General features: G+C 44.9%; 2 protein-coding genes across 2 annotated transcripts; both read left to right on the top strand.

Moving 5' to 3' along the window:
• The first annotated feature begins 11,447 nt into the window (after window positions 1-11,447).
• Window positions 11,448-54,157, top strand: SEC23IP (SEC23 interacting protein). Its single transcript, XM_081105171.1, has 19 exons — window positions 11,448-11,688; window positions 15,579-16,111; window positions 16,877-17,099; window positions 18,230-18,423; window positions 21,452-21,541; window positions 26,382-26,502; window positions 27,640-27,729; window positions 28,713-28,854; window positions 30,554-30,762; window positions 31,137-31,255; window positions 31,570-31,722; window positions 33,887-33,982; window positions 38,814-39,011; window positions 41,671-41,826; window positions 42,656-42,758; window positions 44,020-44,205; window positions 44,890-45,052; window positions 45,548-45,649; window positions 53,611-54,157. Exons 1-18 carry the CDS (start codon window positions 11,526-11,528, stop codon window positions 45,627-45,629), a joined length of 3,021 nt encoding a protein of 1,006 aa, XP_080961297.1. The 5' UTR covers window positions 11,448-11,525; the 3' UTR covers window positions 45,630-45,649; window positions 53,611-54,157.
• LOC308529123 (calcipressin-2-like) lies at window positions 48,338-49,178 on the top strand (the record flags this gene model as incomplete). Its single annotated transcript, XM_081105172.1, has 1 exon — window positions 48,338-49,178. Exon 1 carries the CDS (start codon window positions 48,447-48,449, stop codon window positions 49,176-49,178), a length of 732 nt encoding a protein of 243 aa, XP_080961298.1. The 5' UTR covers window positions 48,338-48,446.
• Window positions 54,158-71,921: the final 17,764 nt, after the last annotated feature.

Genomic DNA, 71,921 nt, shown 5'->3' with positions numbered 1-71,921 from the left:
TGCAAGCACAGTCCCCGAACGGCTCTGAGGGGGCACCTCCGAGAAAATACGCCCTAGACTGCATGCAAGGCATTGTAGGTCCCACAACACGTAGGGCTGTGAGGTCCAGGTGAAACTGCGAAAGGAATCTGCAGGGGCTGTGGAGAAGATCACGAGTCAGAGAAGGACTTCCTGTGCTCAGTCAGCAGATATCCAAAACACACCTGGCACCGCACAGAACAGTGACGGACCACACACTCATATCACCTGAGCTACCTGCAGGTGGACATGCGGAAGGAAGGAAGGAAGGAAGGAAGGAAGGAAGGAAGGAAGGAAGGAAAGAAGGAAGGAAGGAAGGAAGGAAGGAAGGAAGGAAGGAAGGAAAGCATGTCATAGGCAGCCTTCAAAACTGTTCTCGACACATCAGTGCACTAAGAAAGGGTAAGGGAACACCACCAGCCACCCAGCGCTGCTGAAATAGTGCGCCATCCCACTGTCAGCCACCAGACGGCAGCAGAGGAACAGAAGCAACACTCAGAAATGTTGAGGCGCAGCAGTGCGGAGACATTCACAACAACCCTCAACCGGTGCGCAGCCGACGCTGTGAGTTTCTAGATGAAGGCCTAAAGCATGACGTCAACCGAATAGCACACGCACGCGGAGCCAAGGAGGAGACCGCACAGGCAGCAACCGCACACAAGCGAAGACTCACCAAAATGAACAGGAATAAATGGCCAAAGGGGAGCACACAGCAATGGCAGTGGCTGCCCTTGCTGGGATGACGTGTGCATGCCATCACTGACAAAGGGCGGACACTGTGGCAACAGGCATCAGCATCCCTGATTCTGGAAAGCACCCTTCCCAGACTTGCAATGCAGGGACCTGCTCCCACCACTCTTGAAGACCAGAACTAACACAGAGAATGTCAACGTGACGGGTGCCCAGGACTTCTGTAGCACCCTCAAAACAGAACCTGGATCAAGGAGGAACATGCAAACAGGGCAGGTGGCAAGGAACGCATGTCACCATGGAAGCAGCACCAGACAACCGGAAAAGAACATGAAAAGTGGGAAAAGACAGAGCAAAACACAGAAAACACTGCATGGCCCCTAATGGGAGCCTGAGAATGTGAAGCCAGAGTAATGCAGCGGATGCCCCCCATGCAGAAGGGCTGGGGGCAACGGTGGAGACCTGCAGGTCCTCAGGGGAGGCAAGCAGTGAGTGGGAATTCACACTGGAATAGCAACACCGACCCACCCGTCATGACTCCCTGTGGAATAGCACATGGAAGCTGTGCACCTGCACACCAGGTGACTGTGGCTGCAATACAACAGGGACGAGAAAACTGAACACACTCTTCTCCGCCGTCAACCTTCCAGGACTTCAGGGAGAACAGGACGCACGCAGACAAGCCTAAATGCCCCAGAGGGGGAGCAAAGCAGACACATTGCTGTCCTCTTACAGCACAGCCAGACACAGGCACACAATGCCACCAATGGGATTCATGAACACACGCCAGGAAAGGGGAATAACCGACAGGCCAAAAGAGGACCCCACACAGGGGAGGGAGCACAGCACCTCTGCAAACCTATTCGGTCGGGACGGGAGGACGGGGAACGCTGGGGAATGAGCTGTGGGAACGCTGCACACCCACTGCCATGCAACTCGCACCTAAAAGGGAAGCAGACCCACGCCTGGCCGCGCTGTGACCGAACCACGGGGCAACGGGTCTACCCACCACCTCAGCGCACGCACTGACCGCCCCTCCTCCCTCCCGCGCTCTGCCCCGCTCACCTGCAGCCTCACGTCCGCAGCCGCTCCAGGGAGGCCCGCCGCGCTGCCCTCAGCCTCCAACACAGGCCCGGGGGCCCTTTCTCTGAGCTGCTGAAGCCAAAAGCAAAGGAGGCGCCAAGCGGCTGACTAGACAAGGCTCGCACCTTCCTTCCCCTGAAGCGAGCCATTGTGCGCTGCAGCCGGAACAGCTCCCTCTCCTCAGGGCGGGGACTGGATCCCCCGCCTCAGACACCAACCTCCTCCCTGACGGGACCCGCTGTCTCTGGGCAGCAGACATGGCAGAGCCCTAAACTGTTGGTCGGGGCTTCCCTGCTTCCGGTGCCTCCAGAGCCAGAAAAGGCGCGCTGGGGCGGTGGGTCTTTGTGATTGAGATGAAGCTCACCTGCAGGCTTGAGCTCTCACCAGGAGGCAGCCCCCATCCTGGCGGGAAAAGCTTAGCTCTGGCCCACACCCCTCAGGTAACACCCAATAAACCACAATGAGAAGCAGTGACGCAGCTTCCTTCGGAGGGAACCTCATAAAACCAAGGTGCGCCCTCCTCACCCCCTCTCCACACCATGGCTGCATTTCCCTCTGAGCACCCCCTGCTCAGCCGCCCAAAGAGCAGACCACAGAAAGTCATGGCCCAGGCGACTGCAATCATCGCACGTCCACAGGACTTGCCATAGTCGCGGGGAAATTCCAAGGAAGGCAAAGGAAGCACCGTGCACACTGTGAATCGATGCTGGGATGCACCAACGGGCCATGTAAGCCCCGCCAGCTGCCCGCCGCATCCGGAAAACATGGGTCAGTTTTTCCTTGCGTACAAAGCGGGGGAAACCCTCCATTGCCTTTGCAGAGAATCTGGTGTAACTCGACCTGCACTCTTTGGCAGGGGCGGGGGGGGGGGGGGGGGGGCTCCAGCAACCTAAGGGCATAACAGCAGGAAGAGCAATGGAGAACTGAAGGGGAAGGACGGACAGCTGCGGCTGATTGGGGAAACCAATGTGTGGGGGTCTGAGCAGAGACCCTGGGTGACACAAACGACAGCTTAAGGACCTGGTCCAGGAAGGTACATGACCCCATTCTCCCGGCCGCAGAACTCCCTGGTGTTCCTCTGGGCACAAGAACCTGTTTTGGAGATGTGGGAGGGCATAACCCATGAATTGACAGAAGAACTCATGGGTAAATGCCACACACAGTGCATGAAAGGGACTGGAACCCCGCAAGGCCTCATGAAGCACCGCCGAAAGCACTTTTCAAAAGGGCACCCATAAGGCTGCTGCAGACGACAACTCCCAGCACTGAGAACTTCATAAGGACAACTCTCTCTTCTTTGTTCTCTTATTGTTTTGATTTTCTAGTTTTTGACATTGCTTTATTGCTAAAGCATCCCAAAGAATATTACACATGCCTCCTTTTTTCCCGCCCCTGACAATCCCCTGGCCTCCACTCCCACCCAGCGTCTTCTGTGCATTGGCCATGACCATATTCATGCATACGAGCCCTCCGGTAGTTCTCTCACCACCCCCGCTTAAGGACAAGTGTTGAATTGAAAAGCATCTCAGCCTGCACCAAGCAATGCGAGGATTCTGTGAAACACAGAAAGCACTTCCTCTGCACGGCAAAAGAAACCACAACAACTGCACATACACCGGTAAGTGGACAGCCCATGTGGATTGGGACCTCAAAGACCCCTGTGGCGGACCGGAGAAACCTTAGCTAGCGCCACAACTGGAGGAGGTAAGCCTGAGAAACAAGTAAGTGAGTGAGTAAGCAAGCAAGTAAGTAAGAAGCCCCACATGTTCCCTGTGCGTGCTGTGCAAGATTCCTCCTGCTGAATTCCACCTCACTCACCCATTTCCATACAGGCTCCGCACCTGCGTCCCTATCACTCCCAGGCGATGCAAGGGGAAACAGGGCTAACAGTCCCAACACATGTTCCTCCCCAATCCCAGCAGCTCCCTTGGGGGAACAGCCACTGTGAGGTGGAGGGACCCAGCAATGGAATGCATCCTGGAACCAGCAGCAGAGATCCACAAGTCAAGTGCAGACCCACCTGAGTTGCTGCTGAAACCTAAAGGGCTTCCAGTTTGCCCACCCCTGGCATAGACACACACAGGGCGCACCTAGTGACCAAGGCCCGCCTTTGCAGCACACAGGAAAAAGTTTCAAGGAAGCATTGTGCTGCTGCTGGAGCCCAATGCCTGCAAAGCATGCTGTAGAGAGGTGGCTTCCTCGGCTAGGACACCCTCAAGCACAAGTTGCCACTGTCACCCACAGCCATGGACATGCGAGGGCACTTGGAAACATCACCCTCAAAGAGCAAGCCTAAGAAGCAGTGAGCTCAGCTGCAGTCTCCATTCCTGAGAAGCTGAAATAGCCACCCTGGACTCCAAGCACCCTGAGACTGTGCCCTGCCACTCCCAGCCTGCCCTCGCACCAATCCCTTGCCCTCCATGCACCTCCCATGAACCCCTCGCCCCAGGTTGCACCACACTCGCTTGCCTGTCCCTGTCCCTGTCCTTGTCCCTGTCCTTGTCCCTGTCCCTGTCCCTGTCCCTGTCCTTGTCCCTGTCCCCACAACCCTTTTGACTGTGCCTGAGTGACTCCATTGAACATTGGGGACAAGATGCTGTGTGAGGGTGGGCACAGGGGAAAAGGCACAGTGGCTGCACACACAACAGACCAGAAGACACAGCAGATGTGGATGAGATGCAGGCAGGGTGATGGGGAGAGACCTCCAAGGGACATAAGCCCAGGCTCCGGGGTGTGGCATACACCCCCACATCCCTCCCTCAAAGAGCACTGGGGACCTGACGGTGGTGGACGTGGAGCTCACAGGGCAGCACTGGGCTGAGGGAAAACATTGAAGAAACACCCTTGGGCGAGAGGGACACCAACACATCACTTCTCTCATTGAGTGGAGCACACGGCAGTGGTAGAGTAAAGCAAGCTGGGGGGGGGGGGGGGGGAGGAATGCTTGTCCACGCACAGGGTGACGCGACAAGGTGCACCAACATACAAGGACTAATGAGACACACACAAGGGGGGACTGGGGGCAGGGAGAAAACACACGTGTGCATTGGGCTCACAAGTCCATGGTCTTCATCATGCTTTTTGCAGAGGCCGCTCTACCACATGTGGCAAACTTACCCTGCATCCACTAGGAATTGACCTGAACTTCACAGACTGAAGGCACATAACAGGAAGAAGAGGGATGGGGGCACAAAGAACTGGACTCAGCCAGCGTCAAGACAATGACTTCATTTATTTTTTTTTTAAATATATTTTATTGATTTTTTTACAGAGAGGAAGGGAGACAGATAGAGAGTCAGAAACATCGATGAGAGAGAAACATCGATCAGCTGCCCCCCACACACTCCCCACTGGGGATGTGCCCGCAACCCAGGCACATGCCCTTGACCGGAATCGAACCTGGGACCCTTCAGTCCGCAGGCCAACGCTCTATCCACTGAGCCAAACTGGTTTCGGCACTTCATTTATTTTTAAAGTGTGCCAGGCTCAAAGGAAACCCAAAACAGTCCACAGGGGGAAACTGGCATCTGTAATGGGGAGGGCACTGCATTGGAGAAGTGGGGGTAAGCCGAGTGGATGCGGGCGCATTATTGGGGAGGTGACTCTGGTGGGGAGAAAACCTGGGATCATTTTGCGGGGGGCGCTACAGGCAGGACGATGGGGAAAGACGTCCCAGAGAGAAGCCCAGGCTCTTGGGTGAAACATGCACCAGCACAGCACTTCCAGGAAAACACCTTCACATGCTTCACCTGGGAATCCCACCATTTTCTCAACAACTCACACACCGAGCCTCTTCCACCACCACCCATCACTCGATTGCATGGCCCATCTGCAAACCAACCCCCCACAAAACCGGCTCCTCACAACATTGGGGACTGCTGGCCTCGGTACCAACACTGAAGCCTGGGGGGAGCAAAAAAAAATGCACAACACTATGGACAGGGGGACCGTGTGCCTCAGGGAACATGACAAATGGCAAGACACCTTTTCCTTAGCACCACCTGACCTGGCACGCGGTCACAGTCAAGCAGCAATTTCAGGGGGGATGCAGACAGGATTAGGCATTTGGGAGAATTCGGGTCCATTGAAAAAAGACAGGGCACACACTGGGAGAAGGGACATGGCCACAACACAACCAAGCCAGGGGCACTCACATCTCCATAACACAAGGGAGCACCAACACTCACATTTGCATAACAAAAAAGATATGCAAATAGCCCACAAAGGTCAAGATTTACAAAATAAAGACAAGGAAGCCCTGGATTCAGGTGGAAAGGAAGAAAGCCCAGAGGGAAGCAGGGGGGACAAACTCAGGAGGCCCATAGGAAGGTCAACCTTGGAGCCAGGAAGTACTAGGCACAGTGATGGCGAACCTAAGACACACGTGTCAGAGGTGACACGCGAACTCACTTTTTTGGTTGATGTTTCTTTGTTAAATGGCATTTGAATATATAAAATAAATATCAAAAGTATAAATCTTTGTTTTACTCTGGTTGCAAAGATCAAAAAATTTCTATGTGTGACACGGCACCAGAGTTAAGTTAAGCTTTTTCAAAATGCCGACACGCCGAGCTCAAAAGGTTCGCCATCACTGGACTAGGGGAATCAACTCCAAGGGGAATATGGACCCAACAGAGGGAATATCAGGCACCAAGATCTGCACCCTTGACGGGACACAGGGAAAGGAACCCAGTGGGACCCCTTTCACCCTCCCTACGTGGCAGTCTGCACTTCTTCTTCAACACATCTCCACACTGGCTACGCTTTCTGGCCGGAAATTCATTCTGCCATTCCGGCGGGGAAAAAACACAGCTTCCAGTACAAAAAGGACGTAGCCACAGGATCCCCCCTTTCATACACCCGCTACAAAGGGGCACCTCTGCCTCGGTGCCCACTCAGTAGCCTCACATTGTGCACGGATGACACGCAAATCTGTCCAACACACACACACACGCACACGCACACGTACACGCACACGCACACACACACATGCGCGTGCGCGCGCGCACAAACATTCCTCCTCAGCTAGGTCTTGGCTCCACCTGCTGGACAAGCAGGGACAAGCATTTCCAATTGCAATCCTCTCACCAACAGGGACAGACACACATGGGCTCCCAAACAGCTTCCTGGGAGGAACTTTACAATACTAGGATGCTCTCTTCCCTCCATCCTTCCATTCCAAGGAACAGCTTTTCATTAGGAATACCTGTGCTTTCAGAAGAAATCTTCTTTCTGTAGCCTCATATTCGCACAAGGAGTGGAAGAAAAAATATAGCATAGAAACCTTTCACTTTCAACAAAGATAGCTTCACTTTCCTCAGCTGATTTCACACACAGTGATTTTGGCATTTGAACTTCAAGGGATTCACAACATTCAGAAGCGAGGACGCACTGCTGGATGCTGATCACATTCACATTGACGATACAGAACATAGCACAATAATCCTACTTCATCGCATGGCCCCTTCAACAGGAATGCCTATGCCTGCCACGTGCTCAAAACAGGGCAGAAGTACATGTTTATTTCCGATTACGGTGGATGGAAATGGTTTCAAATTAACATCTTTCACAGGGAATATGACCACTAGCCCGTGCTGCTCGCTGCATCAGCTTCACAGATACACCTGCTACAACCAACACTCTCTGCTCTCTTTCAAAAGGCCACAAAATCAGCAGCTTGGACACGCTCAGAAAGTCACCTCAGAGGGAACCTCAGTGCACCTGTCTCCAGGATGCCCCTTCAAAGGGCTGCAAGGGGTGCACAACCCACAGCAAAAACAGTGACTTCAGGGAATTCGTTCTCATCAAGGATTCTCTCTCAGCACGGATAGTTCTCTCTCTCTCTCTCTCCCTCCCTCCCTCCCTCAGGCCCTCCCACCCTCCTGCCCTCTCTCTCTCTCTCTCTCTCTCTCTCTCTTCCTTTCTAAAATAATAAAAAATAAATAACTTCCTACCAAAATAAAAACATGGTTTCTGCAACAAGCCATTCAGCAGAATCTGTTTCTTGGGGCACTAACACGTTCCCATGACAAAAACTGACTGCGTCTAGCCCCACCCAAAGCAATGACAGCCTCCCCGGGACTGACTGCACCCAAAGTGGCGGTCTACGGTATGGACAGACTCAGCATGGACAGCCCTGCCTCACCGCTACTAAATGACTAACTGTGGAAACAATGGCGGCCTCCACATCAATAGCTGCCTGCTTCTTCAGTCATGGCCATCCCCAAGGAAATGGCTGCCTCAGTCACAGCGGCCTCCAGGTCACTGAGGACCTCAACCATGGTCGCCTCTCGATGACCATCGCGGGAATAACATGTTCTCGCCAGACCCCAAACACTCCCAGGACAGACTGGAGGCTCCACAATCACAGCCTCCTGGGGAATCACTCACTGCCTCCACAATGCCCGCCTACAGGGGACCAGCTCACATCCTCAACGCACCGGATCACCAGCCCAGGGCAGCGCTCTCGAAGGCCTCCCTCTGCAGGCCTGGGCCACAAACTGGTCACACATCTACACCCGTCACTTCACTCCATTCAGCCATGGAATCATGGCCGCCCTGGACAGCCTTCGGGATTTTCCAGGATTTCTTTGTCGGGTTTTTTCCGGAGACATTTTAGGGGACCTGAAATTTCAGCACCAAGGACAAAACCACACTGTGTTTTCCTGCAATGGCCACAAGAGCGCGGCAGAGGATCGCTTGGCCGCAGGGATGGCCTCACAGGCAGCGTCCTTTCACCTTGGCTCCTCCAAGATGCTCTCTTCTCAGTCCGAACACAAGAAAAACTCGGGGAAATTGTGGAGCACAAAATGCCACATTTCTAAATCCGCGCCTCCTCATGCGCAATAACACAAGGAAGCACAGAGGGGAATCCTAAGCTTTAGGTCCCTCCCTGGAATGGAACAGACCTGCTATGGGGCAACCGGTAAGAGACGACCACCAGAGCCAAAGGGTAGAATTTAGGAGCCTTTCTTAGCTGGCCAGCGACTGCAGTTACAGCACCCTGCCGTAGCAAGGACCGAAGTGCAGACCCGACCAGATGTACAAGTAAGCTTTTATTCACAAAAACCACAAAACAGTTGGCTAAACACACACAAAGTTCGTCACTCCATTTCTCAACACAGGTCACAGACTCATACCTTTGAAAGGCCACAGGTTACACACTCATACCTTACAAAGGTTAGGCTCTTCACCCCTGGCTAAACCGTGACCTGCTTGTAAAAAATGTTAACAGGAAGCTGTGGTCTTTGGACCACTGAGTTGACAGAAACACATCTAGAGCCCTTGGGTCTTGGGACCACTGAGTTCACAGGGAAACATTATCTGGAACCCTCAGGTCTAAGGATAATTGTGCTGTCCTGGTTCTCAGGTACAGAGGAATTTGCTTTCTAACACCAGTAACATCACCATCAATGGGACATTCACATTATAATCAAGAAGGCATTCAATCGAATGGGATCATTTATGCAATTCAGAAAATCAAAATGACTTTTCTATTGTTAAGCCAAACTGCAGGGTTAGAGTTAAACTATAGTTTCTACCTGGGATGATTGCTACCATACTTCACCTTGATGTACTAGAATCCGCTCCAGATGAGAACAATGGTACTACAACAGTTCCTAGCAAGCTAGAAAGGTTGGCACAACTATAGCTGTGACAAAATGGGTTTTCCTGCTGTGAGGCTAGGGCAGAGAATGAGGGCAGGCCTATCTTCTGTTCTCTTATTTACAGCTATGACCTCAGGGAAAATCTGCCCTCTCCCCCTCCACACTGCCAACACCCCTCCTACCTGAATGGACAGAACGGAACTTGAAAGAACTAAGCAGAACTAAGCAGAAATGCACCCTCCTCCCTCTTCAAGGACGAAGCAGGGACATGCTCTTCTCCCTCTCCTCTATCTTGTCTTGCAAGGCTGGGCCCTCAGCCAGCCCAAGCCGCCCCCCCCCCCCGAGAGTGACCACAAGAATGCTGGTATTGTCCTAACTCTCCCAAACACCCACCTGAGTGGACCAATGAAGCTCCAGAAATGTAGCTAAGGTCCTAATAAGGCTATAGTGGAGGACGGCTCCAACCTTCAGAATGTGATGGTCACTTCCTGACCCTTATGCTGTAAAACCCTGACCAATCTCTGTAACTCACGTCACCCCTAAAGCCCACCCCAAATAGCTAGCCCTATATAACCTTTGTTCTCCTGGGACACGCTCTCTCGCCTCACCGCTGTGCCGGATAGAGGCTGGGAGCCAATTCTAGAATTGATCAATAAAGACTCGTTGCTTTTGCATCGGAGGAGGCTCCCTGGTGGTGGATTATTGGGGACCCCGAACTCTGGGCATAACACTACCCAGGTCCCCGGCCTGTGCTTCCTGGAAGAGGTAGTAGAGGCATCCTGAACTCAATGACAGCTGAGAAGGAAGGTGCATTTAAGCAGCAAAGCAGCACCTTGGCCTGTGGTCTATACCTCCACACAGGTGGAATCAAGTGAGAACGTGCACAGCCAGGGCAGAGGATGCTCCGAGCGTGGGAGGCACAATCCTCCCAGGCAGCTCTGGAGAACACACTTTCAAAAGACTCAAACTTAATCCCATGGTCCCCAGTGGTTTCCCTATCAAAAGCAAAATTATCTCGGCAGAGCGTTAATGAAGAAAGGCAGGGATATTAATGAGCATCTGTGAAGCCTAAGGAAATAAGATATTCGAGTGTTAAGAGAGAGGGAGAGAGAGAGAGTAGGAACACCAAGAAAGAACTGCAACTGCTGGTTATATAGTGCCCTGCTTCCTTCCTTGCTCCCCCGCGCTCTGCCCAAGCTCCCCGGGCTGGGCTTGGTTAAATACTCGCTGGGTGACTGAGTACTCCTGGTGTGGGAGTAAGTAATTAAGCTGAGGAGGCTCTGGGAGCTGCCAGATGCATGCCCTGGGGGTGTTCTAGGGGTGTTCGCAGACCCTGCTGGGCCAGAGCCACTGCTCCTGCCCAGGGATTAAGCTGGCAGCCTGGGCTCCTTGCAGGCCCCCCATGGCCAGGCCGCCCCCCGGCCTCCAGGCTTCTGTAGTTGCCATGACAGGGGCACAGCGCCCACCCTGCCTCGCCTGAGCTCAATCCCGGATGGCCGTGATGCCTTTGCCCCATTTTGCTTCCATTAAAAATGTCTGTGTATTTCCAACCCTCAGCAACCGGCTTCCGCCAGCGGAGACAGCCTGCGCCCTGGGCGAGGTCACCCCGAGGAGACCAGGGGCCTGTGGCTGCCACAAAGGTGGTGGTGAGCACAGCGGCTGAGGTTGGGGCCACACCAAGGCTCCAGGGTCTTCACGGCCTGGCAGGCTGCCCACGGGACCCCGCTCAGAGAAGAGGGACGCCGGCCTGGGCGGGGAGGGGCCCGGGTGCTGAGACGACGCCCCTAGGGTCGCCCTGGCTCAGCCTGACTAGCTCACGCTGGCACCGGCCAAGCCCCCTGGGCCACCTTCCTGGGGCTGCCCGCGCCCAGCCCCGCCCCCGCCTCCAGGCCCACTTCCGTATATGTGGCGGAGTCACGTGTTAGGAATACGGGCGTGAAGCCAGCGCCACCATGTTGATTTATGGCACCCCTACGTCCGGGCAAGAACGCGGCCACGGACCAGCCGCCCGAAGTTCTGGCCCTTGTGCGCAAGTGCGGAAGTGTGCTGGCCCCGAGTGTGACCGGTTTCCGGCCGGTGGTGCTGCGCCGGCTTCCTGAGACGTGTAACGGCTGGTGGGCCGCAGCCATGGCTGAGAGGAAACCTAATGGTGGGGGTGGTGCCGCCTCCACCTCCTCGTCCGGCACTAATTTACTCTTCTCATCCTCGGCCACGGAGTTCACCTTCAACGTGCCCTTCATCCCGGTCACGCAGGCCGCCGCTGCCTCCGCCTCCTTGCTCCTGCCTGGAGGTAGTACGGAGAGGGTTCCGGGGGGCGCGTCTGTGCGGGGAACGGGGCGGGGGCCTGCGGTGACGAGGGTCGGACTGGAGGTTTTCCTTCGGTCGCCACCCGCCTGGTGGGTGGCTGCCAAGGCCGTTGGTGGGCAGTGTGAGCGGCTTGGGTGCTTTGGGACTCGGAGGCGGGGTCGGTCCCAAGGCTTCCTTTGCGCCCCTTGAAGGACCCGTTCGGAGGCCGGACACTCCTGCCTGGCGGCCCACACGTTTGGTTGAGCACTTCCTGGTGTGGCAGGTCCTGGCGGGAAATGCAGGTGACAGCGCCCCCTCTCTCAGGATGCCGAGGATGGCCCCCAGGATACGTGGGCGCCCCCCAGGATGCACCGTCTTGAAAGAGGAGGGTTGCAGCCTGTGCCTCTCGGTGCGGATACTGCCTGTCCGGGCATCACCGCCTCCTGGGCGCCTTCCTGTTCCCCTGGTCCCCACTCCTGTGGGCGCCTTAGCTCCTTGTCCGCATGTTTATTCCTGTGGAGAGATGGCTTTTTAACAGCTATGTGGCATAACCCAGAGGGTGGTGTTTAGAAGCATAAACTGTTCCAGCTCCGGTCCTGCAGGAACTCACTGTGACCTCAGGCATGGTACTGTACCTCTCTACACTTCAGTGTCCACTTATGTCCAGCCTCATAGGGCTGTAATGAGAAATGAATTGAGTTTTAAAAAAAATATTTGTATTGATTTCCGAGAGGAAGGGAGAGGGGGAGAGATACAAACATCAATGATGGGAGAGAAACATTGATCGGCTGCCTCCTGCACATCCCCCACTGAAGATCCAGCCACGAACTGGGCACCTTCCCTTGACCAGAATCGAACCAGGGACCCTTCAGACAACAGGCCAATGCTCTATCCACTGAGCCAAACTGGCTAGGGCAATGAATGGGTTTTTGTAAGGCACTGAGTATAGTGCCTGGCACACAGTGCTGTATAAATGTTTGTGAAATAAACACGCATGTCTGTCTGGAATGTGGGCTTTTTGAAGGTGAGACTTATTTACCTTTTTGTTTCTAGATCTTTAGTGACTATCACATAGATTCTTACTCAAGGGTACATATTTTCCCACTGAATACTTTATTCTTGCTTAAAGGACGAAAGTCTCATGGAGAAGTGAAGGGCAAACTGGAGGCCCTTGCACATGCAGATTCCCCTTCACTTGTGTTATGTTTCTTCTTGGTGCTTATCACCACCCGACAGGTACACATATTGTTTATCTCATCCCACTGCAATGTAAGTTTCATGAGAGCAGGAATTTATACCTAGAACAGGGATTTGAAGGATGAGGAAGGGCATGGTATGCAGTAGACCAGTTTTTTAATAGATATTTGTTGAATGAATGAAAGGATGGGCCTCAGGAATATGTACCTCTTGCTTTGAAAACTGGTGGGAAGGTTAGGCATTGCCGTTTTCGTAAAGGACTAGCCTGGCTGTAGGAAGTTGAAGGAATACATAAGGTCATACATGCAGCTAATTCTGTAACAATTATTTTTCCATCTATAAAAAGGATTTGGTCACAGCCGCCATAGCTCAGTGGATTGAGTGTCCTCCCATGCACCAGTATGGAAGGGTATGCAGAAATTAGGGCATTGGGAGAGATAGGCGTATGTAAAAGTCTCAAGTGTGGGAAAACCTGCAGATTTGTCAGGATTTGGTGGTAGCTGCTCACATTCTCTTTCCTCCCACTCTTCGTCTCTCTTCCTGTCCCTTCTTCCCCTCTCCCAGGAGATCGGTGTGACTATAGTGTGTGTAGGCGGTGAAATTAGAGGTGTGTTTTGGAAAGACTGGAGTGTTGTGAGCTTGCACTAGAATAAAGCCTGCTGTAGCAAGAGCCACCAGCCTGGAGGCCATTGTGAATCGGGCAGGAGTGGATGGCACTGTAGCCATAATCAGCCACATGGGGCATAAAGAGCAGGGAATGGATAGGAGAGATTTCAGACCATAAAAGTGTTGGGACTTAGGGACCCACTGGTGACCAGACTGTCTGCTCTTTGAACACAGATGCTCCTTCTCATTCAGTTTTAGCCCCAAGACCTAGCTTCAGTGCTGGCACATAACTACGTTGTACATATGTCTTGAATGAGGATCTGAATAATTGAATGGAGAGTATGAGAGAAGGAGAGGCGTCTGTGAGATGTGGTTTCTGGTTTGAGAGGATGGGTAGATGTGGTGTTAGTGAGATGTGGTGCAGGAGCACATGGGAGGACAGTGAGGATGATGGACTCCGTTCTAGGTGTCCTACTGTGCCTGCCACAGTATCGAGGAAGCGGTTGGAAAATAGGTTCAATGAGCACAGCAACAATGTGCTCAACAATGAGCACAGTCTCATTCGATATGGACTTGGGAGTGTCACAGGATACAGGTAGGTGCTCACTAAAGTTGTGTGTCCACATGTCATTAGAAAGTGCCCCTGAGGTGAGGCTGGATCATGATGAGATCAGTATTTCCTTTGTAATGGATGCTAATCTGGAAAAAAGCTTCTTGAATCAGTTGATCCCTAAGTCGTCTTAAAGGATGAAACTCACCACAGACTTTTCTCCTCCCTGTTTTCAGTGGTTGAGAGGTGGACAAAGAAATACAGATGAATCCACATGAGGTTTACATAACTGAAAAGAGAGTGGGAACTGGAAATACATAAGAAAAGCAGAATAATAAAAGCAGACAGGGGCCCTTGGGCAGGCCGAGGTATTTTATTTTTAGTCACAAAGGAACAACCTAGAAGAGTATTTGGAATAGTGGATTATCTTAGTTAAATTGACGAAATACAGTAGAAGCAACCTAAAGACTTCATCCAGAATCTCAGCAAGCCGTGCCCTGCTCTAGCAGGTCAGTGTGGAGCCCGGAGCTTGAAAGAAGGCTCCCTTTGTCAGGTCTCCAGCAGGGACCTCAGTGTGCCTGTGTGCCGGGCGTGGGTCCACCTCTGATTTGCTCCATGCCTCCAGAGGTAGGAGATAGAGAGAATGAAACAGGAGAAGGAAAAGCTTAGGAAGAGGACAGTGGAAGTGACAACAAGCTAAAGGCTCGTGAGAGTTTAGTAAGGCTGGTCTTTTGAGGCTATGTAGAGGAAAAATGCTCTGATTTTACAAGTTGGAAAAGAGAGAAGATAGATAGTTTGATGCTGATAATACCCACAGTGAAGATCAAGTTGGGCAAAGGGAATCGAGGAGAACTTACCTGGCTAGAAAATGACTTTTCTAGTGATTTGGTGCTCGGTCATGATGGGTTATCTGGTTGGAGACTCTGATTTTAGGGATGGCAGTTCGTTGTTGGCCTACTTTGCCTGTACCTGTGAATACGAATTCTACATGTTCATTTGTACAGTGAGTGCTTTATGGGTAAGAGCCCTGACACACCCTGCTTGTCAACAGAGTGAGTATCTGTACTTTAGGTTCTTGTCATGACTTTGGAAATAAAATTATGTGTGTTAGATTTTTTACCAGGAAAAAAGGGAGTATGCACAAGAAGATGTAAAATAGTAGATACAGATTTTGTTTATAATTTTTAAAATGTCTAAATACAAGTATATATAATTTCTATATATTTACAAAATAAATAATGTCTAACTCTATTATTTAAAAAGTATGGAAAGGTATGCACCGAAATATTGTTGAAGGTGATTATCTCTGGGTGGTGGGCTAATGAATGAATTACAATTTTTCTTCCTTTGGTTGTTTCCTGTTCATATTTTTCAGTTTTTCATTACAAAGAGAAGTTTTCAAATAAAAAATAAACGTTTTTCCTTTTTTCTTCCTGTAAATGCAGACATGTAATTTGGAACAACACAATGAGAGGTACAAGAACTAGGTCTATAGAATGATAGCATACCTTCTAAACCATTTGCTCTTTTGTCCCTTTCAGAGGATTCCACAGATGTTGGGGAGGAGGACAGCTTTCTTGGTCAGACTTCTGCTCACACATCTACCCCGCAGACATTTAGTTACTTCTCTCAGGTATCAAGCAGTAGTGATCCATTTGGGAATATTGGACAATCACCATTAACAACTGCAGCAACATCACCTGGACAATCGACATTCTCCAAGACCCCAGCTGCTCTCCCTTTTACAACCGGATCTCAAGATGTGTTGAATACATTTCCACCATCCTTTCCGAAGGATCAGTATGTTGCTCCAGCTTCTTCACAGACGGGCACAAATGCTTATTTGCCTGCGCAGCCAAGTAGTCTCCCTCCTTCAAATGTTGGGAGCCCACCCCAAGGACTATCCCAACAAGGATACAATCCCTATCGCCATACTCCTGTGAGCAGCAGAGCGAATCCTTACATTACACCACCACAGCTGCAGCAGTGCCAAACACCAGGCCATCCCACCCATCTGCCATCCTCTGGACCCCCTGTCCACATGTACCAGATGCCTCCAGGATCTCTGCCACCGGTATGGAGACATGTTTTTGTATCCTAATTATGCACTTTAGTTTTTAATCTCTCTCACTTAGCCTATGCTTTTAGAAGCACAATGCTTTTTATAATATATATGATGACAAAATATTTTCAGAGGATATTCTTTGTAAGATGTATGCTTTGTAGCAAATGTTCTTTTACAGGTAGCTCATTGAAGGTTCACATTTTAGTTCTCATCTGTAGTGAAGTAGTAACTGATTTTAATAAGTTAATCTGTGCCGGAATTTTTAGATTTCAGTGTAAGGTACCAATGATAAATGTGATCTAAGGACCAGTGAGAGTTGAAGCAATTATTATCTTAAAACACTGCCAACATCTCATTTTTAATTATACTATTCAATCAAGATACTAAATTATAGGGACTAAAATTGATTACTCCTGTAATTTCTTTTATTTACATTTATGGAGTTTGGATCTAGACAGTTAACTTCAGTCTCAGGAGGGTAATGGAGTAACATTTACATTGGGTTATGAAATTCCCTTATGTTTTTTCCCCATCTGATACCCAACTGTGACTTCCAAAGGGAAATCATCTAAAACAAAAAAAAAATAGAAACCATTAAAAGATAGCAGTATTATTATGAGTGTAACCTAACTTTACTCTTGGGGACAGAGAATGGCTTTCATTTTACTTAATTAAAATCATACTGATGCCCAGACTCTTGATAATGGGTCCGAAGCATCTATGAAACTGTCCTTGGAGCTGGCATGACAGTCCTAACTTTGTCGTCCCCTCCAGGTTCCTCCTTCAGTGCAGTCAGGGCTGTCCCCTCCAGCACAGCAGCAGGCACTCGCTAGACCTGTGGGCTCCTCTGTGCCAGTGCCGCCTCCTTTTATGCTTCAAAACCAGTACGAGCCTGTTCAGCCCCACTGGTTTTACTGCAAGGAGGTAGAGCACAGACAGCTCTGGATGCCTTTCAGTATGTTGGACTCTTTGCATCTTGAAGAAGTCTATAATTCAGGTAAGCACCATCTATGCATAACTTAGATCTGATTTAGCGAGAGAGAACATGAAGGTATTTATCCATGGCTTACTTTTTGTGAATGTCACATTCCTTAATGTAGACCCCACAAGACTCAGTACCTTAAGATGGTGATTTTAATATAAGTTCTGAGTTATTTGAGAAAGGTAGCTGAAAAAGTGTTTTAGTAATTTTCTTACTTGTTTAAAGGATTTTTCTGATTTTAAATCAGAGAAACAGAATAGCTCATATAATCCAGGTGTCAATTTTTTTTTCTCCTTTTTTTTTGGGGGGGGGGGGGGTTAATTTTCTTATTTCCCTGATTCATTTGTATGTATAGAGCATTTTCTATGTAAGCCTTATTTCTTAAGATGCTGTGGAAAAAGTATTCCATGGTCAGGTGAGTGTGGAAGTACTGTGACTACATCTCCCATTTGAGACAGACAGTGCACAGGAGTGTGTTCAGGCTGTGAGAAGTCCTGCGGGAAAAAAAGGTGTCTTTGTTTATCTTGATGATATCTCACCATGGGACTTAAAAATTGTCTAATAATATTCTTCAGAAATATGATTCATAAATTTTGCTGCTTTGGTTTAAAACAATTACCAGTTATTTGAATTATTTTATGTTCATGTTTTAAAATTTTGCCTTAGTTATTTCTTCACTTAAGATCATAATTTTGATCAGCACAGATTAGTCTTTAGCTCTTTTTATTTTTAATGTTTTAAAAATCTATTCTTTTTTTAATTTAAATTACTTATTTATTTATTTATTTATTTATTTTAACTCCTCACCTGAGGACCTGCTTAGAGAGAGGAAAGTGGGGAGAGAGAGAGAGAGAGAGAAACAGCAAAATGTGAGAGAGAAACATACTGGTTGTCTTCTGTTTTCAGCCCCACTGTGGATCAAACCCACAACCCAGATATGTGCCAATTGGTAATCGAACTGGCAACCCCCCCATCCATGGGACAATGCCAACCAGCTGAGCCACTCCTGCCAGGTTTAAGGTATTTTTAAATAAAAATGAGCTTAGTTCTTTGTCTTTATGAATCAACTGGTCACTGTATTCATTACTTATTACTTTATATATGCCTCGTAACTGTTGGATTAAACTGTGGACTTTGTGCTCCAGTCCAGCCAGACCCTGAGAGTGTGGTTCTAGGCACGGATGGAGGGCGCTATGATGTTTACCTCTATGACCGAGTGAGGAAAGCTGTATACTGGGAAGAGGAGCCCACCGAAGTGAGACGCTGTACTTGGTTTTACAAAGGAGACACAGATAGCAGATTTGTTCCCTATACAGAGGAATTTAGTGAAAAACTAGAGGTAGGTGGGCTTTATCCCTTTATGCTTTTCTTAACAAAATGTAGGCCCTGCATACGTTGGAGCCTCATAAAATACCTCCCACAGGGAGCAGACTTTGTTTACAAGAGTCTTTCTTTCTTTTTTTAATTAAATTTTTTAATGTATTGATTGATTTCAGAGAGAGAAACATTGATTTGTTGTTCCATTTATTAATGCATTCATTGGTTGATTTTTCCATTGAATTTTAGAGAGAGTGGAAGGGAGGGAGACAGAGAGATAGAGAAACATCAGTGTGAAAGAGACACACATTGATTTGTTGCCTCCCACATATGCCCAGACTTTGGCCAGGTACCTATCTGGAAAATGAGGTACATGCCCTTCACAAGAATCAAACCCATGACCCTTCCGTCCGTGGGCCAGCACCCTCTCCACTGAGCCAAACTGGCCATTAGTTGATTCTTGTATGTGTCCTGACCAGGGATTATACCTGCAACCTTGGTGTCTGAGGACACTGTAACCAACTGAGCAACCCAGCCGGGGCCAACAGTGCCTGTCTTGATTCTGTGTACAAGGAAGATCTTTGGTGTCAGAAAGTTTTGGGTGGGAGTGTGCAATCTCATGTAATTGTGAACTTAAAATGTCTCCCGGGAAGCCCTATCTGATTTGGCACAGTGGATAGAGCGTTGGCCTGTGGATTGAAGCATCCTGGGTTTGATTCTGGAGAAGGGCACATACCTAGGTTTCAGGCTCCTCCCCAGCCTGGGCCCTAGTCAGGGTACATGTAGGAGGCAACCAGTCACATCGATGTTTTTCTCTGTCTTTCCCTCTCTCTTCCGCACTCTCTAAAATCAATGGAAAAATATCCTCGGGTGAGGATTAAAAAAATATATATATCTATACTAATAAAAGGGTAATATGCTAATTAGACCAGGTCGACTAGACATCTTCTGGATGTCCGACTTCCTTCCGGACAAAGCCATGGCAGCGGGGGCCAAGGCAGAGGTGGGTAGGGGCGATCAGGCCGGCAAGGGAGCAGTTAGGGGGTGACCAGGCCAGTAGGGGGGCAGTTAGGGGGTGACCAGGCTGGCAGGGGACCAGTTAGAGGGTGACCAGGCCAGCAGGGGGCCAGTTAGGGGGTGACCAGGTCAGCAAGGAGGCAGTTAGGAGGTGACCAGGCTGGCAGGGGGGCAGTTAGGGGGCGACCAGGCTGGCAGGGGGACAGTTAGGGGGCAACCAGGCCAGCCGGGGACCAGTTAAGGGGCAATTAGGCCAGCAAGCAGAGGTGGTTAGGGGTGATCAGGCAGGCAGGCGAGTGGTTAGAAGCCACCAGATTGCGAGAGGGATGTCCAACTGCTGGTTTAGGCCCCATCACTGGGCCTCTAATCTATACTAATAAAAGGGTAATATGCTAATTAGACTGGGAGAGTTTCTGGACAAAGCCATGGTGACTGGGACGAGGCAGAGGTGGTTAGGGGTGACCAGGCCAGGAGGGGAGGGCAGTTGGAGGTGATCAGGCCGGCGGGGGGGGCGGGGGGGGGGGCGGGGAGGCAGTGGGGGTGAGCAGGCTGGCAGGGGGTGCCTGTTGGGGGCGAGCAGGCTGGCAAGGTGGGTTGCAGTTGGGGGCGACCAGGCCGGCAAGCAGAATGGTTAGGGGCAATCAGACAGGCAGGCAGGTGAGCGGTTAGGAGCCAGCGGTCCTGGATTGCGAGAGGGATGTCCGACTGGGCCTAAACCAGCAGTTGAACTTCCCCCGAGGGGTCCCAGATTGGAAAGGGTGCAGGCTGGGCTGAGGGACAACCCCTCAATACACGAATTTCATGCACTGGGCCACTAGTGTGTATATATAAAAGGCTAATATGCTAAGTGTCCCTCCTACCATCTGACTGGTTGCTATGATGCGCACTGACCACCAGGGGGCAGATGCTCAATGCAGGAGCTGCCAAGCTGCAGTGACTTGGCAGCAGCAGTTTTAGGGTGATGCACCCCGAAACCAGAGAGGAAGTAGCCTGATTTCTCACAGGGCCTTGCAATTACACCTTGGGCCATGGGTTATGTTGTTGCTGGGACACTGTCGCCCAGAACCTGGTGTACTGCACACTTGCATTTGCGTTCCACACTTCTGTGACAGCAACTTTGCAGAGTGCCCTCTCGCACTCTGGGACCTCTCGGGGGATGTCGGAGAGCCAGTTTTTGCCCGATCCCCGCAGGTCAGGTCGAGGGACCCCACCTGCCGGAGGGATCCCACTCACTCCGCAGATGCTGGGAGGAACCGAGGGAGGTTGGCTCCAGGGCGTGTCCGGCCCATCTCACCCAATCCCACCCCGCTGTTCACCTTCTAATTAATTTCTTTCAGTGTGCACCAATCCATGCACCAGGCCAATAGTAGTAAAAGAAACCAATTTTATTTAAAAAATGTCAGCTAGGGGTTGAATTGTGTCGTAGGCTCTAGCAGCTCAGAATGTGACTTGTTGCACATGTTATTAAGATGAGATCATAGTGGAGTAGGGTGGGCCTCTGTTCCCATGTGACTGGTATCCTTACAAGGGGACAGACAGAAGGCGAGTACTATGTGAGAATAGGGGATCGGAGTTATACACCTGTAAGCCGAGGAACAGTACAGGTTGTTGACAAACCACCAGGAGCTAGGGAGCAATGAAGGAGTTCCCTGTAGGTTTCAGAGGAAACATGGCCCTTTTATACCATTTGCTCTTCTGACACCTTGATTTCAGACTTCTGGCCTCCAGAACCGAGGGAATACATTTCTGTTGTTTTAAGCCCTCAGTTTGTGGTACTTTTTTTGGCAGCTCTAAGACACTAATACTCTAAATCTTGGTGTTTGCCTCTGTCTAATGCAGATAATGTTATTTAGGAATGAATGAAAGTAATTAAGTGAGGTAATACATGTAAAGTGATAAGTATGGTAACCAGTTAGTACTTGAGAGCTGCTATTACTGTTTTTTATTACCATCATAGTTGTAATTTTCTTCCACTTTTTCTCAATGTGATAAAGATTTGTATTAATGGATGTATGTTGTTTTCATTATTGTAGGTTGAATATAAAAAAGCTGTAACCACAAATCAGTGGCACCGCAGATTAGAGTTTCCAAGTGGAGAGACTATTGTTATGCACAATCCAAAGGTAATGATAGTTTTTAGGATATTAAAGTTTTGAGGTTCATTTAAATAATTTTGACAAATATATTTGCTAAACATTTATTTTTATTCATTTCTGCAGTAGGGATATATGTATGACAAGTCCGTTGCTTTAAGTTTACTATAGTTCACATTGGTCTGTGGCACTGCCCCCTCCCTGCAGGCATGTGTGGGAGGCAACCAGTTGATGTGTTTCTCTCACACTGATGTTTCTATCTCTATGCCCCTCCCTTTCACTTTCTCTGAAAACCATTGGAAAATTTATCTTAGGTGAGGATTAACAAGAAAAATAAAATAAAATTTAAATTTGTTTCATGAAGTTTCTGTTTATGGCAACATTAGCTGAAGCTTAGTATACAGCATAGAAGTTGCTGGATAAATTTTTGCACTTGATCAGAGATCAGCTGACTTTTTCTGTAAAGTGCTAGAGAGAAAGTATTTAAGGCTTTTTGTGCCACATGGTCTTTGTGACAGCTGTCAACTCTGCCCTTGTAGCCTGAAAGCAGCTACAGACATTGAGCATGGCTGTTTTTAAGCAAATTGTGTCAAAACAAGTGGTGGGCCAGTTTTCCCCTGAAAGTCGTAGTTTGTCTACCCTGCCCTTAATGAAGGTTTGTTTCAACCTTTGAGACGGAAAACATATTCTTCCTCTTTTTATCGTCTTTAGAAACTTGCTGTGTTATTTTTTTTAAGGTATTAATGGTATTGGCATTCTTTCATTTACCACCCTTCATCTCTGAGCCACAGGTATTTGCACTAAGATTTTCCTCCCTGCCCTTAACGGCTTTCAATTCAGGTCAAGGGCACATACCTCAGTTGCAGGCTGGATCCCTGGCTCTGATCAGGGTGCGTTCGGGGCAACCAGTCAATGTGTCTCCTTCACATCAGTGTTTCTTTGTGTCTCTCCCCCTCCCTTCCACTCTCTCAAAAATCAGTGGAAAAATAACCTTGGGTGAGGATTACGAGCAACAGAAAAGATTTTCCTCCCCGGGCGTATTGGAGCTGAGGTTGAGGCGTTTATGCAGAAGCCTCCAGCATAGTGCTTGGCCCACAGTGGTTGTTCACAGCAGGCCATGTGCTTATTATCGGAAAGTATAAAGTAACTTATATTCTAACCACATCTGTAGTCCTTAATTTCTTAAAATTTATCTTTATTGTTGAAAGTAATACAGATGTACCCTTTTCTTACCCATTGACCCTTCTAGCCCCCTTTCCCCATCTACAATCCTTATTGATATTTAAAAAAATAAAAGTAAAAGCACATTTATATGTCAACAAAATTTAAACGGTACATAAAGGAGTGAAGTGAAAATAAAAGCCCCTTACTCTTCTGTATCCTTCCAGTTTCTCCTCTTTTTTTATTTTTATTTTTTTTGTGGAAAAAAGAATACAGATGGACTGTGTTTTACCTATGTGAAAATTACCGATCCACTTAAAATAAAATCAAGAGGGTATATACATTCTAATCAAGTCATTGATTATTTTCATGATTAATAAGAACTACACTTTACACAAAATACTTTATCAGCGGTTGTTTTCATCAATAAAACAATAGTCATAGTTTCACAGTTGAAAAAGTTACATGTTAAAATATTTTACAGTTCCTTGTATATTCACCAGGTTCCATTTCCTAAAGGGCTTGTAATACAAAGCAGAGTAGAAGGAAAAACCTCAAAGTTGATTCCTTTGACACTAACTTTTACACAGGACACTAAGAACCACAAAAAGCTTAGGTTCTATCAGAAAATAGAGACTAAATTCCATTCTTGATTAAAAAATCCAATTAGAAACATCTTTTAAAAAAACACACTAAATTCCACAATATGGTTAACAGATTTCAAATTAACAGCAGTGTAAAAATTTTTACATACACAATTTTGTATAGCTGAGAATATAACAAAAAGTTAAAGCATGATTTTTCAAACAGTTGATTATTTCTTGCTAGAATGTGTTTAAAATTAGGTTTTACTTTCTTTAAACCTGCTCGTCCCCCCTCCAAAATAGTCACTGAAGGAAATATTGCTCAAGTGACAAATGAAACTGTAGAGCCAATAGTCAGTTATACCACATTCAATGACGTATGGCTGGCCATAGGAAGTGATCAATTGGAATTGATCTCTGATACTAAAGTACCTGGAAGCAACTATGTTGTCATGATTTAAAACATACCCTAGTCTCCCATGTAACATTTAATTCAGTTTTTGGTTCTTTGTCTTCTGAGAACCACCTGTCCCTTTTTTCTTATTTTTAATGCTGTTTGCTTAAACTCTGCTGGGATTTCCTTAATATTTACTTTGCTTTTAGCTAGATCACTTAATCTATATTCTTTATCAAATTTGTTTACACCTCTCAAACAGACTTAATTTGGTTGTAATAACTCTTGAAAATAAATATCAATGACGAAATATGGTATGTGGTATGTGTTTTAATGGTGGAGAGGTCCCAGGGAAAGTGGACTAACTGAATTGATGTGGAAAGAGCAAAAATTGTATAAATTCTGTGCAAGGAAGCTCAAAGCTTTTTTGACACTCAGGTAAAACACGGTTGGTTCTCTGTTAAAACTTCACTGTCCACCATCAGAGTCTCAGATTTGTATCATGTCACTGAGTTTTCCTGTAATCAACTCCTGATACAGAAAAGACTGGGATGGTAGAATGTATTATAACTGAATAGATCTAAGACACAAAATGTGAATCATGAAGTTTTAATAAGTTATGAAATCTTCTGCAAAAGAATAGATTGGTTTCCTGCTTAATAGAAAGTAAATTCTTCTGAACTATTCCAAGACAGTTTAGAGAAGGAACTTCCCCTAATCTTCAAATTTATTTTTCCTGTTGGCAATATTATATACATGCCTTAGTGAAGTACCTAAATCTCCAATAATTATGCCCTTTAAGGGTTCTAAAATAGCAAAATATTAAGAGTATTTGTATTAGAGTCCTTGTTCATTATTCAAGACTATAGGTAACTGATTTTCATAAGTGAAGATTTTTTAGTGATGCTATTTCACTAGAGTATGCAATGTGTGCTCTTTATAAAGTTGTATTCCAATCATATGCCTAATCTAGAAAACTCAGTAAATTATCGCACTTTTTTCTGGTGTGGCACCTGAACATTTGCTAAAACTATTAACTAGGGAATTAATCATTTATTCAAATACTGAGGAAAATATCAGATTCTGGAGTGATGACTAGCCTTAACCCCTACATCTTGGGTTAATGTTTTTCAAAATGTTTAAGAATGTATCCTTTGCTCAACTTCAATTTAATAAAGTTGGAGAATGAGCCCTAACCACTTGGAAATGGACATAATACTGCTTTTATTACTGAGATATTAGATAAATAGTCTAAAATGGTAAAAAGTTCATGGTTTCCATTTCCCCATATTAAAAGTATTATTCATGAACATACCTCTGTAGAGGGTTAAGCAATCAGGAAGATACTCTAAATTGTATTAATTTTGGTAACAAACTTCATATGATTGAGGCATTCTCGACTATAAAAGAGGATGGAAGATGGGGATTCATGTAAAAAGAAGAAAAAAAAGGATAAACTTTAATCAATCTTTTTAAGTAGTTATTCACTAGTGTCAGTATAAATGGGATAGTGCCTGAGCCTTCTCCAAAGACCAAGAGAAGAGGTGACCATTGCTGATATGAACAATAAAACATTTGGGGTGCAAAGCAATGCATGATTATGGGACAGATTATGAAATAAAGAATATATATTAATGATACTTTCTTTTTCTTTTTTTTATATATTTCATTGATTTTAGAGAGGAAAGGAGAGGGAGAAAGAGATAGAAACATCAGTGGTAAGAGAAACTCATTGATTGGCTCCCTCCTACATGCCCCCTACTGGGGATCAAGCCAGCAACCCAGGCATGTGCCCTTGGCCGGAATCGAACCTGGGACCTTTCAGTCCGCAGGCCAACACTCTATCCATTGAGCCAAACCAACTAGGGCTTAATGATACTTTCTATAATATAAATAGCTTTTAATAAAAAAAAATAAACTTTTTAATAACATTAATACTCCTATTTTTCTGGAAAACATGCATGAAAAATGTATTCAATTCATCAATTGCAAAAGGAGGAAAAAAATCAACTTAAGGTGAATACCGCACAATTCTGAAGCAGAAACTATTCCTGCTCATTCTTTTTTTTTTCCTGCTCATTCTTTCTCTGTGATTAGTTTACTTTATGGGCCCCCAGAATTTCCCTGGGAAATAAGAATCAGATTCTTACATTCTGTCCCAGTTTCTCTTCTTGATGGTGACCATGCTTATCCTTTTGTGTTTTACATTTTTTAACCTTTTGTTTTGTGTACAAACAGAAAAATTTTGCATAACATCTTGCATGCATTTTTTTAAAGAGGTATTTTCTTGACATCAGGTTTAATTTAATATAGTTGGATTAAACAATATATGTCTTCCTAAAAAGTGGTGGATAAATCAGTGTTTGGCATTGAAAATGCATTTGTAAATAGACTCCTCTATTGCAGGTAACTTTTTCTTAATTTCTTACATGTAAACTTGGGTGTTTATATTACATTTCTGAATTGAGGTATATTCTGATTTAGTTGTGTCATTTTCTAACAGCATTGGAAATAATGGTATTGATTTGCTTATGGTATTGATTAGTTTTAATGGTTAATGATCCCTAGCAGGACCATCACAGATTGGATTTGGGGGAACATTGGTAGTACTTGATGTATAAATTATCCATACTCTCAAGTAGTTTATTATGTATTGAAATACCATTATTTTGTCTGTAGTGGAAGTGAATTTGGTAGTGAGCTGTCATAATCTTCCTGTTGTATCTTGAAGGTTATTGTTCAGTTCCAGCCTTCGTCAGTGCCAGATGAATGGGGGACCACACAAGATGGACAGACCAGACCCAGGGTTGTGAAGCGTGGAGTTGACGATAACCTTGATGAAATTCCCGATGGTGTGTAAACTTGGTTTAGGACCGATGTCATTTCTAAACTTCTCTGTTCTGCCATCATCCTTTAGAATGATGACCAAAAAAACAGTTGTAAGGATTTTCTGCCATATCAGGTTGGCACATATCTTTAAAAAATTGTTATTACCTTTTTATCTTTATTTTTAAATTTAGAATTCTGTGAAGGTATACAAACCATGTAATGTGGACTCTTAAAATATGTATTGTTTTAAAGAAACACTTTTCTGATTGAAAATAGGCTTTTGGCTGTGTTTTTGGGCTTGTTTTGTCATACTTAAATTAGTTTGTCTTACTCTAGTGCTGGAGTGGCACACATTTTCTGTGAAGGCCAAATAGTAAATATTTTAGGCTTAGCAGGCCATATAGACTCTGTTGCATGCATTCAACTCTAATTGTAGTGTGAATGCATCTATAGACGGCATGTAAACAAATGGGCATAGCTATGTTTCAATAAACTTTATTTGTAAAGAACAGGCAGGGAGAAGGATTTAGCCTGTGATCCATAGTTTGCTAACCCCTGCCCCAGTGTTTGTGCTCTGGTTCTCCTATTATACCATTTAAAGTATGGATTTTATTTTGACAGTTACATACTTTAGATTTGTTTTATTGTCTTATGAGATTACAAAATGAATACACTTATTCTGAATCTGAATGAAACAACCAGAGTAAAATAGTAGATTTTACTTGGAGATGTCCCTTTATATAGTATATATGAATCTAACAAATAAAAGAGAAGGATTTGGGGAAAAGATTTTAAAATTTTACATTGACAAATTGCTTCTCCATATGGGATTTAGTGCCCTGTGGAGTTCTGAAGAAATCACAAGGTTATGGAGCCTCTGTAGGTACACAACTGCTGGTCATCATATGCTGATAACTTCTGGGACCAGAGACAGCCTGCTTCCTCCACTCCTTGGTTCAGTTGACTGTTATGTACCAAGACTGGCTTTGAGTTTTGTTCTTCTAATTTGGTAGAGGATAAAGACGCTTATTAAGTTGGAAGGGTCATGAATTCCTTTGGTAAGTTTGTGATGACAAAAGGGATATCTAGAATATTGCTATTCAGTTAAGAAAACCCAAACAAGTTTTCAGCTTGTGCGTATATTTGTTTTTCTTCTGTAGGGGAAATGCCTCCTGTTGACCATTTGGTGTTCATGGTGCATGGCATTGGGCCGGTATGTGACTTGCGCTTTAGAAGTATTATTGAATGTGGTAAGTGTTAGTCATTTCATGGTATGATTTGAGAACTAATGAAAGGACTTTTAAATGCTCATTTTTAAAATGGTTTCCAGCTGAGAGACTCTAAAAGGAGATTTAAATGATCATTGATAGTATTAATTTGTACTTGATTTGTTGTTATGACATGTATAACTCATACAATTTTGGACTATGAAGAATTACATGGGATCATGGAAATAATTTAGCCTTTCTGACAACCTCTGCCTGAGCAGCTCCAGCAACTAGGAACACCTGTATATCGAACTGATTTATAGAGAATTAGTTGTGAGAAGTTGTTTAATGGAAGTATGAATCTGCCTGGTTTACAGAAATATTTTATTTTTTATTGACTTTTTGGGTGGGGGGAGAGAGAGAAGTATCTATTTGTTATTTGACTTATTTATGCATTAATTGGTTGATTCTTGTATGTGCCCTGGCCAGGGATCGAACCCGCAACTTTGGTGTATTGGGACTATACTTTAACCAACTGAACTACTCGGCCAGGGCTACAGACATTTTTGAAGTTTTACTTTTATGTCTGTATAATAGTTCATATTTTTTGAATACCTGGTGTGCGTCAAGTATCTTGCATGTGTTGTACCATTTCACCCTCACAATGAAGCCTGGGGAGCAGGTGCTCTCACTGTTGCCCCCACTGTTCGATGAGGAGCTGAGGCCCAAAGGCTGGTAACCTCCCCCGATCCTGGTCTGTAAGTTCTGGAGCAGGTAGTTTGGCTTCTGAATTTGTACCCATAGTGCCATGCTGTCTGGATGTGATAGTTAAAGTTTTTCAGTCGGTTATGCATACCTCTAAAATAATGAAACATCTGAAAGATTTTTCTAAGTATTAGGTTTATTGTTATGGGGGCTAAATCCTTGCAAAATACTGACAAAGTTGAGGTAATTGCTTACTACCAATCAAGCTAAGAAAATTATATTAATTTAATTTATTGTTTTCCCTGATTTTCTTTTTTAAGTGGATGATTTCAGGGTGGTTTCTCTCAAATTGCTGCAGACTCATTTCAAGAAAGCTTTAGATGACCGGAAAATAAGCAGAGTGGAGTTCCTTCCCGTTCACTGGCACAGCTCCTTGGGTGGGGATGCAACAGGTGTTGACAGGTGCGTGGATTTTGAGAACTTGCTTTTCAGATTATTCACTTGTAGATTAAAAAATTAAACCATATGCCGAAACCGGTTTGGCTCAGTGGATAGAGCATCGGCCTGCGGTCCCAGGTTCGATTCCGGTCAAGGGCATGTACCTGGGTTGCGGGCACATCCCCAGTGGGAGATGTGCAGGAGGCAGCTGATCGATGTTTCTCTCTCATCGATGTTTCTAACTCTCTATCTCTCTCCCTTCCTCTCTGTGAAAAATCAATAAAATATATTAAAAAAAAAAAATTAAACCATAATGTGAAGTAGTTTATTATGACTTCAACATATATGCATATATATTTTAAGAGATGTATTTTTTTTTATTTTAAGTTTATACTTGCTCTGACATATAGTTAAAAACTGGTTGTTAAATTTACTTGCTACTTTGCTGTGTATGCATTTATTCTTCTTATAAATATTTAAGACAGGTGAGGAAGTTTAAGCTGGTTTTAGAATACGGATGCATAGTGGTTTAGATACAGGCTGATTATATGCTCTAGGGTGTTAGCAGCATCCCGGGCCTCTACCCAGTAGATAATGGTAGCACGGTCCTTCCCACAGTGTGATGTGACAACCAAAACTGTCTGTACTCATTGCCAGATGTCCCCTGGGGCTCAAAGCACCCAAGTTGAGAACCACTGATTTAGATGATTGTTTCTCAGTGGCAGCTCTTTGGGCAGGACAGTTCATTGTCATGTCCGATTGCTGCATGTGTACTCTAGGCCACTTAGTATCCTAGTCTAAATGCCACCAAATGCCCACAGCACTCATCAGGTACTGTGACAACTAAGAATGTCCCCACTCAAAAAAAATTTTTTTTTACATGTACTTTTTTTAAATTTTTTTATTTTTATTTCAGAAAGGAAGGGTGAGGAGGGAGAGATAGAAGCATCAGTGATGAGGGAATATCATTAATCGGCTGCCTCCTGCATACCCAACACTGGGGATTGAGCCCGCAACCCGGTCATGTGCACTGACCGGGAATCGAAACCTGACATGATCAATCACTGAGCCACGCCAACTGGGCCCCACTCAATTTTGAAAGCTTTCAATTGAGAACCATAGATTTAAATAATTTTTTTAATTTTTAGGTAATATTTATGCTAGAACACAGGGCTAATAACCAATGAAATTTGGTGAAAGTCATAATCTTTCAGGCACATGATTTAATAAAACTGATCCTGCAAACAGCATTATGACCATGCTGGGTCATATCACAAGGGTGTTTTCTTTCTCTGTGGATGTTCTTCAGCTTTGCTGTGGACATTCTCAAATCAGGAAAGAGCTTCATTCTTTTGGTCTTTTTTCTTTCTCCTGCTTTCTCTATTGTCCTTACCACCCACAGTTGCTGTAAGGTGTCCTGATTTCCAATAAATTGGAAAACAATGAAAGAATAGGCTTTCTTCTTTGAAATTAAAAATCTTTTCATAAGCCTTGTTTTATATGACTTCAGAAAATCCCAAAAGTCATACTGCAGTTAAAGGCACAAACAGCAACTTTTTTGCTAATCTTGGTGTATTTATAACTCTGTCTACAAAATCAACTCATAATTAGTTTGTGGATTTATTTACTCACTGTACTTTCAGGATTCAAGATCTAAGCTTTAAAAAATTCATAGATTTAAGGTACCTTCTCACAATATACTTTTTTTTTTCTTTCTAAATAGGAATATTAAGAAAATCACTTTACCAAGTATTGGTCGGTTTCGTCACTTTACCAATGAAACCTTGCTAGATATTCTATTTTATAATAGCCCCACCTACTGTCAGAAGATTGTGGAGAAAGTGGGAATGGAGATAAACCGTCTTCACGCACTCTTTATGAGTCGGAACCCAGACTTCAAAGGAGGGATCTCTGTTGCTGGTCACAGTTTAGGTAAAATTGTCAAATATTCACATGTTAAGCAAAATATTTGTTGAGTCAGCACTGCTTTCATTGTGGATGACACTGTTGGTGCAAGATTTAGAATTGTAGATTTCAGGTTTTATAAAGGGTAGAGATGAATGCTTCGAGTTTAGATTCTGCCTTTGCTATTCACCTTCCATGAATACCTACAAATGCTTTATATTTTAATTTATTCTGCTGTTTGGTAAAACAAGAACACTGATTATCAGATCTTGATTAACACCTAACTTTGGTATGACTTCTGGCTAGGGACTTTGAGAAAAAGTAGGAGAATATATTTAGTGATATAAAAAGTACCTAGAACATTATAAAGCAAAATGCTGCTTTTTTTTTTTTTTTTTTAGGTTCTTTAATATTGTTTGACATTCTGTCTAATCAAAAAGATTTGACTTTACCAAAGGCTTCAGGGTCTTTTGTTGTTGCTAATGGAGCTGTGAAGCAGCCACGTGTCCAGGAGAAGCAGGTACGGCCCAGTTAACATTTAGATTTGGAGTTTGAGCTGAACATTTTTCCAAAATCTGAACTGTCTGTATATGAAAATATGCTGAGGTTTACAAGTGTAATGGAATCATATAGCTTGTTGTTATTGTAAGAAATGGGAGCATGAGTGATTATTAACTTATATGCTTTTTCAGAATATTTACAAATTTGGATGACAAACTACAAAAATTAAGATGTGTTTTTAGAGCAGAATGGGTTAAGATTTTCTGTAGGCAGGGAGAAGTTTTATGGGAGTTTTTCTGAGCTTTGTAAAGTTTCCCCAACTTTATCTCACAGACGCCTGAAGACCCGAAGCTGGCCTTGGATGAGCCCGGTGACCTTGATGTTGAAAATGAAGAAGTCCTGACTCTGCAGGAAGCCCTGGCAGCACTTAGTCTCTCTGAATACGTTAGCACTTTTGAAAAGGAGAAGATTGATATGGAATCTCTGGTACTGATGATAGTTTGATTCATTTTTATTTAAATTTTTTCCCCGGTGTATAAATTGAAAATTACGAATGATTTGAACACTCATACATCATAATACATTCCAGATAAGGCAGAAATTTAAGTGTTTAAGAAATTGAAAAACACAGAACTGTGTTTTTTTTAAAAAAATTGATTTTGGAGAAGGGAGAGGGAGAGAGAGATGGAAGCATCAATGATGAGAGAGAATCACTGATCTGCTGCCTCCTGCACACCCCCTACTGGGGATCAAGTGACCTAGGCATGTGCCCTGATCGGCAATCGAACCGTGATCTGCTGGTTCATAGGTTAATGCTCAACCACCGAGCCACATCGGGTGGGCAAGAGTTGTTTGTAAAACACAATCTGAGGAGGCTTTTCTAAGTGTGACACAAAGCCCAAAAGTCATAAATGAAAAAAACTTGCATAGCGGGAGATGCCATAAACAACATCTAAAGACCAGTGATAGGTTAAGAAGAATATTTGGAGCACACGTTTTAGACACATGGCTTATTTCCTTACTATTCAAAACTTCTGCAAGTTTCTTACATAAATATATCAACACAATAGGAAAAGAGGCAAAAAATAAGAACAGATGATACAAAAAACAAAAACAAACAGCTTATAAGAAAACTCATAAGCGAAATGCAAATTAAAAGTGCAGTGAGGCCCCACCGAGGTGGCTCAGCAGTTGAGCGTCGATCCAGGAACCAAGGGGTTGTTGGTTTGATTCCCGGTCAGGGCACATGCCCAGGTATGGGCTTGATCCCCAGCAGGGGCGTGCAGGAGGCAGCCAGTCAATGATGCTGTTTATCTCTCATCGATGTTTCTATCTCTCTACCCCTCTCCCTTTCTCTGTAAAAATCAATAGAAAACATATTTTTAAAAAAAGAAAAATGTTCTTTAAAAAAAAATGCAATGAGATTTTTAACCTATCAGTTTGGCAAAAATAACGTGTTTCATAATATTGGGTGGGGCAAAAGTAGGTTTACAGTTGTGAGTACATGAGACAGTTTATTTTGTTTATTAATGATTGTGTTATTTTCCATATGAACAAGTGTACTAGTAAACCTATGTTTGCCTCACCCTATATACTATGTGGCAACGATGAGGGGAAGTAGGCACTGTTACATATTGTTGGAAACAGTGAATAAATTGGTACAATATCTCTTGAGGGCAGTTTGGCAGTGTCTTTTATTTTTTATCTATTTTCTTAAATATTTTTTTTATTGATTTCAGAGAGGAAGGGAGGAGAGAGAGACAGAAACATCAATGATGAGAGAGAATCATTGATCGGCTGCCTCCTGCATGCCCCCCACTGGGGATCGAGCCCGCAACCCAGGCATGTGCCCTTGGCCGGAATCGAACCCGGGACCCCCCAGTCCACAGGTTGATGCTCTATCCACTGAGCCAAGCCGGCCAGGGCTGGCAGTGTCTTTTAAAATATAAAAAATACATACCTTTTACCCCAACAGATTAACTGCCAGGAATATTTCCTGTGGAGAAATATACACACAAAAAATATGTACAAGGATACTGTAGCACTGTTTACTAGCAAAAGTTAGAAACACAGTTGGTGTCAATTAGTAAGGCACTAGTGAGGTCATTTATGGTGCATCCATGTGATGGTGTACCCTGTAGCTAGTAAATGAATGAGGCAATGTCAGAGATACTGGTGTGAAATGATCTCTTAGGTACATCATGTGAAAAGACCAAAAGTTCAGACCTGTTTGCATAGTAGGACATACACACACACACACACACACACACACACAGCAAAGCATATAGATGCTGTGTATGTGTAAGATCTCTCTCTTGAAGGAGAACAAGTTGCCATCAGCTGCAGCTGAGAGAGATGGGTTGGGTGGATGGGGCAGGACTGGAGGGGAGAGACCTGAAACCTTCAGCTTGACTATAGCTTTTGAATTTTGTACAACCTGCATGAGTTTTCTGTTAAAAAAGTAATAGAATGATTTGGATGTTGAGGGCTAAGATTTTACAGCCTAAATTAACCCATGATTTAAAAACTAATAACTTACCAAAAATAAAAGAATTGATTGCTTTAGATGTGTAGTTTCTTTATAATTTCCTTTTTCAATTTCAAGTCTGTGACTAGACTCATGAACGTGCTTGTTTGTGTTCTTTTGCAGCTGATGTGCACAGTTGATGACCTGAAGGAAATGGGAATACCACTGGGGCCCAGGAAGAAGATAGCCAACTTCGTCAAGCACAAGGCTGCCAAACTGGTAAAGCTCATCTTGTCCCAGAGAAAACAAGGCCCTGTGTGACTAGCTTAGGTGTTGGAAGTTTTCATGAATACCCTCATGAGTGGGCCAGCTAGCGTGCTCCCTGCTCCTGGACACAGTGATGGGGCTGATGGAAGCTCAGGCTTTGGAGTCAGCCATGCTGGATTTTAGGTTCCACGTAGGGTAACTGACCACCCAGTTTCCTTGGAACAGAGAGAATTCCCTGGACAAAGTCTTTTCAGTTTTAAAATGGGAATTTCCCAGGGCAAAAAATGGATAAATCCTGGATAAAAAGATGAGTTGATTGCCCTGCTTCCCAGTTCAGCCACTTACTCACTACATATCTGTGAGCGGTTTGCTTACCCTTTCTGATCCTTGGTTTCCTTCATCTCTAAAATGGGCATGATACCTTCCTTATAAGGTTAGAATGAGGATGAACTAACGCATGTGAAGATGAATACCCAATAGATGTTCGCTCATTCTCTCTTCCCAAACCCTCTCACCTTCTAAAGATAACATACACACACATCTCATTAATAATAGCCAGAAAGCAAAAATTAAATTAATTAATTTATTGATTGCTTTTAGAGAGAGACAGAGAAACATCTATTTGTTGTTCCACTTATTTATGCACCCATTGGGTGCTTCTTGTATGTGGGGATCAAACTTACAACCTTGGCATATTGCAGTGGTTCTCAACCTTCCTAATGCCGCGACCCTTTAATACAGTTCCTCATGTTGTGGTGACCCCCAACCATAAAATCATTTTCATTGCTAATTCATAACTGTAATTTTGCTACTGTTATGAATCATAATGTAAATATCTGATATGCAGGATGTATTTTCATTGTTACAAATTGAACATAATTAAAGCATAGTGATTAATCACAAAAACAATATGTAATTACATATGTGTTTTCCGATGGTCTTAGGCGACCCCTGTGAAAGGGTCACGACCCACAGGTTGAGAACCGCTGAGTTAGAGGGAGATATTTGAGCACAAATGATGACACATCAGTCCTGGAACAGTATTGTTCATGCTTTCTGGCCCCGGGAGAAGGGATGGGTTGATAAGAGAGGACTTCCCCAAGGTGTTGGTGCGTGAACTTGAAGGAGAGGCAGGACCTGGGGACAATGATCAATTTGTTCCCCAAAATAAATGTGAGCAGTGCTCCTTCCAGGAGAGGGCCTGCAGCTGAAACAGCTGATGAGCCGAGAGTGAGGGAGGGCAAAGTCCTGAAGGCCCAAATGGCAGGTGTGGAAGTGTGAATTTTATCTTTCGAGTGAGTGGTTCTCAAACGTTCATACGGCTATGAAAGTCATGATGCCTTTAAACAAATATCATGAATGTTGACCTGTCATCACTTATAAATTGGCATCAATCTCCTTTTTAATCTAAATCTTAATTTTACCTTTAGAAATTTTAAAATAATATAAAAGTAAATATTACAACTGCATTATGAAATTTTAGCCATGAGCAACTGTTTCTATAATAAATGGGTTTTTCAACAGAGTGACTCCTTCCTGGTTTTTCCGTTAGTACTTGTCCCCATGTGCACATCAACAAAACACAGCCTGTAAAACACAAACAAATGAAAAGCTGCCCTCAGACCCTACAGCATGTCCTTGACTGTATTCTGTAATAAAAGAAAAAGTATTCCATTGTTCTTGGAAAATTTTTAGAAGGAGCCTGATTTATACACTGTAGTTGCTTCGATAGATAAGTTATGGCATTATAAGAATATTTTGAAAGGAGTGAAAATCAGTCAAATGACCTTATTTTTTTCTAATCAGATGCATTTGCCTCAGAATGAACCATGACATTTTCTTGGCCATGTCGCCATTGGTCGCTCTTCATTTTTCATAGGTAATAAGGTGCTGCCAGATAAATAATAAGATAATATGGTGTACGCTATTGATTTACTGTATCTGAAATAATGGGACCAAAATTAGTTAATTACTTTATAATAAGGACATCAAGTATTTGTAGCCAGTGTTTTTTTACCCTTTGTAAACTATCTTAGTGATTCCCATTTGAAAAGGAATGGTTCTTAGTGTTGGGAATATTGGTAGTCATGTCTGTGTATGTTGGTTCACTTTGTTTTTACAATTATCGCATGTGGCTAGGGGAAACAACAATAGTTTGGCATAGGACAGTTTATGACCTATTTAGACAGCTCTCTTAGCAGTTTGGAATGAGTTCTATTAATACAATTGGAGGTTCTGCAGAGCGAGAGAGCAAATTTAAGCTGAAGAGACTGGACATGCCGAAACCGGTTTGGCTCAGTGGATAGAGCGTCAGCCTGCGGACTGAAAGGTCCCAGGTTCGGTTCCGGTCAAGGGCATGTACCTGGGTTGCGGGCATATCCCCAGTAGGAGATGTGCAGGAGGCAGCTGATCGATGTTTCTCTCTCATCGATGTTTCTAACTCTCTATCTCTCTCCCTTCCTCTCTGTAAAAAATCAATAAAATATATTTTAAAAAAAAAAAAGAGAGAGAGAGACTGGACATGGTCTTCATTTTGGGTTTGAGATTTAATCTTGTGCTGCCTTCAGAGGGAAGAGAGAACAAACCTTTCTGAATGTAATGGGGGATCAGTTCCCAGCTGGCTGGCAGAGAGCTTTCTTTTTCCTGTCCTGCCTGTTGAAGTCACCAAGTGGACTCTTCCTGCTTTCCTAGGGTTTGGAATTTGTTAATAGATGAGACCTGTTTGGCCAGCAGTTTTGTTGAGGCGTTGTCAAGAAGTGCTTAAATAGAGACTGTCCTGGTCATTCTCAGCCTGGGAAATGAGGGCCACTGAGCACGTGCCTGTGGGGAGGGACAAGTCCACCCAGGGCAGCTGTTCACCTCCCTGGCATTGCTGCCGCTGCCTCAGGCTGTGATGACAAACCAGAGTGAGTGGGTTCCATCGTACTAGATACACCTGCTCCATAATGCTCCCAAAGCTTTTGTTCACATTTATTTTGGGGAACAAATTGATCATAAGTATTTGGGGCAATATGTTTTGACAGTTCTTGCACCTGTGTAGTCACAACCTAAGACAAAAATAGAACATTTCTGTCACACGTGCTTCTTTCTAGCCAACTCTCCCGCCATACAACTAACCATTATTCTGATTTCTGACACTCTTGAAAATTTTGCCTGTTGTGTATGAAGGGAGAAACAGTATGTATGGACTCTTTGGTATGTGGCTTTTTTTACTCAAAATCATTCATTTTTATTCCATTGTATGAATAGACCACAGTGTGCTTATTTGTTCTTTCCAAAATGCTTTTGAGAGAAATTTGTTAGTGGCTCCATGCAGACATAATGTTGAGTGGAGACATTTCTCCTAGGTTACACATCTTTATAGAAGTATGTATTTTAAAATTATATAGTACTTCTAAACTGTCTAACATTTAGATTTAAAAGGAAGAAATTGGCAGTTTTAAACTTTTTTTTAAAAATATATTTTATTGATTTTTTACAGAGAGGAAGGGAGAGAGATAGAGAGTTAGAAACATCGATGAGAGAGAAACATTGACCAACTGCCTCCTGCACATCTCCTATTGGGGATGTGCCCGCAACCCAGGTACATGCCCTTGACCGGGATCCAACCTGGGACCCTTAAATCCGCAGGCCGACGCTCTATCCACTGAGCCAAACCGGTTTCAGCTCGGCTAAACTTTTTATTAGAAAAGTATTACAAGCAGTAGAATGATCTATACGTATAAAAGGCTAAGCGACCAGCCAGCCGGCCGGTAGGTATGACGCGCACTGACCAGCAGGGGCAGATGCTCAACACAGGAGCTGCTGAGCGACAGCAACTTTGCAGAGTGCCCTCTTGCACTCTGGGACCTCTCGGGGGATGTTAGACTGCCAGTTTTGGCCCGATCCCTGTAGGCCAGGCCTAGGGACCCCCACCTGCTGGGGGGACCCCCATTCATTCTGCAGATGCCCTTTGAGCCCCGGCGCTGCCCCAGGTGCAGCTGGCTGGGGAGAGACTGCGGGAGGTTGGCTCCAGGGCCTGTGTCCTGCCCGTCTTGCCCAGTCCTGCCCCACTGGCCACCTTCTAATTAATTTCCTTTCAATGTGCACAAATCTATGCACCGAGCCTCTTGTAATATTTATATTTAGACTTAATTGTAGCTGTTTTGTTTTTGTTTTTCATTGCCTCTTAATCTTTTTGTCTTAAGAATTTTAAAGTAAATTTTAGACATGGCGCTTCTTTGCTAAATATTCAATACTAGAGGCCCGGTGCACAAAAATTTGTGCACTCGGATTGGGGGTGTTCCTCAGCCTGGCCTGTGCCCTCTCGCAGTCTGGGACCCCTTGGGGGATGACCACCTGCTGGCTTAGGCCCGCTCCCCGGGGGGATTGGGCCTAAGCTGGCAGTCAGACATTCCTCTGGCAGCCCTTAGGGGATGTCCACTTGCCAGCAGGGAGCAGGCCTAAACTGCAGTCAGACATCCTTAGCGCTGCTGAAGAGGCGGGAGAGGCTCCCACCACCACTGCTGTACTGGCAGCCATCAACCTGGCTTGTGGCTGAGCAGAGCTCCCCCTGTGGGAGCACACTGACCACCAGGGGGCATCTCCTGCATTGAGCGTCTGCCCCCTGGTGGTCAGTGTGTGTCATAGTGACCAGTCATTCTGCTGTTAGGGTCAGTTTGCTTATTACCCTTTTATTATATAGGATGTGTTCCTGAAAGGGACATTTCTCTAATGACACAATGTCATTGTGCCTCAGAAATTACTAATCACTCCCTAACATTGAGGTAGCATGTGTCGTGGTGAGAGCTCATAACTGAACCTTTTCCTCGGGGTAATGTCATGAAATCTTGGTATTTTACAGGAACAGAAAAAAGCAGCCTCAGAAAAGAAGGCAGCAATGGCGGCTTTGACAAAAGGACAAGAGGGAAGTGCTCAGAAAGCTAAAGAAGTGGCTTCTCTCCCCTCAGAGTCCAGTGAGTCTAAGAGGAGACTTCCAGTCGGTGCTTGTGTGTCTTCTGTGCATGTGGATTATGAGTCTTTTGAGGTTGGCACTGGACAGGTAAGTCCACACAGTGTCGAGGGCTGCATCTTTTCCTTTGGAGTCACATATCTTTAGCATCATCGCATATCTTTCGATTCTTTAATTGTTTATTCCTCATTTATGGGAGGAGTAGAGAAAACAGATTCTAATAAAAATTGTATGCTTCCTTTATAATGTTCAAAATAAGGGGTTGAGTGTGTACTGAATAAATCATATAACTTTTGAAATTCTCTTTATTTCCGCTTTCTATCAATTTTATAGCATTTTTCTCTCATAGCCAATAACAGAAGTGGCAATAGTTAGAAAATTCTGCTTAGAATATATTCCAGTTTCTGTGAGAGAAAGTGCTGTGTTCACTGAAGGTGTGTGTTTTTAGTATTCATAGTGTTTTCCTTGGGGAAACATTGCTTTAAAAATGGATCAAGTGGTTAATGATGGAACATTTAATAATCTACTTTGATATTCTTGTATCACTGCCGTTGAAGTTTGAAATGTCTTTTGGATATTGCTTTCAGCATATTTATGTCATAAATAAGGCTCCATTATCATAAGTGAGTTCATGACTGATGTCAAAAGGAAAGGCAGGAAATGGAACTGAATGCTTGTTCAAGCTTTTGAGCCCAATTCATTCATAAAGATTGACTTTTAAAAATGTCTCTCTCTTTTTAAACATGAGAAAGTTTGAACAGACTCTAGCAAATAAAGGCAGCTATTTTCTCACCTGCCTGTGAAGGAAGGATCAGGGTGTAGGAGATGTGTGGAACCCTGAGCTCCATGCCACCTGGACACTCACTGTGTGCCTTTCTCTGGGACTTGGCCTTCGTCATGAAACTGGAATCACGGTTGTCAGTAGCTTTGAGCTCATCTCCCTTCAGTGTTATGGTCACAAGGAAAGGAATCTGTCCTGCTAGTATGTCCTGTTAGGAACATTTCAAGAAGGGATCTTATTTGATGTAGTTTAAGTCACAAGTCCATTCGGGACCAATTCTTGTTGCCTGGAGAGTGGGGCACAGATTGATTGTCCCAGCCCAAGTCACCTGCCACCTCTATGGTGGGTGGGCTGAGGTGAGCAGGTCGGATCAAAATGTTCTTAAGCATTCCAACCACAGCAACAGCATGTGTTGTTCATTACCAGAAAGCCAAGAAATACTGATTAAGCAAATGAAGATTAAAATATAACCGTGGAATTTCCTTAACCAGAACATAATACCATTAGCTGCTTGAAGACCTTCTAGACTTTTATTTGTGCATATATTTTCACAAATACGGGAAAATACTGCATGTAATGCTTTACTAAAGCCATGTACTGCTCTTCTCAAAGAACATACAGTTGAACCTTGCACAACATGGGCCAGTTCACATTGGAGTTGTTCGGGGGTCAACTGTGTGTATTGGTTATATATTCTGTGTCAGTAAACATTTTTCTAAACTTATTTTTAACGACCATTGTGTTTCACTGTTTTGAAGGTAATGCTTTATTCTGACATTCACTTACTGGATGTAGCTTCCTACAGCTGCCTTAGGAAAGTACCACAAACTGAGTGGCTTGAAACAACATAAATTTACTCTCACGTTTCTGGAGGCTGGAAGTCCAAGGTGGAGGTGTCACAGGGCCATGGAGAGGAACTCTTCCTCGCCTCCTCTGAGTGTCTGTGGATCTGCCACGTGCTCCTTGGCTTAGAGATGCTTACTCCGGTCCTCCGTTTTTACAGGGCGTCCTCCTGTCTTCACATCATCTTCCCTCTGCATTTTGTCTGCGTCCAAATTTACCCTTTTATAGTAACACCAGTTATATTGGATCAGGGCCCTCAGACCTTATTGTAGCTTAATTATCAGTATAAGATTTGCCAAATAAAGTCTTCTTGGGGAGGACAGCCCATAAAATTGAACATATAGGATCTTTCCAGTGTTTTAATCTGTTAAGCGACCCAGTGATGAACAGTTTTAAACCAGTTTTTCTGTGCACATTTTTTATTCTTTCTTTCAATTAAATGACTAGAAGGTTAGCTGGGACAAAGGATGCACAAAAGAAAATGTTGGTAGTTGTTGCTACTCGCTGCTTGAACGGCTGTGGCTGTTGGCATTCCCACTGCGTGGGCCCACTTACATACAGATTTTTTTCAATACTGTACATGTGTGTTCTCTTCCTTATGATTTCCTTAAGGACAACATTTTCTCTTCTCTAGCTTACCTTAAGAACACAGGGGATGCCCCTCTCCTCATCGCCCTCATTAATACAGACCGTCCCCAACTTACGATGGTTCCACGTATGATTTTTCAACTTTATGCGGGTTCAGGAGTGACACACATTTAGTAGGAACTGTGTTTTGAATTTAGAAGTTTGGTCTGTTCTCGGGCTAGTGTATGTGGTAGCACACTGTACTGCGATGCTGGGCGGTGGCAGGGAGCACAGCTACCAGGCAGCCAGGCTGCCACAAGGGCCCACAGTCAGTGTGTGCTGGATGTTGGGTTTTGTGTTGTCACATAAATTAGTCAACACTTTACTACAAAATAGGCTTTGTAGGAGGTGATTTTGCCTAGCTGTAGGCTAATGTAAGTTTTCTGAACCTGTTTAAAGTAGCCTAGGCTCAGCTACAATGTTCTATATTACATGCAGTTTTCACTTAATATATTGTCAACTTACGATCATTTTTTATTGCTGTTTGTTTCTTTCTAGGTTTCTGTTGTTTATAGCTCATTAGACTTTGAACCAGAGATTTTCTTTGCCTTGGGATCTCCAGTTGGTATGTTTCTCACTGTTCGAGGAGTGGATCGGATAGATGAGAACTACAGACTTCCTACCTGTAAAGGATTCTTCAATATTTATCATCCAGTGAGTGAATTGAATTAACTTCTGTTTTGAAGCTGAAGAAGCTGTGCTCTTTGTCCTAATAGATTCTCAGAGTCTTATTTCTTAGGAATTAATACTGATTTGGATTTTGTACAACTCAGTACTCTATTCTTATAGATACAGTCCAGTACTCTCCAATGAACTTTTCAACAAAAAAGCCTTTGTTCAAGGAAACTAGAGGCCTGGTGCATGAAATTTGTGCACGGGAAGGGGGTGTCCCTCAGCCTGGCCTGCACCCTCTCCAATCTGGGATCCCTCTCATAATCCGGGACCACTGGCTCCTAACCGCTCACCTGCCTGCCTGCCTGATCGCCCCTAACCCCTCTGCCTGCCTGCCGGATCACCCCTAACCACTCTGCCTGCCTGATTTCCCTAACTGCTCCCCTGCCTGCCTAATCACCCCTAACCTCTCTGCCTCCCTACCTGATCGTCCCTAACCCCCTCTGCCTGCCTGCCTGATCACCCCTAGCTGCTCTCCCCTGCCAGCCTGATCACCCCTAACTGCCTCTGCCTTGGCACCCGCGACCATGGCTTTGTCTGGAAGGACGTCCGGAAGATGTCTAGTCTATCCAGTCTAATTAGCATATCACCCTTTTATAAGTATAGATAATTCTGTTGCTTTGTGGCAAAGTAATTTTATCTACAAACTTGGAAGTCTTCTTACAATTACCAGTATTTTGAATAGGTGTGAAAAAAAGTAAATATGTCAGGTTTGCCAGTTTTGTGTGTGTGTGTTTTTTTTTAACCCAACTAAGGTATATAACTCAAAATAAAATAGATTTTTTATAAATTTCCATTTTTCTATTTACAGCTTGATCCAGTGGCATATAGACTGGAACCTATGATTGTTCCTGATTTGGACCTCAAAGCAGTTCTCATTCCACATCACAAAGGCAGAAAAAGACTTCATTTAGGTAAAAAGTAAATACCAGTTATACTGGTAAAACTTCCTTCCCATTTTTAAAATATTAACTTAAAATATTAAGTCCTTCCTTACAGAATTAATGTTCAGTGCCTACTATGTTGAGAACTTGTTTACTACATAATAGATGGTGCTGTAAGGAACGTGATGATGAGTTTCTTCTCCTGATGACTTTATCCCTGACAGCATTCTAACTACTGAGACATGTAGGAATCAGGGAAGGTGGTAATAAAGTGACATGATGCATACACTTTGGTAGAATTTGGCTATAATCTTTAAAATTGAGAAGCAGAGTAGCATTTGAACTAATGACCAAACCATCAAGAAATAAGGTTGATGTTCTCAAGTCAAGTGGGTGTTTATTTCCTTACTAATAAGACTGACTTTTCATGTTGAAAACATCCATTGATTCTAAGTGGGGTTTAAGTATCTCGTATGTCTGCTCATGGTTTAAAAGAAGGAAAAGTGATCATGCCCTCTTATTTGAAAGTTTTTTGGGGTTTTTTCTTTCATCATGCTTTAAATTTAACTCTTTTAGAGTCAAAATGAGAAATTTAATATTCAAAGACCTTGATTTCAAATAGGAATTATTAGACTAAAGTAGAAAAGATGAAGGGGTAAGAGTTTCTTCACTTTTAAATTAGGTTTTATCACAACCTCACATTTTAAAATTGTTTCACTGTTAAAGATTAGAAAAAGTCATCTTTTTACAGTAAGAAAAAGCACATGCCTATGTTTAATTACATTTTTATGGTATTGAGCTCCTTTTTTTCAGAGTGAGGAAATTTATAGATTTTAGCTGGATCAGGTTTAGTCATTACAGAAATGACAGGGATAAGATTCCTCAAAACATTTTAACATGTTGGAGGTTTTTGGTTGAGATACTCCATCTATATGACATTTAAGAGAGGACTAGGGCCCTAGCTGGTTTGGCTCAGTGGATAGAGCGTTGGCCCGCGGACTGAAGGGTCCTGGGTTCAATTCTGGTCAAGGGCACATGCCTGGGTTGTGAGCTCAGTCCCCGGTGGGGGGCCTGCAGGAGGCAGCCGATCAATGATTCTCTCTCATCATTGATGTTTCTATCTTATCTCTCTCTCCCTCTCCTTTCCTCTCTGAAATCAATAAAAATATTTAAAAAAAAAAAAAAAAAAAGAGGACTAGGCAGTGAATAATGTTAACTTTAGTTTTAATTTCTGTGGTGCAGAATTTTACCCACTGACTAAAAACCTGATGTGTTGTCTTCATCTCTTTAGAGTTGAAAGAAAGTCTCTCTCGCATGGGATCTGATTTGAAGCAGGGTTTTATTAGCTCTCTGAAAAGTGCCTGGCAGACATTAAATGAGTTTGCCCGTGCTCATACCTCTTCAACTCAGCTGCAAGAAGAATTGGAGAAGGTAGCCAATCAAATCAAAGAAGAAGAAGAAAAGCAAGTAGTTGAAGGTAAATATGATAATATTTAAGACCTTTCCAGTTCTTCAGAATGTTTTTTTTTTCAATGTAACCCATACATCATTTAATGATGCTTTTTCATTCTAGTCTTCTTAGTTAAAATGTAGAGACACCTCCTCTAAACGAAAATATTTTATGCTAAACTATATACTTGAAAATGCATGTCTTCCTTTCTAACGAGGTTTTTGCCTGATAGTTGCTGAACTTTTTACTTTGCAATGTTAAAGTTTCATTGAGATTCCAAAGGCCAGAGTGGAAGGTCAGAGTTGAGAACCAAGTTTATGTTCAGGCACTTGAAAGAAACGATTTCACTTGGAGAAACGATCTTTTCTGATGCTGTTGTTTGACTGTGTTGTTATGGACCTGACTGCCATGTCAGGTCATTGTGCCGTGATGTCTTTGAATTTTTCAGATTCTAATTCTATTTCCTTTCTTTCTGCAATGCTCTCTCACCCCTTTTCTTCAAAAGTTCTGTCAGCTCGTGGGCTCTTTCTCCTCTCTCTGGTAACCAGCCCTGCTTCCCCGGGCTCTTTGGAGGAATGGGAAATGAGCCTGGTAGCTCCCCAGGTTGCTACGTGTGTCAAGCAATATTCTCACTGAGCCCAGAAAGTCAGCTAAAGTCAAAGGATAATGATTAAGTGATTGACTTTGATATTGAAATGGTTTAAATTCTAGCAGAAAAGGTTGTTGAAAGTCCAGATTTTTCCAAGGAGGAGGACTACTTAGGAAAGGTTGGAATGCTGAACGGCGGCCGTCGAATTGACTACGTTCTTCAAGAAAAGCCAATAGAGAGTTTTAATGAATATCTTTTCGCTCTTCAGAGTCATTTGTGCTATTGGTAAGTATTTTCTTCTTTGATAACATTCAGGTGGCCTTTAGGTGCTAGCACAGGAAGCAGTTGTAGTTTTAGTGAGACTCTTACTGATTTATCATTTGTTAAGGAACATTCATTTGAACACCTGTCTAGTCAAATATTTTCCCCCTTTAGTTTAGTTACCCACAAGATGGCAGGAGGTCATCTGCCTTTGACCAGAGGCCTTGGTGCTAGCAAGGACTGTTTTGCAGGGATGCCTCTCCCAGGATGGGTGTGGTAGGAGGGACGGAGAAGAGCCATCTCTTTCTATATCCCCTCTCAACCAGGAGCACTGCAGTGGGTGGTTTTGCAGCTGAGCGGTCTCCATCCAGTTTCTAAGGACAGCTTTGGGAGTGCACTACTTGTTCTCATTTGCCCTTCTAGGTAGAGTTGAATAGAATAAAAGCTGTATTTCCCACCTTTACGCATAGAGATTACTTCTAATTGTCTCATAAGAAAATGTGCGCTTATTTTTTATAGGGAATCTGAAGATACTGCCCTGTTATTACTTAAAGAAATTTATCGAACAATGAACATTAGTCCAGAACAGCCCCAGCATTGATTGGACCTCAGCTTCACTCTGTGAGTTTATCTTTATTGTGTGCATAAATTCTGAATGTTCCATTCTGAAGTGTTTTTTTATGGCATTGATGTTCATCAACAATTTTCCCATTTTTGTTTTCTTTGAGTGTTTTCTATTTTTATGTAAAAGTTCAGATTAGAGACAGCAAAGGAAGGGAATTAGTGTACAGTTTACACTTCTGACTTGTAACAATCTTCTTATTCTGCATAGCATTTGAGTTCTTTTAAGTGTCTTTTAAAAATAGATTCTCAGGAACATCAGCTAGGAATTTCTTTGGTTGTAGGTTAACAGAACCTAAGAGGTTTACTCAAACAAATGGAGGTTTAATTTTATTATGTAACAGGGAGGGTTCGTTCGTTGAGTGATGCCAACAGATGCCCAGATTGTTTGCATCTTTTCGCCTGCATGTTGGCTTCGGCTGCCTCATAGTTAGGAGGTGGCTGCTGTAGTTGCAAACATCACATCTATACTCAAGGCATGACTAAGGATGAAGGGCAGCATCTGTCCTTTTGGTTGTATCTGTCTCTTTTAATTAGGAAAGCAAAATCATGTCCAAGATTTACTCATGTGTATTGATAAACTGTGTCACATGTCCCATGTCTCCCCATAATCCCAAACTGCACGGAAGATTGTACAAGTGATGTTTGAAGTATTTCCAGTCTTATAGAGGATAGGACTAGAGAAGGGAATTAAACATGACGAGCCAACCTACAAGTCAGCCATACTATATTCCTGACTGTCCTCCTGAGACACCTGACACATACCTCTTTTTTCTTACTTGCCGGGAGCCGGTCCATCCTTGCTGTTTCAAAGGACCTGGCATATATGGCATACTGTTCTTAAAATGTTTGCTCACCTTCTTGGCACTATGTGTTTTAACCAAGGTCTCCTCTCTGAGAAAGGTTGTTTCCCCAGGTAGGGATTTTCCCCTGAAGTTAGGGAGGGAATAAAACCCCTCAACTAAGTGCCAGGCAGGTAATTAATCACTTGAACTACGAACAATCATGCTTAAGCTACATAATCTTTACTCCCTGGAATGGAGATAAGAAACGCCCTAACCTTTGTAATAGAGATTGATAGGATTGAATCAACTGGTATAAATACAGATGTAACAAGACAGAACTTAGAACACAGAACTTAGAACACAGAACTTAGAAGACAGAACGTAGAAGACAGAACCTACACAGAACCTAGAGACAGAAGAACTTCGCTGGAGAGAACATGGCAAAAGATCCTGGACAGAAACTGGCCACAGAACCTAGAGACAGAACCTAGCGAGAGAACATGGCAAAAGATCCTGGACAGAAACTGGCAACAGAACCTAGAGACAGAACCTAGCGAGAGAACATGGCAAAAGATCCTGGACTGAACCTGACTACAGAAATTGGCAAGAGAACCTGACTAGAACCTGGTGACTGAACCTGGCTGGAGAACCTGGCTGGAGAACCTGGAGAACCTAGCAAGAGAACATGGACACAGAACCTAGCTGGAGATCCTAACCAGAACTTCGCTGGAGATTCTGACCAGAACTTGGCTAGAGATCCTGGCTAGGCTGCTGATCAACTGAACCCTGTCTCCGTGTCCTTCCTTCTTCGCCGACTCCGTCTACACCTTTGGGAACCCCTGGACCTGCTGGGGTTGGACCCCGGCACTTGCTAGATTATGCATCACTTTAAAAAATGGGAAATGTGTTTTTTACAAGTTAGAAGTTTTAAAGCCTTTGAAAGAGAAAAACACAAACTGTTGAGCTCTGAATTACTGAAGTCAAAAGTAGTTCCTGGCAATTTTTGGTTTTCTAATAATAAATTATAAGTTCAGCTTCCGCCTTATTTTGGAAAGGGGTATACTTTTAGTAGAATTTACTTAGAAATGTTCCTGTGCATATCCAGTCAACAGGAACCTCATTGAATACTAGAGGCCCGGTGCACAAATTCATGCACGGGTGGGATCCGGCCACAGGCAGTTTGTGGGCTAGCCCCACCCCTGATAGGGGTGGGAGGGGTGGATAGGTGGCGGGGCCGGCCAGGGGGAGTCACTGAGGGTGGTTGGCCAGCCGGCCCTGCCCCCTGGTAGAACTCCCTGTTGAACTCCAGTCCAACTCCTGGTCGAGAGACAATTTGCATATTAGCTTTTTATTATAGGATAGTGCTCTGTACCTTGAGGTTTTCCATCAGCCATATTGCTTGCACAGCTTTCCACATTAGCTTGTGTACATCTTTTTCATTCTCTTTACTAGTTACATGGTAGTCCATTGGATGGCTATATCTCATCCTATTTAGCCAGTTACCTGTTAGTAGACATTTAAATCATTTTCGAATATATATTAGTATTAAGGAGTCTTAGTCTATAGAGTAGGAAAGAGATCTAAAAAGCCATTCTATAATCAGACTCTTGATAGTTTTAGCAGTTCTTACCATTTCTGATAGTATAATGATAAAATAAACTAATTGTAATGTCAAGGTTATCACAGTCCAGATTTTCAATTATGAAATAGTCTTTCAGCCGCTCAACTATTTATTTAGTACCTACTGTGTGTCAGGCACCAGTTTTCATGCTGGGGATAAGTGGTAAACAAGACTGCATTTTCATCTTTAAGAAATTACAGCAGGTGACGGGGAGGGGGGGCGCGCGGAGCACGGCCCCACACTCAGGCCCGTGGGCACCGCGCCCGCCCCACGCGCTCGCACCGGCGGGCAGGTGAGCAGGCGGCGCCGCCGCCCCCAGTCACCGGCCCCCCGCCGACCGCCCAAGCCTCTGTGTCTGTCTCCGCCGGCACAGCGCGGACGCCCATCAGGTATGAGGAGAGACTTTTACTTCATTGGAATGAGGAACCCAGGGCAGCAAGGGCACATCGCAGACGATGGAGGACTGTTCTTGCTCTGCTGCATAGACAGGGACTGGGCTGTAACTCAGTGCTTCGCGGAAGAAGCCTTCCAAGCGATCACCGACTTCAACGACCTCCCCAACTCGTTGTTTGCATGCAACGTTCACCAGTCAGTGTTTGAAGGAGAAGAGAGCAAGGAAAAATTTGAGGGTCTGTTTCGGACTTATGATGACTGCGTGACGTTCCAGCTACTTAAGAGTTTCCGACGTGTCCGAATAAACTTCAGCAATCCCAAATCTGCAGCCCGAGCCAGGATAGAGCTTCATGAAACCCAGTTCAGAGGGAAAAAATTAAAACTCTACTTTGCACAGGTTCAGACTCCAGAAACAGACGGAGACAAACTGCATTTGGCTCCACCACAGCCTGCCAAACAGTTTCTCATCTCACCCCCTGCATCTCCTCCCGTTGGCTGGCAACCCATCAGCGATGCCACACCAGTCCTCAACTACGACCTCCTCTACGCCGTGGCCAAACTTGGACCAGGAGAGAAGTATGAGCTCCATGCAGGGACTGAGTCTACCCCAAGTGTCGTCGTGCACGTGTGTGACAGTGACATAGAGGAAGAAGAGGATCCAAAGATCGCCCCAAAGCCAAAAATCATCCAAACCCGGCGTCCCGGCCTGCCACCCTCCGTGTCCAACTGAGCCACCGCTCCGCCTCGGCGATATGTCTCCTCTTTATCATGCTTTCTTTTCCCCGTTGTTTGTCAAAAAAAAAAAAATTGCCTTTAAATCAAAAAAAAAAAAAAGAAATTACAGCAGGTCTTTCATTACAACATTGATGACATGCCGTAGGAACTTTACTCTGGTTTATATTTAACAAGCTTGTGATAAAAATAGGTTTTGTTATATGCTGCTTTGACACTTCCAAGAACCTATCCCTGCAGGTTAAATGAGGACTTACTGTATCTTCCACTGGGAGGAGGTTTGACAATAACCGTATATTCTAACCCATAAGTGCATTTCAGACATTGACAGCTTCTGTGGAAAAGATAAAATAAGAAGATGTGGAGAGTGACCGGGTTACTTCTGGGGAAGGCTTTGCTGACCCAATGGCATTTGAGTTGAAAATCGAATGATGAGAAGGAGGTGGACACATGAAAATAAAGGAAGACACTTAAAGCAGAAAGAAAGGCAGCTGCAAAGGTCATGAGATGGGAACAGACATGTCACGTTTGAGGGACAGAAAGCGGCCAGACTAGCCAGAGGGTGAGAAGTTAAGGGGAGAGTGGAGGCAGGTGCGTCAGAGAAGTCGTGGGCCTAACTATGAGGGATCTGTAAGGACTTGGTTTCACTCTAAGTGTGATGAGTCATTGAGGGACATGATTTGGTTTATCCCTTTAGAGAGATGCTGTGGGTACTGGTTGAAGGGTAGGCTGTTGAGCAAAGGAAGGGAGACTGACTAGGAGTCTAGTGGTGGGGATGGTCAAAGATGATTAAACTCCAGTCTGGTTTGGAGGTGAGTTGTTTAGGACTTACTGACGAATTCATTGTGGAATATGAGGGAAGGAGGAGCTAAGGATGACTTTCGGGATTTTGATGTGACCAACTGGGTGATGGTGCTACTTTTCCTGGGGGAGCTTATGGAGTGAGTAGGCTTTTTGGGGGGGGGGGGGGATGAGAAATCAGTAGTTCTGCTTTATCAATCAGTAGTTGGTCTGAAGCACAGAGCTAAAAAGAATAACTTTAGAATCCTCAGAATATACTTGCATTTTAAAGCCACACACTGGGTGAGATCACCCAGAAAGAATAGAGAAGAGTGTAGGCAGAGAAGAGAAGGGGAGCCTTTGGAGAAGGAGGAACCAATGAAGTGACAGAAAATCTCCAGGGGTTTGTGATCTCGGGGACGCTGAGAGGAGATTGCTTCCAAGAGGGAGTGGTTGGTCATGTCAGATGCTGTTGAGAGGTCAAGGAAGAGGAGGGCCAGGAATTTGCCGTTGCCTTGAGGAGGGCTTGGACGTCCATCCTCGTGTCATGGCAGAAGGAGGTGGATTGTGGAGAGGTAAAAGGTCAGGGAGGACAGAGCTGTGCTGTGAAGGGTGACAGAAATACGATGGGGAAGTTTTATGATGTTAAGGTGTGTTTGTTTACTAGTGGTAGTGATTGAGTGTGGAGGATGAGGTTGATAATGCAAGGGCAAACGGGGATGGAGAAAGACTTGAAAAGGCATGGGGGGTGGGGCCAGGGCAACCTGCAGGGTTTAGCCTTAGAAAAGGAGCAGGGTTACATCTTTATGTGGTGACAGTGGAAGCCGGTCCATGGGCACAGATAGGGATGGGGAAGTGACATTGGTGGTGGGAAGAGGAGGTTCCCTGGTTACTTCAGCTTCATTTTGGAAGGGTGGGAGAGGAAGGTCATCAGTCCAGGGCTTATGGGAGACCTGAGGAGAGAAGAGCAGAAAGATACTCATTTCAGAGTGTGGGGAAAAGGAATTTACTAGCAAAGTGTGGTACGATTGTATTGTAGGCGTGAATTGAATGCTCATTTGATATTTTCGTCAAAAATTTGAAGTGAGTACAGTGAACACAATTGCCTGACTTTTTTCTGACCACCACTTGGGTAAGCAGATGTTTGGTTTTACTAGGATTAGGGTTTTGCTGGGTAAGTAATACAGGAAGAGAAAGACAGGGAGCTGAAGAAGGTGATGGAGAATGAAAAAAGTGAGAGGCCAGTGTCAGGAAGAGGTCACAGAATCAGAGGAGAGAGGAGTACCCTATGTTCAAAGTGGGGATCGCCAAGACAGGGTGGTGCATCACCAGGCCATAGGATACAGTGTGGGTGCTGTTACACTCTGCTAAGCAAATGCTGTGTACTTAGAAGCAGTTTTAAAAAGTACTAAATAATAGTACCTCATAAAGAAACTTTCGAAAATACAGGAAAAAAAATAAGCAGCAGCAGAAATCACCTATAATCTTGCCAGTTAAAAATGTTAGAAGTTAATCCTCCTAAGCTTTCCTGAGTCTCATGTATTTCATATTATTTGTTATTTTGTTGCCTGTTTTTTTTCCCACTTAAAAATATATTGTGTCATTTTCCCACATCAGCCTACGATGTGTATTTGCGAGTGTATTTAAAATTTTTATTGGTTTTTCTGAATGGGTTATACTTAGAGTAGGTTCAGCTTTTATTTACTTATTTTTAATTATTATTTTTTTTAATCCTGACCCAAGGATATTTTTCCACTGATTTTTAGAGAGAGTGGAAGGGAGGGAGGGAGGAGGGGGAAGAGAAAGAGAGAGAAACATCGATGGGAGAGAGAGAGAGAGAGAGAGAGAGAGAGAGAGAGAGAGAGAGAGAGAGATGGATGAATTTGTTGCCTCCTGCAGGTGCCATGACCTGGGCCAGGGATCGAGCCTGCCCTTAACCTGGAATCAAACCTGCAACCCTTCGGTCCACAGACTGATACTCTAACCACTGAAAAGAACTGGCTAGGGCAAGTTCAGCTTTTAAGTGACAAAAGTGAAGTATTTCCCTCCCTGTCTCTTCCCCAGTTCCCTTCCCAGAATCTGTGTCCTAAGTATGTGTTACGTGTTTTTTTTTTCCTTTTTAAAAGACATATGACAGGTAAATAGATAAACTGTTATTACCTTTGTATCTTTGATATGTTTCCATATCCATCATCCACTCACCATGCATTAATCCTGGATTTGACGAATGTTCTATCAAGTGCCCAGTGCTGCTGTGGGCACTGGGGCTTACAGCAGTGGGCCACACAGAGTCTATGCCCGCTGCGGGGATAGACAGCGAACACACAGTTGGAGTGTGTCAGATGGGCTGGACTAGAGCAGTAGGATGAAGGCAAGAGGCAGTGCCTTTGTGTTTGTGTGTAAGATGGCAAGGGAGACTCTAAATGATAAAGTGTCATTTAAGCAACTGCCAGGTGGATATCGGTGGGAATAAGGTATTTCAGGCAGAGAAGAAATGTATCAGAAATTAAGAGTCACCTCATTCTTTTTCATGATAGTATAGTACTCCATCAGTTTACACCATGATTTGTATAACATGTTCCTTGCTGATAGGTACTTATTATCCTAATCTTTACTAGTATAAATAGTGCTTCAGTGGTACATGATATTTAAGAGCTGCATTGTATTCCATTTTATAGTTTTCTTTATTAAAATGCATTGTTGGGTGTTTAGGTGATTTTTCTGTTTTCACTATTATAAATAATTCTGACATGTAGTTGTACATCCTTTTTGCACATCTCTGATTGTTTGCTTGGGATAAATTCCATAGAAACAGCATTGTTAGATCTAAGTATGTTGCACATTTTAAAAGATTTTGGATCTATAATAACCCCTCTATCCTTCTCCCCTCCTCTCTGTAAAAAATCAATAAAAAATATTTAAAAAAATTTTTTTTTGCCAATTTGATAGTCAGAAATTGTTATGATATAGCTTTACCTTACATTTTCATTACTAGTGAAATTGAAATTTTTTGTATTTATTTGACTGCTTGTATTTATTCTTTTTTAAAAAATATATATTTTATTGATTTTTTACAGAGAGGAAGGGAGAGGGATAGAGAGTTAGAAACATCAATGAGAGAGGAACATCGATGAGCTGCCTCCTGCACACTCCCCACTGGGGATGTGCCTGCAACCAAGGTACATGCCCTTGATCAGAATCGAACCTGGGAACCTTGAGTCCGTAGGCCGACGCTCTATCCGCTGAGCCAAACCAGTCAGGCTGTATTTATTCTTTTGTCAATTGCCTATTCTTGACCTTTACTTATTGTTCTGGAGGTGCCGGGTAGGGTATTTTTATTTCTTATTGATTAATAATTATGGTATTTAACAGTAATAACCTTTTGCCATTGCACATTTATTTTTGCTTATACTTTGGGTATTTTGGGGGGTTGTGGGTGGGGAGCATGGTTTTAAAATACGTAGGCCAACCTTTTAAGATTATTATTTAAAAAAAAAAAATATATATATATATATATATATATATATATATATATATATATTTTATATGCCCAACATTTGTTTTCTAGGCTTTCTGCATCTCTTCTATTGATTTATTTATCTGTTTACCATATTTCACTGACTTCAGATTTTATATTTTTCACATTTCAGCGTCTTTAAATTTGGAATGCATCTTACAAACAGCTGTTGCCTGGAGGGAAGTTGAGTTCTTCTGGACATTGTTTGCATGTTTTGGCCGATCATTGGGGGCACTGCCACCCTGCGCCTTCTGAAGCGAATTTCTCTGAGAGTTTCGTGGGCTCCGCTGCTATTGTGAATTCAGACACAGAATTTGCAGGCAGGACAGGGTGGGTGTACTAGTTCAGCCACCAAGGTATCCCCTCCCTCCATCCCCATTGTCGAGGAGGAGGTGTGCAGACTTCTCTGCCATCCCTTCTGCGGGACTAGTTATTTTTTCACCCTTCCCAGAGGCTGTAGCCATTTGGCGTACTCCCTTTTTGTGCAGGTCTCTGTCTCCTTTTAGGTTCGTATCCTGGGCATCTTTTATTTGCATGGTGCGTAAAATAATGATGTATTAGATTCATTGAAATATGGTGTTTTATTATAACTTCATAGTTTTACTGTCTGGCAGTGCAAGTTATTAGTATGCCATAGTCTTGGCAATGATTCCAAATAAATTTTGAAATTATTGAAGTTCCCCATTAGTCTCTCTTCACGAAACGAACAAAACTCAAACAGTATAGCCCTAGGATTTTTAATATCACCTAATATGAAAAAGTAACACCCTTTCATTTCACACTTAATTTGTTCATTGTTCATTGTTTTATTTCTTCTTCTACTTGGTTGTAAAATTGAGGCAAGAACTTAAGTTCCTAATACTGAACTAATACTATGAAGTAATTAATTTAAAATATTAACAATTCAACGTACATGGTTCATTCAAGGAGAGATCAATTTTGCTGAATTCTTTTATGTTTACCTCATTTTTTCCTTTCTAGAATTATTCTTAAGCCCCAGATTAACCTGTCAGAAAGTTCCTTTTACTCTCTATACTCACCATGATATGAAGGTCACCTGCTATGAACCTCACAGAATGTCCCTGTCTGACTCCTGTCCCTTCCCTCTGGTGGCCTGTCTGTCTGAGGATGTGCTCACAGGCTTGCTTTTTGCAGGCCCTCACAGTGTGTTCTTTGGCTCCCAAAAGGAACAACAGTGCATTACTATGTTATTACTGTAAGCTTGTGAGATTCACCAAGGGTTCCTTTTTCTTTTAAAGACTCTTGTCTTTCCAGAAAGTCACCATATAAATTACATTGCTGAGAAAATTCTCAGAGGACATTCCCATTTATTCCTGGGATAGATTGACAGACAAAGTGATGAGTTGACAGTTGCTCAGATACAATTCTCAGATGTAGGGATTCATTTAGAAGAAAACATACAGAACAAAAAGACAATGGAAACAGTACCACATTTGGACAGTATAGATAAAAAATGTAATCATTGAAATGATGCAGTTAAAAATGCCTCAGTTCAGTTGTCAAAGTGGTGTGTGATGTCAATGAAGAAATACAGCATGCAGAAGGGTGTTTCTGTTTCTTAAAAACCTGTTGCAGTGGGCTGTTAGACTTGTGTTTTTTAAATGTAGTATGTTCTTTTATTCAAGTATGGACTGCTTGAGACTATAGTAGTATGAGTTAAAAAACCTTGTGTTCTACTTTAAATGTGAATTGTTCTGAACTGCTTTAATGCAGCATCACTGTATTTGTTAAGAGGCACTAACCACAGCCACTCATATTCCAAGTAGAATCTGAGGTTTTGATAAAGCTGCGGAGGGATGGCTGTGGGAGGAAGGGCAGCGCCTGACTGACTGCGCGGCCATCCTCTGAGGCTCTCCCAGCCCAGCATGTCGTTTCCTGGGGGTGGGGTGGGGTAGGGGAGGGGTAGGGGGGGTGTGTGTACAGGGTGCTGTGCAGTCACCCTGTCCTGAAGCTCCAGGTAATGTGAGAACCAGACCAGAGGATTTTTTATTTTTTATTTTATTTGCTTTGTATTAATTAATTTCATTTATACCAAAGTGTTTGAAAGTATGAAATGTATTGTTTCTAGACTATAAATCAACTTCATGAAAAGACTGTTCTGTAATATTTCATTTTGTTTTACTATAACTGTAGATTATCTTGACTCTTTTCCTAATACTACATGGAGATACTGATTTTTCTTCTTTTGTTATGTAGTAGAAACATTTTACACTGTTTACATCGTTCTCATGGAACATAGAATTTTTTAGAAGCAACATGTAATACACATTTTTGTGTATACTAATTAGTGTGAATAAAACAGTGACATCAATGCATCTTTTTAAAGTATCAAACTTCTGCATTTCTCGTATCTTCCTTAAAAGTTTGGCATTTATTTACTTTTCGTTGTGAGTACGTGCTATATATTATTAATGCATAGCATTTGCTCCTAATAATAGAATTAGGACAGAATTGTAGAGCTGCGGTGGACCCCAGACAACGTCTGTTCCAAGCACCTTGTGTATAGCGGAGGACTTGGCACTCAGTGCCGTCTGCAGACGGCGAGTACAGGCCTGGGCCGGAGCACAGCTTCCCTGGCTCCTCTTTCTTCACTTCTCCAGGCCAGTGCTGCTACTTTTAACTTGTTCTCCCTTGATTTCCCAAGGCTGATGAAATTCAGAAAATGAGGATTATTTATGTATATTGTAATAAATTCTAATGTGATTTTGCAATTTACAACTGGTTTTGTCTGCGTTATTCAGCCTGTGTCTTCTAAATATCGGGCAGAGGAGGAGTACTGGGCACAATTCTGGAATAAATGTGTTCCCGCCCAGGTTCAGGAAACCCTGTGATTTAATTTTCACTCCAAGAAACGTGCTCCGCCTGTGATATTTAATATATTGTTAGTGATTTCAGAGAGGAAGGGTGAGGGAGAGAGAGAGAAACATCAATGATGAGAAACTGATCAGCTTGCCTCCTGCACACCCCCTGCTGTGGATCAAGTCCCCAAACTCAGTATGTGCCCTGACCTAAAACGAACTGTGACCTCCTGGTTCTTAGGTTGATGTCCAACCACTGAGCCACGCTGGCTGAATGCCTGTGCTATTCATATCACTCTTCAGCCTCTTACAAAAACCAAATAAACAGTGCGTTCCCAGAGGGCAGTCTCCACTTATTAGCATACTAGAGGCCCGGTGCACAAAAATTTGTGCACTCGGGGGTGAGGGGGGGCCCTCAGCCCAGCCTGTGCCCTCTCGCAGTCTGGGACCCCCTCAGGAGATAACGACCTGCTGGCTTAGGTCTGCTCCCGGGTGGCAGAGGGCAGGCCCAATCCCTAGGTGCAGCCCCTGGTCGGGCTCAGAGCAGGGCCGATTGGGGAGTTGGGGCGCCGCCCCCTGTCATGCACAGAGCAGGGCGATCGGGAGGTTGTGATGCCACCCTCAGTCATGCTCAGGGTAGGGCCGATTGGGGGGTTGGGGCACTGTCCCCTGTCACACTCAAGGCAGGGTGGATGGGGAGGTTGTGGCGCCACCCCCTGTCACGCACAGAGCAGGGCCAATCAGGGGGTTGGGGCACTGCCCCTGTCACTCACAGAGCAGGGCCCATCAGGGGGGTTGGGGCTCTGTACCCTGTCACGCACAGAGCAGGGCCAATCAGGGGGTTCGGGCGCTGCCCCCTGTCACGCACAGAGCAGGGCCCATCAGGGGGTTGGGGCGCCGCCCTCTATCACCCACAGAGCAGGGCCGATCAGGGGGTTGGGGCGCCGCCGCTCTCACACTCACAGCAGGGCCGATGGGGAGGTTATGGCTCTACCCCGTCACACACAGAGCAGGGTCCTTGGGGGGGGGGGGGGTTGGGGCACCGCACCCTATCACACACAGAGCAGGGCCGATCAGGGGGTTGGGGCGCCGCACCCTGTCACACACAGAGCTGCAGGGCGATCAGGGGGTTTGGGCGCTGCCCCCTGTCATGCTGATCCCGGTGCCGGGAGGCCTCATGGCTCCGCTGATCCCGGTGCTGGGAGGCATATTACCCTTTTTCTATATAGGGTAGAGGCCTGGTGTACGGGTGGGTGCCGGCAGGTTTGCCCTGAAGGGTGTCCTGGATCAGGGTGGGGGTCCCCACTGGGGTGCCTGGCCAGTCTGGGTGAGGGGCTGAGGGGTGTTTTCAGGCTGGGGGTGACTGAAGCTCCCAACTGCTCCTTTTTTTCTTTTTTTTTTTTATTCCGGGCCAGCTTTAGCTTTGAGGCTTGGCTCCAGCTCTTAGGCCTCCGCTGCTGAAAGTAGGTTTCTGGCCTTTGCTTACAATGTTGCGATCCTGCTGGCTGAAGCCCGGCCGACTAAAGCAGGATCCTGGGGTTTTGTTTAGCTTCTATATTTGTTACATAGTTGCTTAGAGTTGCAGCTCAGAGGCCGGCAGCGGCAGACGGGGAATGTTGGAGTCCTCCATCACTGAAGCAAGCAAGCCTCATGTTAATTTCAAGCTGCCTGGCTGCCGGCCGCCATCTTGGCTGGCAGTTAATTTGCATATCTCGCTGATTAGCCAATGGGAAGGGTAGCGGTCGTACGCCAATTACCATGTTTCTCTTTTATTAGATAGGACTAGGGGCCTGGTGCACGAAATTCGTGCACTGGGTGTGTGTGTGTGTGGGGGGGGGGGGGGGGGAGTGTCCCTCAGCCCAGCCTGCCCCCTCTCACATACTGGGAGCCCTCAGGCGTTGACCCCCATCACCCTCCAATCGCAGGATCGGCCCCTTGCCCAGGCCTGACGCCTCTGACAGAGGCGTCAGGCCTGAGCAGGGGACCCTCATTTCCCCCCATCACTGGTTCTGCCCCCAGCCCAGGCCTGAGGCCTCTGGCCCAGGAATCATGCCTGGGCAGGGGACCCCCATCTCCCTCTGATCGCTTGCTCCACCCCCCGCCCAAGCCTGACGCCTCTGACCCAGGCTTCAGGCCTGGGCAAGGGGACCATCATATCCCCCCAATCCCCGGCTCAGCCCCCCGCCCAGGCCTGATGCCTCGGCCAGAGGAGTTGACCCTCATCACCCTCCGATCACCAATCACCGGATCGACCCCTTGACCAGGCCTGAGGCCTCCGGCAGAGGTGTCAGGCCTGGGCAGGGGACCCCCAGCTCCCCGCGGTTGCAGGCTCCGCCCCTGCCCAGGCCTAACGCCTCTGGCCTAGGCGTCCGGCCCGGGCAGCGGGGACCTGCAGTGGCAGCGGGGGACGCCGCGATCGTGGGCTCCACTTTAGGCCCAGGCAAGGGACCCCTAGCTCCCGGGACTGCCAGCTTCGACCGTGTCCAGCTCCCATCACTGGCTCCACCCCTACTTCCTGCTATCACTGGCCAGGGCGGCAAAGGCGCCTGATTCTCCGATCATGGCTGGGGGGCAGGGCAAAGGCGGCCCCAGGGCCTCCTTTGCCCTGCTCCCCAGCTCTTAGCTACCCCCTGGGTTTCAGATCACTGTCAGTGGCAGGGGGCTTCTTCCTGCTTTCCCTTTCGCCTCCCTGCATTGTGCCTACATATGCAAATTAACCGCCATCTTGTTGGCAGTTAACTGCCAATCTTAGTTGGCAGTTAATTTGCATATAGCCCTGATTAGCCAATGAAAAGGGTATCGTCGTACGCCAATTACCATTTTTCTCTTTTATTAGTGTAGATGGTTCACTATTGTCATCACCATGCCTACCATGCCTTTTATCACCTAGTAACTCACTTTCCAAATAGTCACTGAATAAAAGAATTTAAAAAATAAAAAACAAAATTTTAACACTTGGACAAGACCTTGAAAGATGATATAGATCAGTGGTTTGCCAACTTTTAAAAGGCAGGAAAACCTTTTTACAAATGAAAACTCATCAAATTTATCATATAAACTAGATGAGAGTATAGCTGCTGAGTAAAGCTTGACATCCTCCCCTTTTTTCCCAGGAACCAGCCCCTGATCTAGATCAGTGCCCTTCTTTTTCTCAGGAGGAAATCAAGGCTGCAGTTATTCTGATTTCATAGGAACGGTTTGGGACAAACACTAAACTTGTCAGAAAGTCATCCTGAAGCAGATGAGGATGGTGACCTGGGTCGCGTTTGTTAACATGGTACGGAACGAGAGGAAACTGCTTTCTGAGCATGACAGACCTCTGTATGTCTCTTTTTCTTTCTTTTTAAAAAAACACTAATTTTTTTCCTATTACCATTTATCCACCCTATACCCTCTGCTACCTCCCCCACACTGCATTCTTGATCTCAAAACCAGTGTGTGATTACAATAAGTGGAAACTAACACATTTTATTGAGTTTTGAGGTAGGTATGTTATTGGAAAGGTTGGTCTGCATTGAGCCTTGAAAATGAGGAAGCCGAGAGTCGCTACCTCTGCTGGCAAGATCACTTATTCGCAGTAGTACCTCACGGCCCGTGTTCTGACTATCGGTAGAGTATGTACTGCCGGTCAGCCCTGTCCCAGAACCCCAGGGTGATTGGTCTTTAGATTGTCACTGTTTTAGGTGTTGACGACTTGATACCTTAGTGCTGTACCATAGTGTTTACCCAGCAACATTCCGGTGGTTTCCCAGGCAGATTTTGCCACCTGAGAAGAGGGTGATTGAACTGCAGGTGCTGAATGTTGGTTTTCTTTCAAGTTGCAGTTCTCATTGTAACCTAGTAGCTGGCATTCGGGCTGAATGTGAGTCGGGGCCCCAGGACGGGGTCCTCGAAGGGAGCGAAGAGGACTTGGCTCCTTTGCGAGCAGAGGTGCCGTCATAGTGATCCCACTGTTCCTGTTTCCCTGTGAAGCATTGGCCACTGTCAGCTGCTCGTCTCCTTGGTATTTCTGTACTCTCAGCAGGTCATCGGTCTTGTCCTGGCATTTCACCTCTGCAGGCTCAGCACTGCCCTGAGCCTACCAAAACCGGGTCGCATAGTCACGAGCCCTGCTGCACATCTGGTTGCGTTTGTGGCCCAGTTCTCGGCTGTGAGTCCTTGCGAAGATCCTCCGCCTCCCCCCCCCCCCCCCCCCCCCCCGCACTCCCCAAGTCTCAGGAAAGTGTTGTTTGTTGGTCAGTTTCCTGTCATGAAATTCCTCCATCTCATACAGTGCATGTGACAGTGCTGGGCACATAGTAAGGACTCCAAACGTCAGCTGGTTACCAGCGTTGTTGCTCTTCCTTCGCCCTGAGCACTTGGGTTCGGGAAGACCCAGGCCTTCCGGGCCGGTCGCTGCCACTTCCTGTCCTCCTGGCTTGGGCTTTGGCCAGGTGTTCTGTAGCTGAGACAAAAAAGAGAAGCTGAGTGTCTGCTTCCGAGGCCTAGGTGTTTGCAGGCTGTGGGGTATTTGTCCCGTGGCTGGCTTCTTTCATTTAGCAACATGCCCTCAGGGCTCATCCATATTGTAGAATTTACCAGAACTTCCTTCCTTTTTAAAGGCGAATAACATTCCATTGTATTTATAGACCATAGTTTGTTTGTGAACATTGGGGTGCTTGCCCCTTTGGCTGTTGTGAATAATGCTGCCTCGAACACGGGTGTACCTATGTCACTTGGAGTCCTTGCTTTCAATTCCTTACAGTAGATATGCCAGTGGATATTTGAAAGCTGTAGAGCATTGAGGAAGAAACTCCCGAGTGCCTTCCATGGTGTCAGTAGCCCTGGCTAGACTGGCCTCACTGTCGCAGCCTCTGCATCTTAGCCTCCTGCCTCTGATTGTGTCACTGCATGTTGAGCTTGCAAAGTCCTACCAGCCTGCTGTCGCAGCACTCGGGGCTGCAGGAGCGGGGAGACGAATGAGAGGTTTGCTGCTGCTGCTGCTGCTGCATTCAGGACTTCCACAAATGTACATTTGTCTATTTTATTGTGTAATTCCAACTGCCAGAATGACCCTGAACAGTGCACAGACTGCAATAAAGCATCAAGAATTGGCTCCTAGAAAATAAAAATCAGAAGGAAGAAACAGCGGCAGGAGAAAGAAATTACTGGGAAACATTCAGAAGGAAATGCCTTGGCTGTTTTTTACGTTTCCCCCGATTGTTTAAACTCTGTGAATTCACTGCAGTGTTGCTGTTGGTGTTGGAAGACTGCTGACAGCCTGGTCTGCCAGTGGGAGGTGGTTCAATAAATCACACTCCTCGACACCCTGGGACACTGTGTAGCTGTAAAAAGAACAGTCAACCTCTCTGCAGAGGAAGAGCTACCAGACATTTTAAGTGAAATACAAAAGGCAAATTGCTGCATAGATTGGAGAGTATAATGTCCTCTGTGGGATAAGGGAGCAAACGAGAGAGGGGGTGGGGGGGGGGGTGGGGAGAGAGAGAGAGAGAGAGAGAGAGAGAGAACATATAATACACTCTCATGCTTGTGTAAATATAATGAAACTCTGGAAAGATGCCTAACAAACCAGTGTCAGTGGTTATATATAAGGGTGGGAAGGAGATTGTCACAATATGACTTTATATATACTTTTTATTTTTGAGCCATGTGGCTATATCACCTATTGTAATAAAGCGAAAGGGCTTATATTTTCCCATCAGCTTGACCGGCGGAGAGGCTTGACATCTAAATTAAGTTGATTTATAGGCAATAAACAATTGTACAATTTGTTGTGAGGAAAACAAATTTGTTGCAGGCTATTTAGAATTTATCTGTGGTCAAGGAAGCCTACAACTTGTTCTCATTCCAATTCTGGAGACGCCTGAGAAGAGAGGGGAGGGGATGGTGCTCAGAGCCTCCCTCTGCAACTGGTCCTGAACTCTGTAGAAAGGAGAGCTTTGGGTCTGAGGTCTGGGGACTGCAGTTGGGCAGGGCAGGAAACCAAAGCCAGGATGGACCAGGACTGGGTTTTCCTTGGGGCTTTTCTCTCCCTCACGTTGCCCTGGGTGACCCAAGGTGGTTGCTGGCACTCTCCAGCAAATGGCTAGACCAGAACTGACTCCTCAGCCAACAGTCAGCAAGAAACTGACGCTTAAAAGCAACCGCCCGGTGACCTTGGATTGGATTCTCCAGTCCGGATCAAGCCTTGTGATGACTATCGCCTCAGCCTACAGCTTGACGGCCGCCTCGTCAGACACCCTGAGACAAATTCACTCAGCTCCGCTGCTCTGAACTCTGTGTGTCAGATAATACTGTTTGTTGTTTTAAGCTGCTTAGTGTGGGGCTGACTTTCTGTGCAGCAACAGATAACTAATATAAGAGGAGAATCACAAATGGAGACTTTCACAAGTGTTAGCAATCACTGCATTTAGATATCAGCACAAGTTTTTGAGAATTCAAGTACGGATATGAACTATTATTTTTTTTAATAAGCTTTTTCTTTTTGACTCATTTTAGATTTACATACAAGTTGCAAAGGCAGTGGAGAGGGTTTCCAAGCAGCTCTCATACAGTTTCCACCATTGTTATGTCTTTTATCAACATCGTACGTTTGTCAAAACTACAGTGTGTTAACCAAACTCTGGTTTTCCATGATGAGCCTCTTTCTGTTCCAGCCTCCCCCCAGGGACCCACATTGCATGTAGTTATCAGATCTCCGGTGGCTCAGCCTGTCTTCGTCTTTCATCCCCTGGACAGCAGTGTGGGCTATGTCGAAATTACTCCTGTTTGGTGGGTTTTCTTTGACTGACAATGCTAGGAAACTGAACCACTAGTACCCAAGCTTTACAAGGGTTGCAACACTTACCTGTTTGATTATTGGTTTTGTGTTTATTTGTACAATTATATGGTTGTCTGCCGTCCCTACTAGCCTCCAAAGTCCGTGAAGGTAGGGGCTGTGTCTGCTTTTGTGGACCGAGCATGATGTCTGCAACATAGTAGTTTCTCATCAGTATATGCTGAATACATATATTCATTCGTACATACTGGAATGGGCGCACACATGTAGTTAATGACCCATAGTACTTTTATTGAATAAAGGAGCCTCAGCATTCCTCTGAGGCCTGAGAATTGTGTCTACAGTACAGTAAGTCCTAAACAAATCGTGACTATTTGCAAGACACACTGCAGTACTTTACTACACTAGCCGGGTAAACGAGCATGTGATTCAGTTACATAAAACGGGAATTGCAAAATTCCACAGACAATGCTTTGCCTCCCTTAGTGAGGAAGTCTTGTTTGGTACCTGGGAATTGTTCCTCAAGTCCAGCCTGATACAGTTGGTAGGGGGAAGCTGCCGATGGGCACAGCGCTGCCCTCCCAGAAGCAGGCACCAGGTGTGGGCCGAGGACAAAGAGAGAACTGTCAGGTCCTCAGGAGCAGGCCTTGCAGAAAAGCTTCACAGGCTAACAGCACGAGGGGCGGAAATGTGGGTTCTCGGAAATCTGAAGCCTAAGTTCAGAAAAATGCTCTACTTGAATGCAGTTTCATTGTAAGTCAGGGCAAAGCTCTCATACATCTCTTAACATTTGATTTTAAAATAGCCACTCTTTAATAATCCACTTTGTGTTATATAAATGTTGGTATTTTATATTTATGTTTATAATACGAATATTTTTATTCTGGATAATTATTGGTATTTTAGTTAAGATGCTAAGTGCAAATCATTTGTTTCACTTTTTATGGTGGGAAAGGTTGAAGCGGTTGTGATGGCACCATTTGGGAAGTCCATGGCAATGGAGTGGGGCATGAGGAAAGCTGAGCTGGTGACATCTGTGGCCCAACAATAATGCGTTCCAGTGGCAGCTCCGCTGGCTTATTACTGGCTTCATGGGGTGCTTTATATGTAACTTAGAAATAATAATAAATTGGAGTTGGACTCTTGGCTCCTCTCCCAGATTAAGTCCCTTGAATGTTTATCTGACACAAGAGTTAGAAAGAATTCAATTGTAGACCTGTATATTTATCTAAACGCATTGACAATTTTTTTTTTTTTTTGTATATAGAAGAAGTAAAAATGTGTTTCAGAGTGAAATACAGAAAAAGTCATTAAAGTAACAATTCAGGATTGGGACTGTAACATATTTTGCTAGTGACTATGTTACCCAATAAATCAGGTTGGTTTGTTAATTTTCCTTATAATTTATTTTCCATATTTTTCAGCAAGCTACCAAAAATTCAGCTTAAACATGTCTGTGTTTTACCTAAGACCTTCTATGGAAAGAATTACTTGTGTCCATATTTTAAATTATTTGCTCTCATGAAATTTTCATGACTTTACCCAGATTGCTATTCCATAAAAGAGCTCATTCATTCAATCACCCATTATTTGTAAAGGCCTTGCATTGGCTTCCCAATGATTAGCTCAGTGACATATAGTGGCATTTCATGCACATGTACTGAATAAAGAAATGTCTGCATGCACAGAACATCATTTAGAATGGATTTCCTAAGATGTCATCACTTGGGATGGCTAATTTTCTTTTACTATATGTTCTCCTTTTCTTTAATAGTAAAAACAATAATAGGTGGCTTTTGTTAAGTATTTACTATATATCAGACACTATTTTCTGGAAAATAGTGACTGCCTCCCTTCCTACAGCCCAGTAGAAGGCAGGGACTTGCCCTCTCTTAACTGCTTCCCCCTTACTAGTTGGAAAGTAGAGAGGTGCTGAGCCAGTAATTTATTTATGTTCTGCCCCATGCTGCACCATCCTGGTTCCAACTTGTCAGATGCAAAATAAAAACTGATGAGCTAATCTGTCTCCAACTAACAATGATAAGGAAGATTAAGTGTTTGGGTGTACGCTCTGTCCCGGCATTTCTCCCCCGCAGAGTTCACCAAATAGAGACGTGGTTAAACTAGCCACCCGTTGAAACAGTTCTAAAAGGGGGAGTATCAGCCACTCATTTATTCATGGGGAATGCTTAGCTCATTTTTCCTCCAACACCAAGCTGAAATCTACATTAAGGAACAGGTTTATCTATTTAGAGGTGAAGGAGGAAGTGGTGGTGGGGGAGAGGAAGGAATCATGGTGCATGGAGGCACTTTTGACAATTCAGAAGGCAAGGGAGGCTTGCTGGGTGCTGGGAGGGGAGGAGGCGAGGTTAACTCCGGCTCTTCAGAGATTTAGTCCAAGTTGGAGGAGTTTATAATCTCTGCTCTCTCCTGTATATTTATTAGAAAATCATGCTGAACTCACCTGGTGGGACTCTTGTCCTAAGTGCTGCCCAGAGGGAGAAAAACGAATTGGGGTTTTTGCTCAGGGAAGCTTTTGCCTTGGCAGCCTTTCACCTGGTGGCTAATTGTGAATCTCAGAAGCTGAAACTAATTAGACATCAAGAAATTTGAAATCTCAGTAAATAGAACATTCTGACTTTTGTTTCCCTCTAAAAGCCAAGTTTGCTTATGTGCACCTCTTGCTATTATGAAGGAAAGTATGATCCAAATGTCCTAACACCAGTAGGTCTCCAAGATATATTAAGAGAACAGCTACAGTCACATTGAACTATGGGGATACGTTCTGAGAAATGCACTGCGAGGTGGTTTAGTCGTGTGAGCATCATGAAGCGCATTTACACCAGCACAGGTGGCGTCGCCTTTGCGCGCGGAGGCTATGTGGTGGAGGCTGTTGCTTCTAGGCTACACGCCTGTGCCGCATGTCAGTTGTATACGCAAACATGGGATACAATCAAGCACTAGATTAGAAAAGGATGCAATCACCAGACGCTGTGAACACAGATGGACGAGGCTGCTGACAGCAAACATTTTTTATAAGTAAAGAGAGGACACTCTAAAATAACAAGCATAGTATAGTAATTACATAAACCAGTAACACTTCTCATTATCATTATCAAACAGTATGTACTGTACCTAATTGTAGGGACTCAACTTTTATACCACTGGCAGCGCACTCGGTTTGTTTACACCAGCATCGCCACAAACACAGGATTAACGCCTTGCCCTATGATGTTACCATGGTGACAACTAAACGCAGGGGGCTACCTTGTCACACTGGCGGCTACGTCATCACGCTGGCGGCTACGTCGTCACGCTGGCAGCTACGTCCTCACGCTGGCGGCTATGGGATCACACCGGAGGCTACGCCTTAGCGATAAGAAACGTGTCAGCTCCACGTCGATATTATGGAACCACCGTGGTGTGTGCAGCCCGTCGTCGACCGAAACGTCCTCACGTGGCAACTGTAAGTGTGAGGACGCCGCCCTGCTCGTGAGGCCCTTTATGTTGCACACTCGGTGCCAGAGGCCGTCTGTGCGTGTCTGAGTGAAGGAACTGTCTCGGGACGTGGTTGTGAGGTCACAAAGCGTGACGGGTGTGAAAAGCTCGCGGCGTCCGGCGCAGGCGCAGCACGGGCTGTGAGTGTGCGGAAGGCTCTGGAACAGCTTGCACTGAACTTGCAGCCGAGCTGATGCAGCGGTGGGTGGAACAGGGTCGGTCACCAGCGCTGACCTCGCCCTGAGGTCACGGGAGTTCGGATCCTGAGCGTGAGGAAGGGAAACGGGCGCCTCCCGCGGCCCCGCTGCCTCCGCGCGGCAGCGGCCAGAGGACACCGGGTCCAAGGCTCCATCTTCCGAGGTGTCACCTTAGCCCGTGCACAGGGTGTGCATGGCGTCCCGTGGTTTTCCGCTGTTGGTTCTCAGAAGCTGTCTTTCTCCTGGAGGACGTCGCGAGCAGGGGACCAGCCGCGCCGGTTTGCCGGGGACCCACAGGGAGGTCCCGGGGAGTCGGGTCCCTGGCGACCCAGGGACAGGGGTTTGCAGGGTTGTCTTATGTTCTTGGTGACCTGGGCCTCTGGCCAGGCGCCATGACAGGCAGCAGGTGACTATTTTACGGCAAAGAAGAGGCTCTCCCTGTGTTGTGAGCAGGATTTAGATCCAACCCTCTGTCCTCCCAGCCGCCCTGGGCGCTGTGTGCTTGGTGGGTAGGACCGACTCTGTACCCCTCCCCTGCCCTGTGCTTTCGAGCACTGTTGACTGATGTCTGGTGGAACCCGGAGGCAGGAGGTCAGATCTCTGTGTCCCAGGCAGGTGAGGATCCTGGGCTCTTGGCTGATGGCCCCAGCAGCCTTGGCTGAATGTATGCCTGCCCTGCCCCGGCCGCACCATCGGTTGGTCGGGTCGGATGCAGCCCTGGTGCTCTGTGCCCTGGGCAGGTCTCATGAGCCGCTGCTTCAGCGTTGACGTCTGTGAAACACCCGCCCCGCCCGCAGGGCTGTTGGGAGAATGAACGTAGCTGATCTCCGGGAGGGACTGCAGCACCTGCAGGTGACACATGAGCTGCTAAGAGTCCGTCTCCCTGGTTGTTTGTTGACTGATTCGAATGCATATTCATGGGCTCATTCCCCACCTTTACCTTCGCTGGCTGGTAAGCTCTGCACTTTAAAGGGGATGTGGTTGTGGAGAGCATGCCCTGCAGCCCAGGCTGCCGCAGGTTTCTGTCCGTGAGGCCCATTGGAGTTCTGACTGCAGTGGGCTCGCCTTGACTAGAGGCTTTACGCACAGGCCACCTGCTAGTGCCGCTTGAAGGTTACTCTTTGTAAGTTACGCAGTAACGTCTTTGACCATTAAGACAAGCATGTTCTCGATTAAAAATACTTTAAAGGCACGTTAAAATGACAACTCATTTCACTTCATTGGGATAGGTCTTTATTATATTTGATGCATAATTTGAAGTTTATGATTGAGATGTAAAAGCTAACTCTGATAGGTAACTGAAATAGAATATGTGCTTCAGAGGAACTTTTAATTTTTTATAAACCTTGGTGTAAGTAATAAAACATTTCTTATAGCAGAGTTGCACAACTGAATGAATCCATGCGCTCCCTGAGTGTCAAAGCAAATCAAGCTACTTCAAATCTTATTTAAAGAATAAAACTGTTCAAATTGTTGTGCTTATAAATTCCTGACTGTGGGTTATGGACTCTACATGTCTTGGAAGATGGAATGAACATTTTCTGTAGCGCGAAGCCATATCTTCTCTCCTACAAGAAATCCAACTAACCATGATGACAGCACATATCAGTGTCGTGGCTGCAGTACTGGGCTGCCCAGCACACTTTATCCCCTTCCTCTGTTAACGGATCCCCTCCTCATTTGGGGGTGGTCCCTCCTTCTTTCCCCTCCAGCCATGTACTGGGGACTGCTGTGCATCGTATCCCACCTCCCTGACCAGTGTAGTGGCACCTGACCAACCTGGATCCTACTCTCTGTCCAAGTTTCTGTGGCTGCACCAACCAGATGGCTGACCTCCCACAGTTCTGGAGACTGGAAATCCCAAATCAAGGTGCTGGCAAGGTTGGCTCCTTCAGTTCCTCTTGGACACGGTCTGTCTCTGCCTCTCACCCAGCATCTGGTAGTTGCTGGCCATCCTTTGCGTCCCTTGGTTTGCAAATGCATCACTCCCATCTCGGCCTCTATTGTCACATGGTGTACAGCCTGTGTGTGTCTCTGCAACCAAATTTCCCTCATCTTCTACGGACACTAGTCATTGGATTACGGCCTCATCTTGATTATACCTGCAAAGGCCCTGTTTCTAAACAAGGTCATATTCACGGGTGTTAGGACTTGCACATATCTTTGTAGGGTACACACTTATAACCACAAGACTTTATTTCCCATAGTGATTAGTCCAGTGATAATCATGTTACTCAGCTGGGCCAGTCAGAGTCCCTTCTGAGTTTCTGTTCAGAGTTTTGGGGGATGGTCTTGATTTTCTGCTTGAGAGAGTCATGATAGGGCAGCCTGTGAAACCAAGGACCCTCAACACCTGAACAAACTGGGGGTCTGTTAACAGGGAAGCAGGAAGCAGGCAGCAGGACCTGCCATGGCACTTGGGGGCCACTGATGGAAACTCAGAAAGTCCTGGTGTCAGCCTTACCCAGCAGGCTGCTCACAACTCCTTGGGTCCATGGCCCATGGGGAATTGGTAAAATAGAAAAATTTATGGGTGTTTCTCAGAAGGCAATTGATAGTGTTAAATATTTTAAAAATATAATATACATTAAATTTGTTTATGTACTAGACTCATCTTAACTCATGCCAGAAAACCATTTGATGAGATTCAGTACTATTCATGATACAAACTCTTAGTGAACCACGCCTGGCAAGCAGCCTGGCCAGCCCAGCCCATTGGCTAAGAACCAATTTCTCAGGACGTTCCCTCCTACCTTTTGGGGCTCCTTTCCCAATTTCCACTGTTGAGTGATTATGGGAGTCTTGTACCTTTTTATATAAAAATAAAAGAGGTACATGTTATATATGTCTCCTCCTTACTTAGTTTCATTTGATATACTATAGATATATTTTCTCTTAATATGTACAGATCTGCTGCACTCTAATAGTTACATAGAATTTTATGTATACAGGGTGGGACAAAAGTAGGTTTACAGTTGTTAGTATGGAAAATTGTACAATCGTTAACAAATAATAATGCAAGAATGAACGCTTGTTTCCTGTACTCACAACTGTAAACCTACTTTTATCCCACCCTATCTATAATAATAAAAGCATAATATGCTAATTAGACTGGACGTCCTTCCGGACAAAATCTCAGAGACTGGGAGCCGAGGCAGAGGCAGCCGCTGTGGCGGTGGGGGCCCGAGCCCCTTGCACGAATTTTGTGCATGGGGCCTCTAGTGTAAAACATAATTCATGATCTTTGTTAAGGAAATATAATTCAGCTGTCTGATGATTGAGAACAACTTTTACCGTGTATATAGAATCATAATCAAGTTGCACAGAAAAGTTAGACAAAAGCAACTTTTAAAGGATACCTTCCTGTGTATGGGTCCAGAAGTGAGCATCACTTCGTGGTGCACATAGCGAGGGCGTCCTGCTGGTTCAGGAGACAGAGAAGAAGAGCGTTCTGCCAGCGGGAAGGTCAGTGAGTGTCTGTGCTTGACCGCCTGTTACCTCCCCTGTTCTCAAGATGAACTAGCGAAGGCACAGAAAACACTGAGTAGCAGTATTTCCAACCCTGCCTTGCTTCATAGTTATCATTTTAAAAGAATCGTCAGTATTTCAGCAGAACTGACTAGACATTTCCTTTCCTTTGTGCACTTTCCTGCCACGAAACATTTGTCTTTATTTCAATAGATTTTGTTCAAATCAACTTTCCTCAAGAAATCCACAGTGAAATTCTACAATAAACCACATTTCTTGTCACTTATGGAGACAAAGTCAAAGATGGAGGAGCCTGAGTCCTCACTTTTCGCTCCTCTGATGGTAATATTTTCTGTGTGTTGTATTCCAAGGCTGCCCCCCCCCCTCCTTTTTTGGAGGGAATAGGAGCTGACCTATTTTCCCCCATTAAATTTTGACATGTTCTTTGCATTCATACCTGGATTCTGTGCTTTGATTTTTTATTTTTATTATTTTTATTTATTTATTTTCTTGACTGTGCTTTTAGAACACTTTTATTTTTCTGACCCAAAGGAGAATGCTACCTGAGGAGAGCCAGTCACACAGACTCAGACTCAGGCGTGGGTTTTGGACCAATCTCTCTCGGTCTGAATGAACTGTCCACTGGCCATTTGTTAGTGTCGCTGTAGTTTTTGGGGATGCATCCGTAGGAAGTCCCCGTGGGGTTGATAGCACAGTGTCTCCATCTCCTGGTCCCAAGGGAGCCCTCAAGGAGTCCTCCTTGTTCCATAATCTTGGTGATTTACAGGCTCAGAGAATGCAGACCTCGTTACTAGCTTCTGCTGGTAATCCAGTCTGCAAGCTTACTGCTTTCAAGAGATTCCTAACGTGGTCTCAGACTATGGCCTCGTGTCCAATTCTAGGGGAGAAGTGAGGAACATTATTCTCCCCTCAGCCCGCAGGTGCCAGGTTCTGGTTGGTGCCAGGTAACAAGAGACTAATGAAGGGAACAAAGGTTCTTGGAGCAGTAAAGACGTCGCGGGGACGTAGTGAAGTGGGGTCACTGTGTTCACCGGTCTTCTCACGATCCCTTTGGGTGCCCCTCGCACTGATTCTCAGCTCATCTTTTTCTCAGGCCCCGGAAGTGGGCGCTGCGGGTGGTTTAGAAGCTGATCCTTGGCTCTGGGCTCTGCCGTTTGCCCTCGGCATCACACCGAGCAAGCTGCTTACGTCTGTAAACCGCAGTCCCCTCTAATTCCTTGGGGAAATGTGAGGATTAACTAAGATCACACGTGTAAAATGCTTGGCCCAGGCCCAGCTCCTTAGGGAAGGGTGCACTAAAAGGTGCTTGTTATGTAAGTAAATGCCAGGCATGTCATTCAGCTTCGGTCCTTTGAGAAAAACATCCTGAGATCTGAAACACATGAGATGGTTTCTAATTAAGTGTTCGTCGCACCAGATAACATCGAGTCCACACAAATGAGAGCGCCGTATATTCCAGAGCACCACAGTATTGATAAATGAAGCACCGCCAGGATAAATGTGTGTGAAATGAACTGAAATTGGCTGCTGAGAAATGGGATTCCATGGGCAAAAACAACTGCTCAGGAATTAAAACACTGGGGTTGACAATGATTAATATCCATCACATAGGTCAAGAGCAAGAATTTACCTTCTTGATAATTCATATATGTGTACAATAGAC

The sequence above is a fragment of the Myotis nattereri genome (genome assembly GCF_964212035.1).
Source record: "Myotis nattereri genome assembly, chromosome: 13".
Lineage (NCBI taxonomy): Eukaryota > Metazoa > Chordata > Mammalia > Chiroptera > Vespertilionidae > Myotis > Myotis nattereri.
This window is presented reverse-complemented; position numbering and strand designations above follow the sequence as displayed.

Excerpts from the sequence above, each read along its gene's own strand:
- SEC23IP (XM_081105171.1), top strand. The coding sequence starts at position 11,526 with ATGGCTGAGAGGAAACCTAATGGTGGGGGTGGTGCCGCCTCCACCTCC. Across the intron at positions 17,100-18,229 it reads TGAAGAAGTCTATAATTCAG|TCCAGCCAGACCCTGAGAGT; the intron begins GTAAGCACCATC and ends TTTGTGCTCCAG. Across the intron at positions 44,206-44,889 it reads AGAAAAGCAAGTAGTTGAAG|CAGAAAAGGTTGTTGAAAGT; the intron begins GTAAATATGATA and ends TTTAAATTCTAG.